This window comes from Mytilus galloprovincialis, chromosome 14 (genome assembly GCF_965363235.1).
Source record: "Mytilus galloprovincialis chromosome 14, xbMytGall1.hap1.1, whole genome shotgun sequence".
Taxonomy (NCBI): Eukaryota; Metazoa; Mollusca; class Bivalvia; order Mytilida; family Mytilidae; genus Mytilus; species Mytilus galloprovincialis.
The window spans coordinates 34,703,381-34,775,469 of record NC_134851.1 but is presented as its reverse complement, the minus strand read 5'-3'; the positions used below and the strand labels follow the sequence as shown (position 1 = coordinate 34,775,469).

Here is a 72,089-nt window from a genome sequence, read left to right as displayed (position 1 = left end):
ATAAAATAAAAAAAAAAAATAATCATTAGGGCCAAAATTGGGACTCTATTTTATATTTTATATTTTTATGCCATTGTTTTTGTTCTTTATTTCTTATAATCATGGTTCCCATTATCTTTCTTTTATCATCATGTTAGTATTCTTTATCCATTAATTTTTTGTTCCATACGAAGTCCTATTTTGATATTTATAAGTGATATCATAACCTTTAATACAGAAAACTTTCGAAATACAATTACAACACACCCTCATGATTTGGTCGACAGCTATGGTATCTCTGTTTTACAGATTTAGATGATGAAGGACACGTTTCATTTGACGTAGCCATAATCTCTCTTTAACCCAATTAAGATAGTGATTCGCGAATTATACTTGTAACATGAGGATACCACTTAAACAGTAGGAATACTGCTTACCCCTTCGTAACACCTTAAGTAACTCCAGGATTTTGATTGAAAATATACATTATAAATAATTTCTGTTTTTTTATTTCTATTTCTTATTGCAATTTGGAGTAATATCAATTACTAATCAATATTATTCTTCGTAAATCAAAATCGATACCGTCCCTAAACCAATCATGTTTGCGTTATTAGCAGTTAGCTTAAACTTGCATTGACGAATTGACCTAGCTGATCCATCTGATCAACATTTGAAGCGAATTTATTATCAGAATATTAATCCAACTTTATCATTTTTTACAGTTTTTAAGATAATTCTACATTACCAGGATTACATCATGCATTGATTGACGGAAAGTTGTTGGAAACTGAAATATTCCACGTAATCTGGATATGACAAATGACACTCAAAGATTACATAACAGCATGACTGTAGTCAATGTTAAATGATTTCAAGATGAATTCTACTTCCCAGTAATTTTTGAAGCTGTAATTTCATCGATATTTAAAATATATTTAAAACCAATTTATTTGATAACTTTGACAGCAGCTGCAAGTCATATTGTTTTGTATCAGAACATTGTTTCAATTTCACATACCATCTGCATGTATATACTGTGAAACCTGTGTAAATCAAGTTTTTACCTCTTCAGGACTAAATATTTTGTTCGGTTTTGGCAGACGTTTGGTTTAATCAGGTTCACGACACATACAATTTGATATGACTGGACTTGTGAACATTGGTTGTCTTAGACAGGTATTCGAGGTATGTAAGGTTCGTTTAGACAGATTTCGAATTCACTATTTAATTTGAATGAAAAAGGAGTGGGTTTATCAATGTCATTTATGTGTGTCTCCGCTTGATAAGGTTGTGATATTGATAAAAGCCATATGATATTCTATTTTTATTTTGCAACTTCTATGAAGGTCGGTTGAAAACAAAACTTTACGACAAAAGAGATGATTTCAGCTTTTCAATTGTGAACTTTCCATTTCTAAGTAGCAACATTCCAGCAGCACCTGCATACTGGGTATATATCTCCCAATTGATACGATATTCCCGTGCTTGCATTTCCTATCATGATTTTCTTGATAGATGGTTGCTGCTCACAAGGAAGCTATTAAACCAAGAGTTCCAAATGGTGAAGTTGAAATCATCCCTTCGTAAATTTTACGGACGCCATCACGAGTTGGTTGACCATTATGGAATAACCGTTTCACAAATGATATCGGATATGTTCCTTACGTCGTAACTACAATCCCCTTCCCTTTCATGAATGTGACCTACCGAATTAAGACTATTTACCGGATTTGTTATCACACAAGCAACACGACGGGTGCCGCATGTGTAGCAAAATCTGCTTACCCTTCCGGAGCACCTGAGATCACCCCTATTTTTTTGGTGGGGTTCGTGTTGTTTATTCTTTACTTTTCTATGTTGTGTCGTGTGGGCTGTTGTTTGTTTGTCTTTTAGCCATGGCGTTGTCAGTTTGTTTTAGATTTATGAGTTTGACTGTCCCTTTGGTATCTTTCGTCCCTCTTTTCTATAAGATCCAATAGAAATTATAAGATTTTCCGTTTCTGTTTAAATAATGTCGATTTGAAAGGATATATAAATATGTGATATAGTATCTCTTAGTATCTTATGGCTTAATACTTTTTTTGGAAAAGGCAAGATACTACCACTGACATGGGAGATTGATACATAAAATTTCAATTGGATCTCATCATGAACATGATGATTATAATTAACTATATATAATTTAATTTTTGATGTAACGCGTCTTCTGATTGGCTGACGTTATTTTGTTATGAGCCCATAGACATAATTTAGTCATGTGACCGTGACGTCATCAACGTTTTTTCATGGTTTTCTACGGTTTAAAATGGAATTTAGAATTAAATTATAAGAAATGACTGTAATATTTTTTTCTGTCTATTTGAAATAACATAAAAAATGTGGTGCACACTGTTAAATAACCCGCTACGCACGTTATTCAGTGTGCACCAAATTTTTAATGTTATTTCTTCATAGACAGAAAAATATTACAGTCATTCCTTAAATAAAACTTCAAAGATGTGGAATGAATGCCATGCGACAAGTCTCCATCATAGACCCATAACATAGAGACAGCAACTATATGTCACCGTATGACCTTCAACAATTAGCTTCAAAAAGCCAAAATTGACAAATGAAGAATATCAAACGAGAAATTCAATGGTCTGATTTATATAAAAAAAAAAAAAACAAAGGACGAAACAATATATCATATACAGCAAAAAACGACAGTTTTTGTATGCATTGACATAAATAAGTGTTTGTTTTCTCGGTTGAATTATTTGTCATTCGGGGCCTTTTAAAGCCGACTATGCAGCATGGGCTTTGTTCATTTTTGAAGGCCGTACGGTGACCTATAATTGTTCATTTCTGTGTCTCTCGTGTAGAGTTGTCTCAATGGCAATCATACTTCTGTTTATAGTTGTCTTGAAGTCAAAGCATATAAGTATCTGAAGTCGCATATTGAAAGTTTTAGTTTTTTGTTTGATTGATGATTGCTTAACGTCCAGTGGCAAATACTTTATGCATATTTGAGACAAAAAACACTTTCGTTCCATCCAAATTGACACTACAATTCCATACCTGACTGTTTGTAATGATTTTTCTTGAAATAAACAAAACTACCTGATTTTAGTACTGTGCCCAACACTGGGAGATATTATATCGATATTCAAGAGGATCGTTAAAACAGTACTTCTTAAATGAAGGATTAACTGTTGAAGAGTGATTAGTGCGATTGATTATTCTCAATTTAAAACATATTGAAACAAAAAAAATCATCATTTGATACTGGCATAACCCACATTACAAAGTGTTAGATTAGTCTGCAAAGACCTGGTTAACGCCTTAAACAACAATTCCGTCACATGATTGATAAAATAACATTTACCAGTCAGTTAAATAATAATAAATTGTGCAAAAATAGATTGGATAAATGTCTGATTACATATGTATGTATACATTTGTAACTATGCTGTTTATTTTTTGGCCCGTGCTTAAGCTATGATATTGAAATGCATGTTATCTTAATGCCGATGAATTTGGTCAAGGTCTCCTCTCCTATTATTTGTTTTGAAACTACTGGTTTAATGCAAAACAGCAACAACAATAATTATTATTAAAATAATGCTTATAATATGAATTGCATACTAATTGGTATATTTAATTGATAAAGTATATTTAAAACGTTATATTGAATGATATGCAATCGCAATAACACATCAACAATACACACCTATTGACTGGGTGTGAGGGTAATAGCAAGTTTGTTGTCCCTGAGATACCAACTATTGATCGAGGCAAAGCCGAGAGCAATAGTTAGTATGTGAAGGGACAACTAACTTGCTATTACCCGCACAACCAGTCATTAGGTGTTTTATTATACTGAACAACACAGTCATTAAGTGTTTTTATATACCAAAATAACTAATTTTCTAAAAGTGTACAAATATCATCTGAAAGAAAAGAAAAAAAATGTCACATAACTTGACATGCACAAGATGAACTAAACGTTTGTTTATAGTTCTTCTTGTATTTGTAAATATTTCATTAATTGCAATCAAGACTAGAAATACTTGTGTTAGATTTTCCGTGCATATGATAAATTTAAGCTAAAGTACACCAAACACAAATTCACTTTTAGAATACGACCACAGAACCCATATTATGAATAAGGTACTATATTTTAGATCTTTAAAAAATGCGTGCGAAGATTTTATCTCTTTTATAATTGCTTCTTGTAAGTGAAATTACAATCCACACAAACAGATTATACCGTTGACAATATTAGACATGTTAGAGTTTGACGTTGCCAATGAAAAATAAGTATGAAAAGGTACGGGAAAGATGATTATGAAAGTATTAACCGGGGTAATAATCTTTGAAACTATTGACTGGCAAATAGACTGTGGAATGAAATAGCACAACTATTTCATTATTTTTTTATATAGAAAAAACATATTGAGATATAATAATTCATAGTATTTTCTAAGATGTAGATACCATATAAAATATTAGTTGAAAATAGCAGTGTCATTTACTGATTTTCGAAATAATGTCTGAAAGAAAGTTATTTTCATCAATGTAATATTTTTATTTGCATTGCCTTGTCAACATATTTTTACCTATGGCTATAGGAAGAAAACAAAATACTACACGGATCCTGACACGGATCTTGACAGTTGTACTAAAGGGCTTAATTGACAGAGATATTAACAGCCTCATACATCAAGGTATATCTGGAACCTTAAGTTGTCCCCTTCACAAGCAAATCATTCTTAGGAATTTGCGACAAATTGAGATGGATGTATAGTAAAAAAGTTCTAAATTAATTTAGACGTATCTCGAAATTTTCACAGTTCGCGTAAAGTATGAACATGTGCGATTATTTTTTTTTTTAATAGTCAAATTTATAATTATATTTGGTTTTAAATTAAGTATAAACGTGGAGTAAAAGCGGCTTTACATGGTAATATCAATTTGTTCAAATGAGGAAAATATGATGATATTACTATTGAGTTTAAAAGATTACAAATTTGCTGTTTTTGAGCTTTTTTCTGTGCGTTAAAATTATTGACGTTTCATTCTACAATCAAAATCATTATGAAATCAAATGTTAACAATACCTGAATATTCTCAGGTTTTTCTCGGCTGTGTTAACTTTTTCTTAACTCAAAATTTCATTCCTAGTTAATATTCGACATATCTATTTCAGTCAACTTGAAAAACAGATCACTTTGTGACCAATCTGTACTTACAATATACACGAAACTAAAAGAGCTCTGATCTTCTTGTTGTTCAAAAGAAATTTTAAGATCCTCTAGCTTTGTAGAATCATTACTCGCCTTTACATATGCAACTTTTTAGGAGGAAATTTATTGGCTGATGTATAAATACCATAACAGAAAATAAAACGAAGCGTTGTCAGGTCCTTGTATGCAAGGCTTAGAAACATGATCTGCATTTTAATCAGATTGAATTTCATTACAACCAACATTTAATTTAGAACATGAGATGCTTCGTTTAATATATTTGAGATGATATAGTTTGAATTACCGTTTATAGATTTAAAGACGATGTTTCCTGAAAATATGTGCTTTTCCTAAAATTATTGTTTGTAGACAATTAGTCCTTAAGATATATGATTTTCTTAAAACTACCATATATAGATAATTATTGCAAAAGATGTTTCCTTGAAATATAAATTATGGTTTTCCTAAAATTTCAGTTTACAGAAAATTAGTGCAAAAATAAATGATTTCCTTAAAAATACGTATTAAAGATAATGGGTGCAAAAGATGATACTTAACGCATTTAATTTTCTTAAAGTAACCGTTTATAGATAATGAGTGCAAAAGAGGTTTCTTGAAAGAGGTCTTGAATTCAATGTTAAGTTCTTTTTTAAAAAATGACTTCTAGCAATGCAACCTGAGACAAGGAAGTTAACTGTCGTGCAGATGTCTAGAATAAGACTTTTCACATCAATAGAACTTTTCAAAATCAATATAATTCAAGACCCAGACAATGCAGTTATTTATGAATGACAATCGGCTCTAATCTTTCAAAATGACAGTCTTTACAAATGTACTTTTCCATGCAATAAATTAATTAGAAGTAAAAAACTGCATTTTCAACCGTCCAATCATCAACTGACGGCAGTAACTTTTCTGTCGTCATTCTAGCGTTATTTTCAACATTGCAATGTAAACAGAAGGTTTGGCTAGCCATAAAATAAGGTTCAACCCGCCAGCTTCCCCTTAAAATGTCATGTATGCGCAGTCAACAATATGACAGTTGTTACATGTATCACATACTTCAATTCTATGTTCTTTGTTACTGTTGATCCTTTTAAAGTTGTCGTGTTTCTCTCAGTTTTGGTTTGTGACCAGATTTGCTTCAGTTAAATCGATTTATGACTATTAAACAGCGGTATACTACTATTGCTTTATTGAACTTAACTTATGTGTTTCATTTTAATAAAGTAAAACAAACAAAAATACCAATCCTTAAGGAAAATTTCAAAACCGAAAGTGCCTTTTCAAATGGTAAATTCATATTCAATAGGGCGAAAACATGAAATGTACCTATCCGACCATCATAGCAATCTACCCCCGACCTAAGTGAATTATTTTTTTTAATTTTTTCTGTTAGTCACTGAGGCCAAAACTGGATAAGCCAGCAAAATATTGATTTTTTTTGTTTTACTTTGCGTAAATGATTATTGGATTTCGTGAATCTTGAAATATACCGATTTGCTATCGTATTTTTACTCTGTATTATTATTATATACTAGTATATCGTGGGGTCGGGTCCATGGATGGGTGGTGGTGGTTTGCCTTTTAGGAATGAGATGGAGAGGGATACTATTGATAAAAAAAAATGTAATTGCATGCATATTGGTGAATATTATCCATCGTGGAATAAATATTGCAATCACAAGCTCGTGTAATATAAATCTAAACAATAGAATATTAGTTTAACAATATTTATTACTGAACATTATAACAATGATCCCCAATATGTATTCCTGAACATTATAAGAATGATCCCAAAATATTCATGTAATAATCCTATAATCCTATGGTTTTCACTTATAAGACTTCTGGGTAATATTAATAAATCGCAATGTCTAAAATGTGAAATGTCAGATCAAAGGGAAAGATGAATTTTAAATGTCAGAACCGAATTACATTCTATTTGTTTTTCTTTAATTAAGAGAGAAGCCTAGTTTCCCCTACATACTAATAGGACTTAAGAAATAAAAAAAAGTATATTCCGTTGTAAAAGATGCTTAATTTTAATTTACTTTATAATTTTGTAACTAATGTATTTAAAGCCGACTATATTGCTTTTGTATTCACTAAAGTACAGATATAGACATTTTTTTTGTATGATTAAGACATTCAAAGCAGGACTACAAGTATTTATATACTAAGCAAATAGAGTAAGTCTCTAAATATAATCATAAAAAGTCAATTACGTTAGGTAATATGAATAGACTGACTTGAACGCTATTGTGGTTTCTGCAGCAGTTATCTAATATTTTGCGTCGCTTTTCCAATTGACTTCCGATGTCAGTGGTTTTGATATTTTCCGTTATCACGTCATTTTCTACGAGAATGTATATGATCAACAGTATCTGTTGACAGACAGTGATAATGTCAATTTTCTGTTAGATATTATATGCACTAGCACATAACATAACAATGCAAGTGGAAATATATCCTTCGTCGTAAACTGAGAGAGGGGTGGATTATTCGACATTCATCTATAATATCATTGCATATGGCCCTAATAATTGTTTTTCTTTCCTTTTGTGTTGTATGCGTATTTTTCTTTTTTTTATTTCTTTTATTTAGAGGAAAGAGAGGGGTGAGCATTCCTGATTTTCGATTTTTTTGTTATTGAGGATAGGGTATAGACAACTGTAAAACATATAAGTATTTTCAGCAGCTTTTACAGTGGTTTCAACCCCCCTCCCCCTTTTTCCCTTTTCCCCTAAAAAAGGAAATAAAAAACGAAAAAATACATACACAACACAAAAGGACAGAAAAACAACCATAAGGGTCAATATGTGGTCTCATATTTCTATATTTTGTATTTTTATAACATTGTTTCTCTTTTTTATTATCATTATTACTATTATTTTTATTCTATCACATAAGTCTTTATCTTTTATTTTTTGGCCTGTTATTTTCTATTCTAATTTATATTTATGACCAGTATTCTCTAATCTGTAAACCTAAGATTCTTCTGAAATAGCGATGCATTATTTTGTCAAATCACGAGGGTTTTAGTTGGTTTCTGTCAACCACTAAAACTTTAATGGATAGTCAATTATAAGCATCTTATAAGAAATGTGTAAAATATGGAGATTTTCGTTATCTAGTTGTGATATAACGCTTCGTGTCATCTTCAATTATATGATTAATCTTAGCTTCTATTTTCTATGTTGCTTGATTGGAATAATTTACGACAGATTCAACGTACAGAAATATATTTTAGCCGGTTATCTCAAAGTCAGTTAGACGTTTAACATTGAAAAAACCCGCACCTAAATTAACTTAATTAACAACCCTTTGCGCTGGTTTTGTTTATTGTTGTCATAGCTTGTGTCCAATGCCTGATGTTACTTTTGCAAATAAGATGTTTAACGGTGTTAAATAAATTGCTCTTCTTAGAACAAGAGAGACGATAAAATATTTATTTATTACTTCTATGTAAATCAGATGTAATCGTCCCTATTGGATTGATGCCCCTAAGATTTTAGAAGCTTACATCTAGTACATACAAGTATTGTCGGTTATCACCAAAATGTTTGAGTTTGGGAACATAAACCAGAAAAAGACAAGATAGATAAAACAGCGATTTATATTCCCATATCAAAAGCAGTCACAAGGTAAAAATATTGATGGCTGAAAATTGGACGCCATGTCGATCTCTATTATTTACAGAAATAAATTTTTAGGCATTCATCTCAGGTGTCAGTAAAAAAATGAAAGTTAAAGAAAAAAACAGCACCTCAATGTCAGTTTAACGATCCTTTGCATCGGTTCGGGTTTAATGTTGTAATAGCTTGGCGTTTTAAATCCGTTTTGCTACTTTTGCAAATAAAATATGTTAAACTAAATTAAACATAACGGGTTTGAGTGTGCATATAATATTTACTGCTGAAAATTCATTAGAGTCAATTAAAGTTAACTTAAAGCTTTGTTATATCTTTAATTCGTGATGCATCGTGTTCAATAAAGAGGATGCCACAGGATTTTCGTATTAAACCTTCATTTGAGAAAATTTTCAATTAGGCTAACTGATAATGCTTAGTTGAATTACTTTGAAGATGATTTAAATGCAGGTAAAGCAGTAATTTAAAAAAAAAATTTTTTTTTTTTATCTTTTCATACATTATTTAAATGAACAAGACCTTCAGTGATTACATTTAACATGTAAAAGATAAACCATCAGGACTTATCAAAGCTATATCCTATTAACAATACCAGAGTCTCAAAATGTTTATACATTTCCCCTCATCTGTATATAAGGACCGGGTAACCAATGTACTGACAGTATCATTTTTCAACAGCATATGGATCATTTTTGGACGGTACCATTGGTTGAATGTGTTCGACTGGTTTCCTATAAGAATATATACATTTTCCGACAATGATAGAGAGGCTAGAAGGGGCGTCCTTACTTTCTTCATCCTTTCGTTTTGCATAGAAGTTTTCTCTATTTTTTATTTATTTGTCTACTTTTTTCTATTCTTATTTGTTTGCCTTTTTGTATTATTATTTCCTTTTCTTCTGCACTATTTGTCATCTGTTTACTCCCTATATCAATAATCCCCTTCAAGCCCTCATATTAGTGAAGTACGTGAAAAGTACATACAAGCAATTCATAAATTAATGGAAAACTTGCTACTTTAGAGGTCATCACTAAAACCTAATTAAGTTTATGACAAGATCGTGACAATGCTTTCAGAGAACTATTACGTGGCACTATTTGGGTTTCTCTATTAAAATTATGTTTTCCCCTAACCTTATGACAAATTGATGGATAATATATGTCATAGTTCGGTTTGTAGGGTAAATGAGAACAATTGAATATGATTAGAAACCGGCTTTATTAAATGCATGCACACAAAAAAAAAGCAAAACGTTCACGTTTTGACAAATAAGCCAGAAAAAAAACCAAATAGTAAAGCTAGTTACATTGCCACAAAAGCAGTGTCATGGTATCAATTTGACGACAGAACAATAGACGCAATTAAGACTTCATTTCAAGTCCATAAATGTAAAACATCTTCTGAAAGTGTTACTGCATCTGAAAAATTTGAGATAATGTCACTTTTCGCCTTTTATCAAGTACCAGTAATTGCTCTTCATCGTACAAGAGAAAAGATCGACTACTCATTTATTACCTCTATGTACACCATCATCAGATGAAAAACATTTTAGATGCTTGCATCTAAAAAATAGAAAGGTTATCCTATATCAGCAAAACGTTCGAGTTTTTGGCAAATAAATCAAAAAAGACCAGACAGATTTAACGGCGATTCATATTACCATACCAAAAGCAGTCATAAGGTATTGATATTTGATGACAGAAAAAATAGACGCAATAAAGATCTCATCTTAAATCCGTTACTATAAAACATCTTCTGAAAGAGATGCATCTAACGCTCTCATACATCGAAAAATACTTCAACGATAAACCTTCGGGGATCCTGATTCAAATGATTCAGTGTAAGCATCGTCTGTCTATGAAGATCTTCAGTGATTGAAATAGATTTAACATGTAAATGATAAAACATTAGGACGTATCAAAGATATATTCTATTTACAATACCAGAGTAATAAAAGTGTGATACATGTTCCTTCATCACTACATATATATATATAAGACAAACTGACCAATATTCGGACAGTATCATTTTTCATGCAAGAACTTGCAGTTAAATTAGTTTGCGGATCACTTGGACGGTACCATTGTTTGATATTTCATTGGGTTTTCTATTAGAATCTATACATTTGGTCTACAATGATAGAAATGCTGGAAGGGGCGTCCTTACTTTCTAATCCTATCGTTTCGTATAAAAGTTTCATTCATTTCTTATTTATATGTCTACTATTTTCTATTTATTTGTTGTCCTTTCTTTATGATTTTTTTCCTTTTCTACTGTACTATTTGTCCACTGTTTCATCCTTATGTCAGTAAACCCAGTTCAAGCCCTCATAATAGTGAACTACGTGAAGAGAAAAGTAAAATCATAAAAATACTGAACTCCGAGGAAAATTCAATCGGAAAGTCCATAATCAAATGGCAAAATCAAATGACACAAACACATCAAACGAATTGACAACAACTGCCATATTCCTGACTTGATACAGGCATGCTCAAATGTAGAAAATGGTGGATTGAACCTGGTTTTATAGCGCTAAACCACTCACTTGTATGGCAGTCGCATCAAATTCCGTTATATTTACAACGATGCGTGAACAAAATAGACACAATAAATAACACAATAGCCAAATATGGGTACAGCAGTCATCACTGTGTTACTATCTCAAAACAAACAATCATTTACAAAAAAACTCATAAAAGAATCTATCAAATTAAAAAAAACACATTAATTGCTTTCAATATCTGACGTCACACAAGTATTTCATATATATGACCGGACTATTTGGACTGTGCAGTATGAAAATAGTTTTTAAACAACATTTTAGTCATTCAATTGTTTTCATGTTAACTTAAGTTTTGCATTTATTTTATTATTCTAGACTTTGTCGTATATTTAGGCATAAGTGTTTTACACGGATTATGTGTCATAATCTTGGACAAAGGTCTTAAATACATTTCCTCTATCTATTTAATTAGTTATTTTCTGTGACAATTTGGACATATTGTTATTGTTTGTATTTTATATTACAGTTAGTTTGGAGTTTGTTGTTCGGTCTTGGCGGACTGCTAAAATAAAGGTTTAAAGAGCGAAAGATTCTTTCTTGATTTACATGTAGCCGGAACACCATTTTACCCGGCTATAAATTAATCGAACACTTGGTAATAAAGAGAACATCACTAAAATCTAATTAAATCTATGACGTTACGAGATCGTGAAAATGCTTTCAAAGTAAACTATTACGTGTTACACAGCTACTTTTGCATAGCTACTATTTCTGTTCTTAAAATCTGTAGTACTGGAAATTTACTTTTAACATTTAGTACTATTTCTTTACATTAGAATTGTTGTAATAGAATTGTTGTAATAGAATTGTTGTAATATTTAGGTACTTGTATTTTCCAGTACTTGTGTTTTCCAGTACTTGATTTGTACTTGAAATATTGGTACAAAAATAATACCAACAATGATCACAGTATTCCATGTTTGAACATCATAACTTTATGAGATTTGAAAGAGACAAACTTTCAAGATGCTGAAAATGTAACGGTGTAACCAAAAATCTTTAGTATTTAAATTTCAAGTACAAATCAAGTACTGTAAAATACAGGTACCTATATATTACGATAATTTTAAAGTGACAAAATAGTACTGAATATTAAAAGGAGATTTCTAGTACTACAGATATTTGGTACAGAAATAGTACCTATGCAAAAGTAGCTGTGTATTTATAACTAGCACTATATGGCTTCCTCTATTAAAAGTCAATGATGTTTTCCCCTAACCTTCTGCTGAATTGATGGATAATATGTCATAGTTTAGCTTCTACGGTAAATGTTTTAACAATTCAACAAGTTTAAAAACCTGCTTTACTAAATATTGACTAAATGTATTTTGAGAGTTATCATCATTTATCAATAAAAAGTTAAAGTTTTTGCAATTATACCAAAAAAGACAAGGTAATATAGCATCATGTTGCTATACAAAAGCAGTGGTTAATTTCAATTTAATGACAGAAAAATACTAAGTAGACGCATTTAAGATTTTATTTCCAATCCATTTAAAACATTTCCTATAAGAGTTACTGCAGCTGTATATTGATATAATGACACTATTAGCGTTTTATTAATTGGTTGATTTTCTTCCAACAGGGGAAAAAAATAAAATATTTATTTATTACCTTTATGCAAATCATTATCCGATTTTATCGTCTCATACGGGGCTGACTAAGATTGAGAAGCTTACATCTAGTGTATAGAAGTGTTATCATTAATCAGCAAAACGTTCGAGTTTCGACACAAAAAGACCAGATAGATTCTACAGCAATTCATATTGCCATACCGAGAGCAATCATAATTCATTAATATTTGATGACAGAGAAATAGACGCGGTGAAGATCTTTTTCAAATAATTAGTATAAAGAACATAATATTGAACGCTCGGCAGTCCTTACTGTGAATGTATTTATTGTCTTCGAGTGTGAAGAATTGTCTCATTGGCATTCATACCACATCTTCTTTTTCATAACTATTGTGATAGAAAACACCACGTACACCATATTAATGTAAATTTAATGCACGATCACTCAGGACAAAGAAAAATATAAATAGATAGCATAATAGTTAATTTCGACATGTTAACCACAGAGTAAAAATGAATACAATTGAGAATGGAAATGGGGAATGTGTCAAAGAATCAACATCTAGACCAAACAGTCAATATTCAACGACACGGCTATCTTATTCGCAAATACACTGTAGTCGACTCATTTCGAACGATACACGTCTGTATAAATAAGGTTATTGTATAGTTCGAAAGTCAATTATGCTGCTTTTGTGTACAATCGTAAATTATTTTGTAGGTATTGTTTATGTTTTTTCTACATTGGCTAGAGGTATAGGGGGAGCTCAAAAAAAAACATGTTTAACCCGCCGTATTTTTGCGTCTGTCCTAACTCAGGAGACTCTGGCCTTTCTTAGTCTTGTGTGATTTCTAAATTAAGTTTCTTGTGTATTTCGGAAATTTAGTATGACGTCCATTATCACTGACCTAGTATACATTTTTGTTTAGGGCCAGCTGAATCACACCTCAGGCTGCGGGGTTTTCTAGCTGCATTTAAGACCAATTAGTTACCTTCGGCTGTAACAGTTGTCAGCTCTTTGGTAGGGTTGTTGTCTCTTTGACACATTCCCCATCCCATTCTTAATTTTATTCATTGTTATTCTGCGGTTAGCATGTGGAAAGAAACTATTATATTATCTATTTATGTTTTTCTTTTTCCTGAGTGATCTTGCATTTATTTGTCATGTAATGTTGTCATTTTAGCGGTATATGCAACATTGTCATAAAGCGCGAGGTTTGGATAGCCACAAAACCAGGTTCAAAACACAATGTTTTGTTTTCTTAAAATGTCCTTAACAAGTCCGGAATATGGCAGTTGTTATCTAATAACTTCGTTTTTATTATGTTGCATTGTCGTTTGTTAATGTTGCACTTCAGTGTTTCTGTTGTTTCGTTGTTTCCTCTTATAGTTGATGTGTTTATCTCAGTTTTAATTTGAAACCCGGATTTGTTTTCTCTCAATCGATTTATGACTTTTGAACAGCGGTATACTACCAATGCATGTCTACCTTGTGTCTACTATTATTGTCGTGTTATTTTTATACAATTGAAAAACTTTTTTCGTGAAAATTTTTTACTCACTATACTTAGTAGCGTGATAATTTGGGGTAGTGACGGGAGAGTCAAAATAAACCAGAACTCATCATGGTGATACCATATTAAAGAGTACTTACAGTTAATGAAGATGATCAGCTGAATGACCTAGTTAATAATGGTTCATCTTAATTCAAAATTATCAATTATCAGAAACTTTTTTTTCCCAGATGCCGATCTAGACTATTATAGATGCTTTTCATATAATAAACAACTATAGTTTTACTGAAGTTAAAAACAAAGTGTATAACAAAATAATGAATAATAGTGTGAAGTACAGTGTCCCTTTGTATTTCATAGCTTGCCCTAAAATGGAGGAGCACAACTCCTCAGTTAAATTTCTGTACATTCCGCTGTCCTTACTGTCCGACATGCCCTTTTTGTTTGCCAGAATAGAAACTTTTCAACTACCGGAAAACGTTTATACGATAAATCCAGCAAGAAAACCTATTTTTTTCATTTTCTTATCTTTAAACATGATCATCTTCTTCTTTTACAAACAAGAAACTGCACTAAGGTGACATCCATCTATAAAAATGCGACCCTCTTTACTTAAACCCCAAAAACCCCCCTTTTCTATGTCTATGTTACAAATACCAATTTGCTTAATTACAGCAGATATAATTTAATCATTTATCGATGTAAATAATAAAAGTCATTCTTACCTGAAGGAAAGCAGTTCTTCAAACGACATGTTAGGAACTAATTATTCTGTTTTATCACGTTTTATCATCTTGTACATATAATCATTACCTTAAAAGTGCCAACATTCTGATTTGATTGGTTACCAAGGCAACAGAATACTTTAGAAAATCAACCTATTCATTTTCTTGTGGTTATTGAATACAGCAGACTACTGTTGTTTACTTAATTCGAATGTAATTTAGAAAATGTTTTAAAAGAAGAATTGGTTCTCATAATCTTAATTGCTTCCGTATATGATTTTTGAGATCAAGCATCTTCATAGAAATTTTGAAAATTTTCAATTTCTAATTCAAAATATAAGAATTAAGACAGTCTTTTTTTTATCAATTGTGTATTATAATCCTGGTACCTTTGATAACTATTTGCATCACAAATTAAATTATAGTTTGTTTATTGTTAAATCACGTTTGGGTTATTATGTAAATTTCAATTTTTAAGTCGAGAAAAAATAATTGAATCTTTAAAAATATTTGGAAATCAAAAATGAATGTGACGCATCAATTCGAAACCCTAAATGTTGTCTTCCATTTCAAAACGCGTATGACGTATCGAAACCTTGAATGTTGCCATCTATTCTAACATGAGTCTGATGTATCGAAACCTTGAATGTTTTCATTTATTTTAAAATGAGTTTGACGTATCGAAACCTTCAATGTTGTCATCTATTCTAAAATGAATTTGACGTTTCAAAACCTTGAATGTTGCCATCTATTCTAAAATTAGTTTTACGTATCCAAACCTTGAATGTTGTCATCTATTATGAAATGAGTTTGTTGTGTTGAAACCTTGAATGTTGTCATCTATTATAAAATGAGTTTGACGTATCAAAATCTTCAATGTTGTCATCTATTCTAAAAAATGAGTTTGACGTATCGAAACCTTAAATGTTGTCATTAATTCTAAAATGAGTTTGACGTATCGAAACCTTGAATGTTGTCATTTATTCTAAAATGAGGTTGACGTATTGAAACCTTGCATGTTGTCGTCTATTCTAAAATGAGTTTGATGTATCGAAACCTTCAATGATGTCATCTATTCTACAATGAGTTTGACGTATCGAAACCTTCCATGTTGTCATCTATTCTAAAATGAGTTTGACGTATCAAAACCTTGAATGTTGTAATCAATTCTAAAAGTAGTTTGTTGTATTGAAACCTTGAATTTGATGATACATTATAAAATGAGTTTGACGTATCGAAACTTTGAATGTTGTCATCTATTCTAAAATGAGTTTGTCGTATTGAAACCTTGAATTTTATCATATATTTTAAAATGAGTCTGACGTATTGAATCCTTGAATGTTATCATACATTTTAAAATGAGTTTGTCGTATTGAAACCTTGAATTTTATGATACATTATAAAATGAGTCTGACGTATTGAATCCTTGAATGTTATCATACATTTTAAAATAAGTCTGACGTATTGAAACCTTGAATGCTATCATGGATAACGTAATGAAACCTTTAACAAAGTTTTAGCTTTGTGAAATCATTGTTTGATTTTGCCACAAGATAATGAACTTCTTGCTTTTCATCACCTACATCACTCGGAAGTTGCCATGGAATTGCCAGCACCTTTTGTGTGATTGTTTGATTATTTCACCTCAACATATACGATTATCTGATTGCCACAAGTATTTGTGATATATAATTAATAGAAAAAACGTCAAATTTGTGACTAAAATATCAATGCTACTCGTTTCATCGATATCGATCATACTTGTATGCTTTTATGTTATATCCTTTTTGATATATTTAACTGACAAAGTCATCAAATGTTCATATTCCAGTAGCGGATATAGGCAGCAGGGTGCCCGGCACCCCTATTTGGGGAAAATTGGTTGATTATTCAGAGAATCACTGAAGCATGACTAGTGCGATAACCTCTTTGTCCCCTCCCCTTGTATGAAAATTTCTGGCTCCGATTTTGAATGCCTGTCGCAGTCAGATTCCTTGTCACTAGTTTCACAAGACGTCTGAGTAGCAGGAAGATTTTTCTATAAAAATGTTCATTTACTGTTTACACCTTCCGGGAGACACGCATATTTTTGTGGCGGCTTCTGTTTTAGCTCATAAATACCCGTTTGACTGTTTCCGCTACGCAGTGCTAGTAAAATTTGCCACTGTCAATTCGGAAATTAACGGCGGCAACGCTTCATATACAACAGCAGTGTAAATCCGTAAATTATAGATTGTTGTAACGTTACGTGCTGTTTTCCATTTGACGGTTACAAAAGCATAATAACATTTTTTCTTAACAATTTAATGGAAGTAAATTCGTCAAATTGAAAAAAAATAACTTATGGAACGATCAGTTAACTCAAAAAAAGGGTGGTTAATGGTTTTTCCTAAATAAAAGATATTTCCCCAATTTGATGAAAAGCGTTGAAAAGCTATAAATAAATATGTTCGAATTTCTTATTCAGAAAAAACCATTCACCCCCGCTCCCTTTTTGAAGTTAAATGGTTGTTCCCTTGATTCCAACGCATAAACAAAAATCCCTCAGCTTTGTATCTTTGACGGCTTTTTATTGCTAATTCATTGACAGTTTTATTGATAACTTGAATTTGAGTTCGAACTTTATTACAAGTTAACAAATTTTCAAGTTGAATATAAGACAATAGACAACTTTCGAGTTCGATGCATTTCCGTCAAAAACTCTGCTTTTGAACATCATTCGTGCGTTTAGTGGCATCGTCACGTGACTTCCGTTCCAATGCTGAGCTGGTAAATGACGTCACTAAGGCGCACCTAATTGACGAGTTTTTTTCCGGTGACGGATGAACTCGAAAGTGGTCTATAAGGTCAACTGAATTGTCAAAGCAACGTACGTATCTATAACTTTTATGTCTTGCTTACTTTGTGAATGCAACGTCACACGGGATTTCAAGTGCCAAAAACAGTTGTAATTTTAAGCCATTAAGGTGGTATGGGAATCTAAAATAAAAATGATAGAATTTGTTCATACTTTGCCAAAACGTAGTATCTATTGATATATTTTGAAAAATATGATATAAACGATAGGTCACCGTGCATTTTCTCAAGCTACAGGACGTGACAAAATGACACATTTTGTATGGATTATACAGGAAAAAACACCATTTTGTGATTAGAAACTAAACAAAATGATAGAATTGTTCAATACTTAAGATCAAAAGTTAGCTTTCAGACAATGCTTTGAGAATATCAAAAGAAAAGATAGGGTCACCGTACGTTTTTCTGGCTAAAATACAAAATAGGAAAATTTCATGTAGAACCTTCAGAAATGCACTGTTTTAGAGTTAACTCCCCTTGAAATGCCAATTTCAAAAAAAAATTAAAAACAACCAAAACTAATCAACATTTGCAAAAATATTATTATTTGTACATTTTTTTAAGGTATATTCTTATACATGTTATAAATTGGTTCTTTTAAATGAAAATTCACATTAAATATCTGCATTCATGCATCACATTTTGCTAACTTGATAGAAAATATGGACCTTTGGTCCTCTGTTTTTTACAATCCAAGATGGAGGAAGACACCCATACCACTTAACTGATGAAATTCGTGTCTCCATTGCATCTTTCTTTTTTGTAATTTAAAAAGATTTAGCACAAACAAATGTTTTACTGTTAAAATAATGAATCATATTGTTTTTATTGTTTTGCATATCTATAAAAACACAGAAAAAACACATACAAAAAGTCGTCTCGTGCGATTTTAATGCTGTTGCATAATCATATAAATGCGTATCGAATCCTGCAGACCTATAAACCGTTAAATCAACTATAAAATGATATGAAATATGGATACTTGTCGTGTAAAACAATCACAACATCCAACACGAAATATAATATACATATAAAAATGATGTAAAAATGGGAAATAATTAATTGGAAAAGAATAAAAGATGGATGTCCACGTGTTAGCCATCTAATAAAAATCTTGGAAAAGCGTTTTATCATTATTCTACAGAATCCATAAATTTAAATTAATCACTTATTTTTTATGCGATGCGTTCAGATTTCGTTCAATCTGCGCATCGTAATGTGGTTTCAAGAGAAGAAGCACAGTTAAATATATCAATATATGTCCCTCACTCCAATAAAACACATGAATGCACCCAAACACATATCGAACATAGTACGTTAATTTTCTAGTTGCAGAGCAAAATTTTAACCTTTCATACATAGCTCTTTGAAAAGACTTGTTTCTGTTTGTTTTTTTTAATTTCGTCCTGACTTTATGAAATATTTGCCACTGGACGATCAGCAAACATCACTGGATTGCAGCATGATATTCAAGAATAGAATTTAAACCAACAGGCGACCCAAATAAAGATTAAACCTTGAAAAATAGCATAGCATATAGATTTTAAAGGTGAACCTGTAGCTCACTGTACTGTAGCTGTCAAATTCATGTTCACTGATTTGACTCAAATTGTCATATTTGATATCCATTTATTCAAATAATAAAAAAAAGTCTAAAATAAAAAATATACCGGGCATGGAATTGATGTTATGTATAATCGTTTCGTGTATATTTTAGTCTAGACGCCATCATTAACTGTCGAGTTGCCCTACGAAGACCTTCGAATGCCATATAATCGATATAAATATATCAAATATTGATATAAAGATAGATTTCAAACTCGTGCATTTGGATTTTTTTTAGGTCTGTTTAATTTTGTATTATAGATTAAAAGTATGTGTTAAGCATTGTTTTACCTGCATAAGAATGTTTTTTTTGGGGCGGATCAAATCAATCGATCAAATAATTTACCTTTGTTTCACTTTCAATGTTGATTAAACAAATAATTAAACACACACAACGCATGCAATATTAATCTCTAGCTAACTTGCAAGTGAACTATTCAATGAGATCGAATTATTCAATTGCAAGTGAATAATTCAATTTCAATGTTTTACAGCTTATTTTGATAAAATTGAACCATACTGGATTCTGAAAACAATATATTAGTATTTCACTATTTCACTGTCATTAATAATTAAACAAACAAAATCATACTTAATAATTTTTTTTATATATATTATCTTGTAGCTAGTGGCCCTTTAATAGAAAGGACCTGCGTAGATTACTGTCGTTTTTGCGTGTTAACAAATAACAATTCGATACCGTTGATATATGCATAAATTTTGAAAAAGGAGATAAAATTGAGAATGGAAATAGGGGATGTGTCAAAGAGACAACAACCAGACTCTAGAGCAGACAACAGCAGGTCACCAACAGGTCTTCATTGCAGCGAGAAATTCCCGCACCCGGAGGCGTCCTTCAGCTGGCCCCTAAACAAATATATATACTAGTTCAGTGATAATGAACGCCACACTAAACTTCAAATTGTACACAAGAACTAAAAGTTAAAATAATACAAGACCAACAAAGGCCAGAGGCCCCTGACTTGGGACAGGCGCAAAAATGCGGCGGGGTTAAACTGAATGTTCTTCCCACTAAAACAGTAATCAAACATCATAACACTATAGAATAAGCCATTCAGAGGTCAACAGAACTTTAGACAATTGTGTATATCATATATATGTAAAGTTTATACAAATTGTCCGCAGACATTTCTATTTGAATTTCACGGGAGAGAAAGTAATGTTATTAAGGGATTGATTCCAAAATCACAATACAAAGAAATAAGTCAAGCCAGCAGATATGTCTGAACGAAAATGTATCTACATCAATAGGATAAAGTGTGGGATATGAATGTACATAGTGGCACTAACATGATACGTATATGGGACATGTAAATGTTACGGAGTAAGAAATTATTTATTATATAACGAGTGCGAATTTTCTCTTTTGATATGAAAGCTTATAGATTTATTAGCAGTTGCAATTACAATCTTTAGGGAAAAAACTCAAAGTATATATAAAATGGTTAACATTTTTAAGTAACGTCAAGTGAATAATATTTAATCAAATTTAGGATGAGAACAAAAATTGAGATCAGTTGCATCAGGCATCAGTTGCATGTGCGTCGTTAACTTATATAACAGGAATATGGCAGTTGTTTACACTTGTTCCATTGTTTGATATCGTTTTATCTTGCCAGTTTTCTGAACTTTTGAATCCTTTTTTTTTTATTCGCCTTGAAGTTTGTTTTTTTTCTTCTTGTTTATTTGACTCGGAATCGTGGTTCTGCGGAAGTAAGACTTTTTGAGCGAACATGGTCTGTATTTTTTTGCAGGAAAATTAAAAGTGTGTTTCTGGATTTACTTCAGTTTCTTAATTTATCAATGGGGATTTAAATTTATGTTATGAAAAATGGTAGTGTTTACAAAAACTGACTCCTTATAAAAGTTGTTTTAGGATACATTGTATTTTGAACAGTTACAAACCATTAAATTATAGCCTTTGCCTGTGTAAAAGCAAATACAATGCATGGTTTTGGTCTCGATTCGTGTCTTCTTTTATTGTTTATCGTTTTCTGTTTTAGCTTAAGTCGGGGTGGCGTTGGTTTTCATTTTGTATTGTATCACATTTTGTAATGGAGGAGACTTTGTGTGTGTGGATTTGCTCATTGTTGAATGTTATACGATGAGTTGCAGTTGTTTAAAATCTCGTCATTTGGCGCTGGTAGATAGCTGTCTCATTGACAGTCATATCACATCTCCATATATTCATATGTAATAATTCAAACTAGTTTAACTACGCAACATCCTATACGTGCTTGGTCCATGTCAGGAGCCTGTAAATCATTGCAATTGGTTGTCGTTTGTTGTATCATATTTGTTTTTTATTCATTATTTTGTACGTTAATCTGACCGTTAGTTTACTTCTTTTAATTGTTTCATTTATCATTTCGAGGTCTTTTATAGCAGACTATGCGGTATGGGTTTTGCTCATTGCTGAATACCGTACGGTGATCTACAGTTGTAAATGTCTGTGTCACTTAAATTCTTGTGTAGAGTTGTCTCATTGGCAATTATGTCAAAATTCTTATTGTTATACGTGTAGTAAAAAATGATCTGTGCGAACTTAATAGATAGAACGGAGAGCGAGGCTCGCATGTATTGTTTGTTTTGTTTAAGCTGAACGCGTTATTAAAGTTTAGAATATTCAACTGTCTATGTTTAAGAAGTGAGCATGGTTTTAACACAGACCACAAAAAGGACCCCAAACTGTACTGCGAAGGTAGCCTGGTATTCCATCCCGATATCTAGCTGCTCGTCGTAATGTATACTGACAAGATGAGCTAGGACCACAGGCTATACTGCGAATGTAGTTATCATCTGTTCAAAATAGAAGAAGGATAAATGAGTACTTTAACAAAGCAAGATTTTTGTGATTTTACTTTTTGGATGATTGCTGGACAACATCATACAAATTGGAAATCATTTGAGCACATTCAACTTTCCTATTTGAGAAATCATGCATTGCATATTCATGTCTCTTTACAGTTTTTGGTTCGCTCTGTCTTGATTTGATATCTATTAAGCTACATCTATAAATACAGCATGCTTTGCATCTTGAAGTCCGTTGGTTGGTTGATTTTAAGTAAAGAAGTTTACAACGAATAGAACGCAGTCTGTTTCAATTTGCGTAGTGTAGTTTAAACATATTTATTTATAGTGGATTAGGAAACAAGTTTGGCAACTTATATTAATCCCTTTCCACTTTGCGGGTGCGAGTGCTGCCTTGTAGCAGCACTAGCCTGCTCTTTTTCGAAATCTACAAGGGTGTCTTTAACGTGCAAGAGATATGGCTCTCTCTTAACACGGGTCAGCCATTTATCGTCCCCTTCCGACGGACTATCATCGTTTCCTCAAGACCATACTCGCAAATGGTGTCAAGGGACAGCCGAAAATTCAGCGTAGTTTAATATGAAATGATCATCAAATTTTGAGTTGTCTTTTCAATGATCCCATTGGAATAAGTATTTTGTTGGTACTTAATGGTACTTCAATTTTACAAAAGTATGTATATATTATATAGAAAAGGGTTATACATTTTTACTTGATCGAGTTGCTTGTAATAAAAATGTAGATTTGTTTTGAACTTCATATATACTAGCTCTTCATAATTCTCTACCCATGTCCAAAACAAATGCATTGCGGCTGTGCCTGTTTTTAAAAAGTGTTGTTTTGTTTTTGTCTTTGTTCTTTATCTTGATATTTCATGAAAGTATTCAAAGATGGAAGGCCTTGAAATCAGACAATAATGAATTTATCAAATAATCATATTCATCCGAAAAACAGGTATTATATAATTCTAGATAAGAGAACTTCGATTACAGGTGTTACAATAAACACTGGTAGGAGTCAATCCAATTTTCAGGTACATGTATAATCTAACATTTATACGTAATTTTGGTAGTTTTTGTTAATTGAAAAACGTGCACATCTGTCAACGCCTAAATTTTTTAATTGGTGCAATATATATTTCACTAGAAATAGTTTAAAATTAATATTACAAATATTTACTTGATATATGATAGTATTATAAGCACCAACGCATAATAATAACGAAAACTGAGATAAAAATGATTTTGAATTTCAAAAATTCGTATTTGAAATTAAAAAAAAAAAAACCCAAACAAAAATGAAATCGTATTCAAGATAACAGCATCAATCTCAATATAGATATGTAAATCCACTCAAAGTCGTTAAACACATCCATCATCAGGGCCGTAACTAGGGTTCGAATTCAGGGGAGGCAGGGGTTTTGGGGCCGCCGATTGAGGCCCCCAAGAGAGGTGAGAGATAGTATTATAAGCACCAACGCATAATAATAACGAAAACTGAGATAAAAATGATTTTGAATTTCAAAAATTCGTATTTGAAATTAAAAAAAAAAAAACCCAAACAAAAATGAAATCGTATTCAAGATAACAGCATCAATCTCAATATAGATATGTAAATCCACTCAAAGTCGTTAAACACATCCATCATCAGGGCCGTAACTAGGGTTCGAATTCAGGGGAGGCAGGGGTTTTGGGGCCGCCGATTGAGGCCCCCAAGAGAGGTGCCCCCCCCCCCCCCCCCCAACGCCCAACGCCGATTTTTTTTTCTCGGTAAAATGGCTAAAAATAACCCGTATTCCTTCGATTTCCTTACTTTTAGAAACATCAGTATTGCTTGAACCTGGAAGCAATTTTTATGCAAAAACAAGCTGTCTGGGTCTGAGATTGCTGTTCGGGGTGAGCCAAGGCTCCGTCTTGATGGCCGTACTTTGACCTATAATTATTAACAGTAAATACATGGTGACCGCCGATTTTTTTTCTCTCAGTAAAATGTCTAAAAATAACCCGTTTCCTTCGATTTCCTTACTTTAAGAAACACATTAGTATTGCTGGATCCTGGAAGCAATTTTTATGCAAACAATTATTATCTGTATTTAAAGACAATTTTGTTAGAAATTAAACTGGTAAGTTTTAAAAAAACATATAAAGCAAGATCATAGAACGCAAGATATTTTTTTTTATCGAGGACCTTCAATTTCAATATCGTTGTAAGCTGAACAGACATGTATATAACTACAACCAGGGACTTTCTATTCTAAGTATATAGTATAGAAAGTCGCTGCTACAACGAATGGGAGTGTTTAACTACTAAGGCATTGACCATAATGTTCTCGTGCGATCGGGAGACGTTAAAAAAACGATTCAACAGCTGATTCAGCCGGTAACGAATTTCCGATATCATAAAAGATTCACAATACGAAGGGAACTTCCTCTGTTTAATTGAGCCCCTACATGAATGTAAATAGTTAAGTTTTATTCAAAATTGTCGAAAGCAAAGTTTTATATGTGTTCTCGTACGAATATATACTGAATAACAGACAGACGGCCACACGAAAAAATAAATAAAGCTATACTGAAACGGTTAACTTTCGATCAAAATTCCGGAAAAAGGACAGATATATCACGTATCTTGATAACACTGTTAAAACTGAAACTTGTGTTGTTTATAATATAAATTCAAGTTCTTCGTGTACATATTTCATTTTATTACTTCAAAAAAATAATTTGGTGTAGAAATTTCAGGGGAGGCACGGCCCTGATCATCATCAATACAGAATTTCCTCGAACAAGGACAAAAGTTATTACTGTTACACCACTATAGGGGAGGGTTGGGATTCTGCTAACTTGTTTAACTTCGCCACATTATTTATGTATGTACCTGTCCCAAGTCAGGAGCCTGTAATTCAGTGATTGTCGTTTGTTTATGTGTTAGATATTTGTTTTTCGTTCAGTTTTGGTACATAAATTAGGCAGATAGTTTTGTCGTTTAAAATGTTTTAATACATTGTCATTTCGGGGCCCATTATAGCTGACTATGCGTATTGGGCTTTGCCCGTTCGATGACCTATATTTGTTAATTTCTGTGTCATTTTGGTCTCTTATAATAGAGAGTTCTCCATTGACGTTATTGAAGTTCCAAATGAAATTTGATTTTTTTTTAAAAGAAAGGAGATATGGGTATATCTGTTACCTAGTCTTTATCTTCCTCCTCTAGCAGGAGCTTCGCATTAGACAACTATTCATCAGAGTTCAGTTGAAGTGGATATAAGAAATTAATAATGACCGTATAGCATTCAACGATGAGAACCTCAATACTATTTTGTCGGCACTGCACAAGAAAATTAAAATGTATGTCCCCTTTTTCCGGTTTAAGCAATACCATGCATTAGAGCAATAATTACACTGCAAAATGTTTTTTCATCGATATATAGCGAGGTTAGGTAGGCTTTGGTCTTTAAAATAATTCACAGCATAGTAGGGTATAACTTTATATTTTATGCACTACTAAAAAAGTTCAGCATATAAATAAGACGAAACTGTAGTAAAATATTCTCCTTAAAGGTTGTTTCTTTTCTAAAATTTTGTTCTTTACATTTGAAAATTCGTAGTTCATTGTCTGGTGAGAGAATAATGAAATTTCAAATTGAATTTTGGAAAGTTATATAGAAAACCCAGATTTCCCCCCTCAGAAACATTAAGCAGCTTTCATGCATGTTCAATCATGATGATATAATAGATCAGTCAAGGAATTGTATATTTAAATATATAACTCCTTCAAGTTTGATTGATTCAGAATCATATATCAAATAATTGTGATTGCCTTAACTGGTCGACAAGCCTTCCTAACATTTCAAAAAACATTTGTTGTTGTATATGTAAGTGATAAATTTGTCCTGGTAAAATATGTCTGGGCGGACAAACATTACTAGTATAAAAAGTCCATGGTTACAGAATTTACTAGTATATTTAGTCCGATGTTAGTAATATATGTCCCCAGACTAATTTTCCTAGGTAATCATGTCCTTTAAAATCATATAATAAATTCAATTACATTTAAACCGTGGAAATTTAAATGTTATGTTTTAGTAATGTTTAAGAATTGCATAGTTATATTTTTGATAAAATTCATGTCCCCAGACTAATTTTCCTGGGAAATCATGTCCATGTCATTAATAGTTCTAGGTTAAAATGTCTATGCCCTTAATTTTAAAAGGTGAATATAAATGTAATATGTTTTAATATTGTTAAAGAGTTGTATGTATCAATTTTTTAAATAAGATTTATGTCCCCAGACTAATTTTCCTAGGAAATCATGTCTATGTCATTAGTATTCCTCGGTAAAAATGTCCATGTCTTTTATTATAAAAGGAAAATGTTATAAGCAATGGGAACTCAATATTCATGTTTTAATTAGGTTATAAAGGAAATGTCCTTCATTTTAATTGGAAAAAAATAAGGAAATTTTCCAATCTTATCTAACATTTTTTTCATCTATTTTAAATATATTTTATGATTTAATAAAACTATAAGAAAAACAAGTCTTGGGACAATTTTTCCTAGGAAAACAAGTGCCAGACATAATTTACTAGCTATGGACTTATTTTCCTAGGAACATTTGTCCTAGGACTTATATTACTAGTAAAATCATGGACATGGACTTGATTAACTAGGAAAAAAAGTCTGGAGGACAAATTTTACTACCGGACCAAATTTACTGTTACATATAAAATATATAAGATATCTTATAAATTATATAAGAATTGTTTATAAGATATCTCATATACTTTAGAAGATATCTTATAAAGTATATAAGATATCATATAAACTTCATGAGATATCTTTTATAACATTAAAGATATCTTATATAACATTGCATATATCTCATATAACATTAAAGATATCTTATATAATATATGAGATATCTTATAAAAATGAAATTATATAAGATATCTTATATATCAAAGGATTTTATTGTCATTTTTCATTAAGCACTGTTAAAGTCAGAATGATGCTCCCATAGACTCATTGTATAAAAATAACATAAAATAAAAAAAAATCCCTACCTACCTACCCTAACGTTTTTTCAGATGTAACTGGCACCACACATACTATTTTATTTGGCCCAATTGTCACTACATCTATGCTTTTAAGTATCACCAATGCACTAAATAATAAGAACATCTTGAACAAAATTTCTTCAAATAACAGTATATTCTTTAACAAATCTCAAGTGAAAACAAACAACAAATCTAATAATGATACAAAATACTTCTACATAATTTGTTTTATACAGTACAAACAAGGTAATTTGTTTTCTAAACAGGTGACACAGAGATATGTCTTGCCTTGAAAGATGTTATATTAGTAAGTAAATTATTGTTAAAGGTTGAATTTTTAAAGTTAGTATACAAAACATTTACAAAATGATTTAATCTCAACAAACTATGACTGAAAATGCAAAAATAAATACTTTTCCTTGAAATGAGATATACCCATTGCAATGCTTATACAATTTACTGCATTGAAATATCAATGTTTTATTATATTAAAGTGGTTTCACTTAAAGTGACCTTATCGCAAACTTTGTAATCTTTGCAAATTAAAAGTTCCACAAGCCAATGAAGCATAACTGAGGGACAGGACCATGTATTATAATATGCTTATACAAATGCATACTTGTGACCAAATTTCATTGAAGTACCATTAGTTTTTCATCTTAAAAATATGTAAAATTTCGAAATTTCAATTAAACTTTTTTAGATAATGAAAAAAACATTGTTTTCACGTTACACTTTGTACACTTTGTACCCGAATTTCCGTAAAACTCGCCCGATTCGGACTAAGACCGGAGATAAATTCGTCATCTACGTTCATATCCGTAGATACAACTGTATGGATATTTTAACACCCTGAAGTACCCTGTACACCCTTCGGCTACGCCTCATGGTGTACTGGGGTACTTCAGGGTGTTAAAATATCCATATCTACGGATATGAACGTAGATAACTTATAATATCAAATATAACTGACTGGCTTATTGCAAACTTTAACACTTAAACTAAGAAAAGTTTCAAAGTCAATAGCCCAAATTGAGTGACAGGGCCAAATGAATTATGTAAATGTACATGATGTACATAAAATGAGATATTCCAATGCTAAAAATAAATGCACATTAAATATCATTGGCTTATCATAAAAGATTCCCCTAAAACTAACCTTATCATAAAATAATCAAATTGGTGATCTCACCACCACTGACTTGAAACAGCATACTTAAATCTTGCTTCCACTAAACTTTGCAATCACTATTGCAAGTTTCACTGTTTCAGAGAACTGAACTTCTTGCTGTTTGATTGGGTTGTTGTCTCTTTGACACATTCCACATTTCCATTCTCAATTTTATTCTGTGAAACAGGGTGGCTTGGTGATTGCACTTTTGATGGTGTTAGATGAATCACTAACATTAGAGTGAAAGAGATGCCCAATAAGACAATTAATGTTACTTTTTTGGTATAAAAAACAACTCAAAACAAACAATAACAACAAACATTTTAACCAATTTAGTACAAAGAATAGATAAATAATGTGGATGAAACCAATAATAATATTTGTTTGGCTCATCTAACCCCAATGGTATAATAAAGGGCATCTTTGGTACTTACAGATTATGGCCACGCTTAAATACTCTCAAATACTACATGTTCATATGTACTTAATGAAATACACATGTAGACCCTGATATTTAAGAGGGAATCAGTCATATTCAGCAGTATCAATCATGAGAGATCACCAATAACATGAATAAGGCCCAAAAAAGTATATGTGGTTCCAGTTACATCTGAAAAAAGGTTAGGGTAGGTAGGTAGGTTTTTTTTTTACATTGAGTCTATGGGAGCATCATTCTGACTTTAACAGTGCTTTATGAAAAATGGTTATAAAATCTTTAGGGTAGGCTATTTTTAAGCTGAAAAAGTAGGGACGGAAGGGTTAGTGGAACCACACATATAATTTTATTTGGCCTAAGAAGAATTTACTTGACTGCTGTGGATTAATTTTTTTTATACTATTTTTTGTGAATTTCTTTGGTATAGGTGTACAGCAAATTTCTGATAATTGTTAGATTAAGGTGATACCCAACACTTTCACTAAAATTAATTTGGCTCGTTTAATTTTCATAAAATTTGGTCAAAGTGTTTACTTTGAGACTTAAATAAAAATATAAAAATTTAAAAAATTTTAAACCATCTGTTTTGTCAGAAAAACTACACTGGTTAAATAGCAATTTGACAAACATCAATTTTGATCATCGAGAAGCTTAATATTCCTTTTTACAACACAACATAATTAAAACGTTTAGCTGACTTTACAGAGTTATCTCCCTGTAGTGTTAGGTACCACCTTAAAAGCACAAATTTTCTATGGGCTTCTGTATACAAATTTTGTCAAAACAATAAATTTGATTATCAACAAAAACAATCGTTCCTTAATCCACAAAATCAGTACCTTAAAAAATAAATATTCCATAGTAACTTGTGTGTACTGTTCCACAATACAATTAAAATATCTAAAATTCATTTTTTTAACAAGACTAACTCTTGAATAGATCTAGGAAGAGGTAACTTTGGTACAACATTTGGCAAGTATCGTTGGCCTAACAATTTCCTAATAGTAAAACGACATAGATTTTCCAATGGTCGAACATTCTGTGAGAGTGGTAACAGTGTTTCGCATAACTTATTGTCTCTAGCTAAATCAGCTGGAAGTTCTGAATTTTCATTTCGAAAGTCAAACTGACCAACAGCTCTCAGTAATAACTCCATACAGTCGCTGTCTGCATCTGTGTTGAGTCCACTAGCTAATACCGATGCTATCCTATGTAATGCTGTTAGTCCACGGAGATTTTTACAATTGACACAAGCATTGTAATCTAACAGTAGTTTTATTATAGATACACTGCCTTTTCTAGCTGCCCAACTTAGAGGTGTGTCATCATTGAAATCATGGGCGTCAACATTGGCCCCATTCTTCAATAATAATATAACACATGGTTCGTTGCTCTTGAATGCTGCCCAATGTAAAGCTGTGTTTGAATTAGCATCTCCAGCATTTACGTTGGCTCCATGTTCTATCAACATTTCTGTACAAACGGAATCACGCTCAGCAGCATAGTGTAATGCTGTTCTTCCATAACCATCAGCATCATTAACCTGTAAAAAAGATGGTCATATAAATAATGCAGCATAACAATTATAAGAAGCTATTGTATAATTGACGATGAGACAACTCTTTACCAGAGACCAAAAGAGGTACAAGTTTAATTTTAACATAAATATTTTACAATGTACATTTATTTGTAAAATTTGTTGAGTGTTAAAGTCAAATGGATAATTTTATGTTGGATTTCCCCTTAATTTTTGCAGTCTCAAGCTTTTGTCTAAAAAGGTACACAATTTTAGTATTAACAATTTTAATCAATACAAGTGACATGTTTTTATTTGTGAAGATAAAGGGAGATAATTCAAATCTGAAAATTAAATAATTCAAATTTACTTCTACAAGATATAACTTAAATCTTCAACATCTTCAAGTAAATAAACATGAATTCTATAAGTTTTACCCCTGAATGCTAGTTTTAAATCTTCCAATTATATTTCATACATGTTGTTGTATTTTGGCATAGGGATCTGTAAAAATAACAACCAATACCACTGAATGATTATTAAATCTTTTCAATTTAACATTGTTTATTGAGTTAAAAAGTAGCTGTGTCATCTTCATACACTCATTACTAAATTTTGAGTCATTATTATCTTTTTCAGACAGTAAATTTTAATTTGTTGAAAATGAGTTTTGATACATGTACATGTATCTCTACCTTTTGACATGTTTGAGGGTTTTGATGGGGATATTTATATGTACATGTATGACTATAAAATTGAGAATGGAAATGGGGAATGTGCCAAAGAAACAACAACCCGACCATAGAAAAAAACAACAGCAGAAGGTCACCAACAGGTCTTCAATGTAGCGAGAAATTCCCGCACCCTGAGGCGTCCTTCAGCTGGCCCCTAAACAATTATATACTAGTTCAGTGATAATGAACGCCATACTAATTTCCAAATTGTACACAAGAAACTAAAATTAAAATAATACAAGACTAACAAAGGCCAGAGGCTCCTGACTTGGGACAGGCGCAAAAATGCGGAGGGGTTAAACATGTTTGTGAGATCTCAACCCTCCCCCTATACCTTTAGCCAATGTAGAAAAGTAAACACATAACAATACACACATTAAAATTCAGTCCACGAGAAGTCCGAGTCTGATGTCAGAAGATGTAACCAAAGAAAATAAACAAAATGATAATAATACATAAATAACAACAGACTTACTAGCAGTTAACTGACATGCCAGCTCCAGACTTCAATTAAACTGACTGAAAGATGTAGTACTGTATATATGTATGTAGCTGGCCTCAATTTTTATACTATGTAGTACTGTATATATGTATGTAGCTGGCCTCAATTTTTATACTATGTAGTACTGTATATATGTATGTAGCTGGCCTCAATTTTTATACTGAGAGCTTCGCAACAATAAGGACTATATATATGGTGACCTGTAGACATCTAAATGTATTTCTAAAAAAAATTGTTCTTTTTGGTTGCTTATTATTGATGATCATCCTACTTCTTTTTTTTCTTGGCATATTAAAATATACTAACCCTAGCACCTTTGTCCAACAATAACTTGAGAGTTTCATTGTCGCTGACCATACAGGCACAATGGAGGGGTAACAAAGTACCATGCAGTCTGTTAACATCTGCCCCTGCATCAATCAGATCTTCTATGTCGTCTACAGAGGGAACACATAAATGCCAATTACTAATAGCTCGAATCAGACGCTCTGATAAAGCATACATATTTTGTTCATTCTCCATAGCATACCACATTGGAAAAGCAGCTAAAAAATAAGTGAAAAACTCATATAATTTCTTAAATATAAACTAAAAATTGATTGAAAAAGCATAATCATTTTTTTGATTCCACCAGGGTGAACTTTGGTTTCATGTTTTTCATGTTGCAGAAGCATAGAATTTTCTTTAGAGTGCACAGTCAGTCAGGGGGCTTACTGAAATAATCACTTATTTGTGTAGCAAATTCAAGGTTTTGTCACAAATCGGGATTTTGTAGTTTTTTCAAAATTTTAAACACATAGGTTTAAATAATATCTTTTAATTAGTAAAATTAAAAAAAAATGAACTTTTTGCTTCTTTTAAGTAGCAAAGTTTATGCCTTTGATGCTATCATTTAGCTGAAAATTCTATTTTAGTTGGAAAAAATGCTATTATAATGGCTTTACATAATGAACTGATACTTTCTTCATTTCTTAAAAGATTTTTCCCAGCAGTGGGAGTATTTTTTCCTGTGAAGTTCAAGGTTTCATCTTTCAGATTATGTAATAAAATTCTACTGTTCGTGATAAAAATGTCACTGTTCAGGGGTGTTGAAATTAGTGGGGGTTATTAAAAGAATGATACTTAAAGAAGTGATTTTTGGGAAGGAAATTGAGGTCTGATACTTAAACAAGTTATTTTTATGTCATTAACCTAGATTCAGTACAAGGTGATCACCTGAAATGACCTGGTCATCCTAGACAACACAGATGTTGGTTCTGATAAGTTAAGAAACATAATTAGTCCCTGGATCATTAGTATTCTATATTTAAAGCTACAATAAAATTAAATCACTTCTTCTAGTGATTAATTTGTACTACTTAAATAGGTGATTATTAAAGAAAGACAACTCTAACTTCCAACCTTTATGGAAATAATGTTACTTGAATCAGTGATTTAGATAATCACTTATTTAAGTAAGTCCCCTGACTGGTCATTGACAGTAAACTACACTTTTACATAAACATTTTAGTGTGCAAAATTTATCTCACAATTAATACATGTGATATACATTGTACAAAACTGTTGTATGTATGACATAAATTGTCCCTAAAAAGGTGACGTTATATATATGCAATAATGCAAAAGTAATTTTCATATTTAACATTCATGACATTAATACTTCAAAAAGGGGCGAAAAATACCAGAGGGACATTCAAAGTCATAGATCAAAAATAAAACTGACAACACCATGGTTAAAAAGAAAAACAATAGTACATGTACACAAGACACAAACTAAAGACTTTGCAACACGAACCCCAACAAAAACTAGATCTCAGGTGCTCCAGAAATGTAAGCAGATCCTGCTCCACATGTGGCACCAGGTCACATTCGTTGAAAGGACAATGGATTAATTGTACATTGTACATTTTGTAGTTTATATCATGGTTATGACATTAAGAACATGTGAAAGTCAACTAACTCATGACAACATCTGTAAATTTACAAAGGAATGATTTCAACTTTGATGAACAGTTATCACAAAATTGGGGGGGGGGGAAGAGTTGCATGTTCCAATAAAGAGACAATTAATGCCATAGAGATTTATTTGGGGGAATTTTTATTTCAAATTTTAGAAAAATTGACATTAATTATTATTATATGGGCCCAATAACAGTAGAAAAATCAATAAAAAAAAAAAAAAAAAAAAAAAAATCGGGAAAATTTTCCCTGTACTAACATTGACTAATGAACTCAAAATCGTTCAATTTTTTTGTTGTCATAATTTGAATTCCTGCATCTGCACAGAAATCTACAATGCACTTTCTTTTTCCAGTCTTGTTTGTATGAAACTTTGAGTAAACATGGTAAAATATATTCAGTCTAGTATAAAATAGGAAGGAACACAATCATGGCAATATACCAATTTCATTTTTAATAATTCCTTGAAATGAAAAAACGTTACCTGATGATAGCGTTTCTTGGTTTACGTTGCATATGATGTCATAACTTAAATAACGTCACAACTAAAATCCCTAACAACAGAACCAAAATCGGAAACGTTACGGTATTTTCGTTTCTTTTTTTTAACAAATATTTAAGTTACATATCGATCATCATTATGTAAATTAAGAGTTAGTGCTCATAACCTTGCCATTGAAAGAGGAAGATATTTAAAAGTACCCAGAGATCAAAGAATTTGTGAAATCTGTAAAAGTGGCGAAATTGAAAATAAACAGCACATGCTGCTACACTGCAGAGGTTACTCCAGTATTAGAGAGACTTTTGTATTAAAAATGTTCAAAATTACAGGAAAAAGGATATCCACATTGTGCGATAAAAATAAAATAAATCTTATACTTAATAATACACCTTATACGGCACTAAAATTATCTTCCTCTTTCGTAACAAATTGTTTAAATGCAAGAAGTAATCTATTGTAATAGATTTTCATTATACCTTTAATCGTTTATTCACATATATATATATATATAATTGTTTGTATTTTACTACCATGTGTAGCAAATTGTTTATCCATTCGGTCATTACCATTTATTGTAAATGCGTTTGTGCCAATAAAATATTGTCTATTGTTACAAAAAAATAATTCATACAGACTTCGTCCCCATTTACAGGTAATGCCTGCCTTACATTAACTGGTATTTTTGCAGTAAAATAGTCAAAATGGTTTCATTTAACATTTTTATATGTTCGTACATGAATATATATATGATATAGCCTAGGGAAAAATAAAACTACATGTCAGCATTTTGTTTTATTGCATTCCAAATTTTAAATGCAAAGTATTTGTTGTGCTATTTTTCTATGAGTTTACGATCTAATTTTAAAAAATAACATTAGCATGTACTTCTTAAACGTGTTGTCACTGGACAGAAAGCTTTTTTCTTCAAATTAACAGCTGTCAACTATCTGTCAAAGTTTGTTGACATTTTTCTCTAAGGTAAAGTTACTATGTACAGGAAATAAAGACAACCTAATGTTAAGGTCTGCTAAATATAAAATGGTAAATAACCAACCAGTGTAATCTTAACAAGAGACTTTTAATACATTACATGTATCTGACTCAACTTATTTTTCTACTATTGAATCAATGTTTATATTAAAAATATCAGATTATAACATTGGTATATGGAATATTCACTTTACCGTAGAAATAAGATATGCAGAAAATAATGTATTTTACAATTATCTTCAAGGAAATATTTTGACAATATGCTTGTGATTTTAGCTTGAAATCATTATTTTGTTGTCATATTTTTTTCAAATAGGTTAAATTTTGTTTATATAAATTATTCTCTGCTGAATGTCAACATGGATGCGCCCATTGAAACTTGACCGACCTGACTTATAATTTTTCAACATCTACACTTCGAGCTGAACAGTTGACTATTTTGATACAACATGCATAGGATAATCAAACCCGGAAAATTTTCTAGGATTTTTGCGAAAAGGTATGTGACTGTTTTGCGAGGCTTACTTTTTCGAGTCTTGCATCAGAAAATTAACAAAAGTCAATGACACAGGCACTTGTTTCTGTCAAGTTTGGGTTTACTATCCATACCACTACAAAAAAAAAACACGTGTTTTTTTGTACTGGTATATGGATAGTAAACCCCACATTGACAGAAACAAGTGCCTGTGGTCAATGATTAAAAAAAAAAATAATAAGTAACCTCTCTTAACCTTAAAACCTTTAATCATTGAATTTCAGCATATTTAATTGCAATTGTCAGTTGAAAAAAGTGGTCTCTGATTTTCATTAGTTACTTAAGAGCTGAAATTTTGTCTGAACAGCTAAAACTTAAAGGGGAAAAAAGGGGGAGGGACTTCATAGTCTTAGGAATAAGGGTCTGTTTGTGCATTTGAATTAAGTTAATGTGCACTAGAATACAGGGGGACAGATAAGAAATATGCATTTATTATTATTTCAGGGTTGTCTTTAAGGCCCGGGGGCCGGGGATTTCCCCCGGCAACTTCCCCTTGTGGACCCGGCTACTCTAGCGGCAACTATGACCTGACTGTTTGAAAAAAAACATACAGAGATCAATATTTCTCCGTTACAAGTTTTTGTTCCGTGATTTAAATTGTGAACAAGAGATACATCGAGTAATCCAAGTAAATCTGAGTGTTTAGGCCATTTTTACAGGTTAAAGCTTTCCTACGACGCTGCGAGTTTTTAAAGCGCTCGGATGATTTTGTCACTTCCGTTCTAAAATGTGACCGATCTTTTCACCATGCAGCGACGGTTTTTCTTTGGATTTAATAAGTAATTTATTTGTTTATCAGGTGTTTTAAGTATTTAAATTCAGAAATGAGGATGGTCAACGATTATTTTAACATACGTTGGACAAGCTACATCAGTTTTCAACCAAATGTATCACACAAAAAGAAGATCGATGTCTACAACCAGTGACAGTGTCACCTGTCGGGTGTTTCAGTGCTTCAATCAGAACATTGGTATTCAAAACAAATACTAAATATAGCTGAAGGCCAACATCTTTTAAGATGGGATAAATGACAACATCTTCTATAAATGTTGTTTGCCCAAGTATCCTATCTTTCTCTCTCTCAACAAGTCCAAAGCCTGCCTGGCCTCATGAATACTTAATAAAGAAATGAAGACTCAATAAATAGGACTATAGATAAACGCTAAAGGGGATCAATCACCCCATAGTTTTGTGCCCCCAGTTAATTGACCCTGTCTGATCAGTTTGTCCTTCAACTTTATATCCAGAAGTATGAAAGGTTACAGAATAAAGGGATTTTAATTTCTGCCAAACCTTGTTGAAATTAAAAAAAGTTGGACATTCATTTTCACACAAAAAGGGGATAGTTTAATCCTGTCACACTTGGGTCGATGTATTACTATAGTAAATAAAATTTAACCATGATATTGCTATTCTCAAACATCTTCAAATATATAGCTGTAAGTTGAAAGTCTGGATTATCAATTAAATGTGATCAAATTTACAGAAAAGTTGACCCATGTTACAAATTTTAATAAACAATTTACATAATCATCAGTAAAAAATGATGTTTTGCGAAGAGTGAATGAGGGTCCAGGAGACCCCCAAAGTGCAGGATTTTGCACCATTTTTTCAAAATTTTCTGGGGCCCTTTAGCGGGCCCCATACCCCCGGCCGTAACACGACGAGCAAGCTCGTCGCCGCGAACGGCTTCGCCGTCCGCATTACATCCCCTCCTACTTTTTATAATTAACCTGCTACTTCAAATCTTAGAGACAACCCTGTATTTAGGGGTGCCAGATTTTCCACAGGGACTTCATGGACTTGGTTTTTGTTTTTTCATGTTTCCTGTCTATTTGTATCTAAGATGAGTTATTTTGTAATACATTATTGACGTTTTTAATGTTGGCATCAACATTTGTTTGTTTTCTAGTAATGTGCAGTTTATTATCCATATCTGTATACAGAAAATTGCAGTGTTTACTAAATTTCAGTATACGGATATGGGTAGTAAATAGCACATCGGTTGCTAGAAAATGCAGTATACTGATATGGATACTAAACTGAGTAGGTGGGAAAGGGACTCTGGGATAGGGTGTTTTTAAGCTCAGGATTTAGGGATTGATCCAGGAATTCTTTTTTTGGGATGGCAGGATTTAAATTTATTTCAATCGGGACCTCAGGATACCATGTTTTTAAGCCTGGAATTTCAGGATCAGAACCTCTCTGACCCCCTCTAAACTGAACATTGCTAGAAAACAAAGAAATATTCAATGCAAACATTAAAACCGTTAACAATGTACATTTAATGCAATGAGACAGGAAATATGAAAAAAAATTGTCTGCTAACCGAGTCCCTGTGGGATTTTCTTGCTTGGTTGAACACCCATTGGTGGCCTTCGACTGGTATCTGTTCTTTGGTCATGCAGATTATTGTCTATTTGACATATACCCCATTTCCATTCTCAATTTTATTAGGACACATATTAATAGATATCCAAATTTAAAACTACATGTTTAAAGAAAATACAAATTCATTTTCAGCCAAAGAATTCACCACTGCCGTTTGTGTTCCTCGGTACAAAATGCTGTGAAGAAATACAAAGATGGAGATAAAGTGCATGGTTATACAGTTAGAAAGGTAAGTTGAGGTGATATGACATGTATGATGTCAGAGTTATTAGTAGCAAAGTTTAAAAGAAGGCGTATTTGAATGTATGAACATAGTTAAATAGTGAAAAAGGTGACCATGATACATAATATAATAATAAATGTACAGGGGTGTGGAAATATTTGTTGTGAGCACTTGTCCGTGGGCAAGTAAAACTAAAAATTTTACTTGTCCGGAAACAAATTTACTTGCCCTGATGATCCCAATAAATATTGAAGTATTTCTTGTTAGCTAATATATGATTCTTACTTAGCACTATTGTGCATCACTAACAAATGAAATTCATTTGTTTATATGTGTAAAAAATTAGGAAAGTAGGAAATGGGTTAACATCAGTGGGACAGAAACCTAACAGCAAACCAACCAATGAAATGACATGTAAAGGACAATTTTGCAGCAGTTTTGGAATAAAAATTGTAGCCAGTAGGTACATAATATACTAAATTTGAGACAGTGATTCTCGCTTCTGTTTCTTTTTTTTTTTTAAATACTCTGTGTCCTCCGTTTGCATTTAAGGTTTTCTACTCGACTCATGATTCGTTTTGTCTTGCTTGCCCAGCTTTTTATTAAGTATTTGTCTATCTGAATCTCGATACAAAATTTAAAGAAATGACACAACCGGTAAATGATTATTTTTATTTATTTTTGTAATCGATCTATTTCCAGTATCATGTAATATTTATCGTCATGAACATTGATGTTTTTACTTGCTGAAGATTGGTTTCTTTTACATAAATTAAACATCTTTATACGTTTTGAAATTAATTTTATGTTTTTGTTGGATTTGAACTTTGTCTTGTACATGTTGTATATTTTTTTACTTGTCCACGGGCAACCAAGACACAAATAATTACTTGTCCGGTTGTTCAAATGTACGAGTCGGGCGAGTCGGGCATAGCATTTCCACACCCCTGATGTACATGTACATTTTCTTTTATTCTCTTTGACGTTAATTTAGAAATTACAGGGTGCATTTATCATGTTTATATTTTTGCATTTATTGGACAATTGACACAAATAATACAAATAATGCTATCAATATTTAGCATTGTTTAGAGTGCAAGATTATATTTTTGGACACTTATCCTCTGTATTTGATTACACAATATTTTTATTCAACTTTTACAATATAAAGAGATTCATGGACATCTTCAAATGTCAAAGAAGGAGGACCTATAAGTTTACAATCAAAAGGGTGAGAAAAGTTGTCCAAATTTGAAAAAAAAATCCTGAGAACTGACAACTCTAAGAACAGAAATGTCAGTACAGTGTATAGTTCATTTTCATAAAAAAAATGTTTACTAGAATGTTTTTCTGAGACCTCTCAACCAGAAAAAAAAACTTAAATTGGCTGTTATGATACAGCCATGACAACCAAGAGTGCTGAAAGTAGCACTTAACACCTGGGTTATTGAACAATCAATTAATCATAAAACTTATGCATACATTGTATCTTTGTAGGTTGTTGAGGTACCAGAGTTAATGCTAACCAGTGTTGTACTCCACCATGATAAAACAGGAGCAGAACATTTACATGTGGCCAGGGATGATAGCAATAACGCTTTCAGGTATGTTAAGAAAATATGTCATAAAGTTCTAGACTAGAATGTGTATACCATATTTCAAGAAGAAGTGAGGGGAAAACACTTGACTGTTCATACAGATATTTTTACGCTCAAAACTGGATTAACCTTTAGTCATGTTAGTTAGTAGATCTATATGTTTATGTTTCACATTGTTTGTTTAATTACTTTATATACAACATTTGATATACATGATATAGTGAAAAACAAAATTGAAATACATGAAATTCTCACTGTATACATACCTGCCAGCTGTCACTATTTGTAGTGGATTTCCACCACAAAAGTTCAAAAATGGAAATTTTGAAAGATTAATTTTGTCCACAATTCAAAACATACAATATAAAAAAGAAGATGTGGTATTATTGCCAATGAGACAACTATCCACAAAAGACCAAAATGACACAGACATTTTAAAACAACTATAGGTCACCGTACGGCCTTCAACAATGAGCAAAGCCCATACCGCATAGTCAGCTATAAAAGGCCCCGACAAGACAATGTAAAACAATTCAAACGAGAAAACTAACGGCCTTATTAATGTAAAAAAAGAACGAAAAACAAATATGTAACACATAAACAAACGACAACCACTGAATTACAGGCTCCTGACTTGGGACAGGCACATACATAAATAATGTGGCGGGGTTAAACATGTTAGCGGGATCCCAACCCTCCCCCTAACCTGGGACAGTGTTATAACAGTACAACATAAGAACGAACTATAAAAATCAATTGAAAATGGCTTAACTCATCAGATGGACAAATATACAAGTGGACGTGGCCCGGTAATTTAATTATAACGTGGCTATAAATTTGTACAAGTATGAAGAGGCAAAAATAAGCAACATCAAGATAAAATTGAAGGCCTTGTTTATAGGTTTTATTGGATGAGAGCCGTCTTGCACATATAAACCCATGGGCATTTTGAAATGTTGGCAGGTATGTACATATGAAAAAAAATATCAAATAAATTCATATGCTGTAAACCAATAAGTTTTTGCCAGCATTTATTTTTACAAGTGGAATAATACATTGAATATTTGAACTGTTGATCAAACTAACAGGTCAAGTGAAAATTGCAGCATTAGCTAGAAAAGGCTAGATAAAATCACATATTATCTCATATATTTTATAATTTCAGTGTTATGTTCAGAACCACACCTATGGATAGTACAGGTGTACCACATATACTGGAACACACCACACTGTGTGGATCAAGGAGGTTTCCTGTCAGAGATCCATTCTTTAAAATGCTGAATAGATCATTATCTACGTTCATGAATGCTATGACTGGTATGCTACAGTTTAAGTTTTGCTTATTATTGAAGGTTGTATGATAACCCAAAATTGCTTTAATCCACATTATTTAAACACTGTTGGATAGTTGTCTCTAAATATATATGCTGTTATTGCACAGAAGTTTTCTGTATAGGATATTTTTTAGTTTTGTTTTCACTTTTTGTGCCTTTTCAACCTACTATCTAATCATGCATACAGTTAAAACAGGGTATACATATTTTGAAATCCTTTTGGAACACGTTTTGTTCTTTAGAATCAATTCTTTCATTCATGCTTATAAGGAAATATTAAAGAAGATTTGGTATAACTGTTATTAAGACAACACTCCACCAGAAAACAGATGATGTAAAAGTTAGCAAATTAAGGTCACCATACAGCATTGAACCTGAAGGAGCCAAAAAAAAAAAATCCATACCACATAGCAAGCTATAAATCTCCATAAGATAAATTTCAAATATAAAAATGAGAAAACTGAAGGCCTGATTTATGAACAAGACAATAAATGAAAAACAAATATGATAAACAGCAACACACAACCACTAAATATGCATATTTTTACTTTTATATCTTCTCCTCATAATTTATGTCTACAGCCAGTGATTGGACAATGTACCCATTCTCCTCACAGAACCAAAAAGATTTTGAAAATTTGTTGTCAGTTTATTTGGATGCAGTGTTCTTTCCACAACTGAGAGAACTTGATTTCAGGTTTGTAAATCTTGTTTTTCTTTTACTGTGTCTGGTGGCAGAGGGGTCTAAGAATTTAGTCCTGATGTACCTTACAGATTGCTATATAACAAATCACCATTATCATGAAATTAATGTGATAGTAAAAGAGGATGTTTGCTTTTAAGAATTTCAATGATTTGTTAATATTTTGTTTTTCTATAGAGTCATTGTGTACATACATGACATATATATGTAGGACTCTAAAGTGCGATGGGGACGCTAAAGTGCGATGGCCACGCTAAAGTGCGATGTACGCTAAAGTGCGATGTCCCCGGTCGCTAAAGTGCGATGGTCTGCGAAAGTATATTTGAAAGCGACGTTATTTTAGTGAGAGATATTAGCAAGCAAAATCGAGGGAATTGTGCAAATGATGATACAAGCATGAAAATTACCACAAAGCATCATTATTATATACTTTTTAAGAATTAACTGCTGGCCATTAAAAAAAATGATTTTTTCAAGATGGCCACGGCCATTTCCTAAAATGGCTGTTTTCTTTAGTTTGAAAATACTGATTTTTCTGGAAAACTTTTCTTTGAACTTCTTTTTAGTAAAAAACAATTACCAGATTTGGTGGTTACATTCCTTGAATCACATATTTATCAAAAATGAATATTTGACATATTCAGTATTTGCGCATGCGCTAAAATGTAACAAAATTCTTTCAAAAACATTTGTACTATTTACCATATATTTAGTGTTTTTGGATTTCTAATAATATTATGAATTGGTTTAATAACATTTTTCAAGGTTATGTGCAAACTATTTATAGACATCAAGAGCGGTTTGTATGCACTACCAGGCAATTCTCAGGTATTCGATGGTTAAGGCGAAAATGTGGTTAATCCCGGAAAAAAACATCAATTGTAACTGCAGATCAGCCATTTTTTGAAATTCAGTGAGCCTGATTTGTACGGAAAAGATAAGTGTATCGTCATGTTCGGTGAATTGCACATTGAAATGACTTGTTATAAAACTCTGGGTGATATATTTCGTGATAGCTAGGGATAGACATGTTGTCTTACTGAAGCCAATATTGCAACACCAAGAACGGCAGATTTTTTTTATGTATGTTCAAATGTATCTAGAACTAGACAGGCCCATCAGACAATCAACCGCATGTAGTTTGCTTGAATTGTTAATTTCAGATTATGAAAGCTACACTCAGAATATATAATTATGTCATGACTCTGTGGCGTTCAGTGATTTAAAAGACTGGTGTAAGGAAATAGAGTCATCTCGACCACAGTTTAATTCCTCGCGTTTAATTATAAATTAAGAACTTCTTTTGATTTTGGTATTATGCTCATTTCATGAGTGAGATTTCGTACTTTTCAAACAGTCCATATAAAGCATGATAGCATATTGTTTAGGTCTTGATCGTGTGAATTGTGCTCGATCGTTACCGACCCGTCTCCGAGATATGACTTCCCTTCCCGAACATCACCCACAGGTGGCGATGGAATTTGAAAATGATAATTTCACTATACGTAAGACCAGCTTTCTTTCTTATTACACAATTGATCAGGCACAAAACAGAATAATGCAATTGTGAAGGGCGATGTTAGTGCCATAGGATTAACCAAAGATCACTTTTAGACAAATGGATGGTAGCTGGACCAGGAGTCAGTATACTAGAACATGAATTTGAAAGATCTAGTGGTTTGGGTCATTCTACAACAGACGAACGACATAATGAAGAAACTATTAAAACACAAAAAGATTTCTTTAAACAACTTTAAAGGATTTGTAAAGTGATGAACGAGTCTGGAAATTCATTTCTAGAAGAGTCGTCAGATTTGTAAAAAAATTACTCCATTTATTAAATAGTTGATTCGGAAACAGGTAAGATATGTAAATAAACTCCAAGATATTGGTCCAAACACAAATGAAACAATACGAAGATCTTTTGAAGATAATGCAAAACGTCTTTGTCAAAAACAAAGCTAGAGAACCTTTAAAGTGATTGCGATATCTTTTCTAGACTTTTCATTTCTTGTCACAGTAGACAGTTTTACTTGGAATATTTCTTTATTCATAAAAACTAAACTGCTCTTCCTTCTTTATCTCAGGATGTCACTTGAAATAGTGATATTAAATCGCTGCAAATGGGTTTACTTGAAACAGTCTGCGATTTGCTGATCCAAATTCGGACACATTTATCGTTGGTGGGGTAGCAATGGTTAATTCTAGGTCACAAAGTTTGGCAAAAATATTCTATGATTATACTAATGATGTCATACTGCCTTATATAAAATCTTGCATCGATAAATATTCAAAAGTAGACATTGTATTTGATGTTCACTAAAGGTTCTTGTGGCAGATGGAAAGGTGTTGGTTCTGGTAGAACACCAAGGGTTTGTAGTAGTTTTATCGAAATTGTTCAAGTTTCTTGCTGACAAAATTGCTTCTTGAGAGACTAATACAAATGTGTATATTACTCATATAAACATTGGGATTGGATGAAAGAAAGAATCAATGACATTTGGAAACCAAAATGGACTTCCCTGACAGCCGTTGAAACCTCGTTTCAGGAAGTTTTGAAATGCGGAGGCGAAAATCCAGCTGTGTTGTTAACTGTAGATGCTACCGTTCTGGCCTTCCTTGTACAGGTTGTTGTATAGGCATCTATCAGATAATTATAAGATAAGCAACCTGTCTTTCTAACCAAACTAGGCATTTAAACTTAACAAAGAGTGTTATCACTTGTTAAGTTGATACAAATTATAAAAATATTTTCTACGTACTTGTCGCCATTTTTTAACAAGAAGTCACTATTTTTTTCATTTATGTGTTGTTTTGTCGTACTTAGAAACTGCTTTTAACGTTTTATCATACCTTACATTGGATTTTACCTATAACAAATCTTTCAAGGATTTACATCCCTTGGGAAGTTGCTTGAAAGTATATAAAAGTTGAAATTTTTGACTTTTTTGCCGGCATTTTGAAACTGTAAGTCACCTTTAGTTTCATTAATGTGTTGTTTAGTCGTAATTTAGGAACTGTCATTTACTTTTTTTTATCAAATCTAACATTGGATTTTACATATAACACACCTTTCAAAGGATCAAACGAATTATTGCCACTTTGTAATGACGCCATTTCCGAAATGTGTGGTGGCCATTTTGAAAAAATGATTTTTTTTTTCTGGCCAGCAGCGTATTTTTTTAAAGTATCATTTAGTCAACCTTTATACCAAATTTCATGCTTGTATCACGATATGCACAATTATGTCCATAATATCTCCCACTATTTCATAATGACGTTAACATATTTTTTTACAAACAAAAATGGACATGCCTGAAAATCAATTAAGTATTTTTGACACTCTTATTTTACCCGGCAAGGGGTTACGATATTTCACAATAGATTAAAGTTTAACCAAGAGATGAACACCGGCCCCAGCAGTCCATGACTTACTGAATTTTAAAACTAGCTGTGTTATACCGGCGGAACCAAATGTATTTCTTTTTGGGAATTTTCCTACAATCGACCATTTTACTTTACAGTAAAGATGAAGAATAGTAGAGAGTGGTCGTTTAACTCTGTATTCCTCAATTTTGTCAGACACTTTTCTTTATTCTTTATACATTTTGACCCATTATTCTCTATTCTGTAAACCCTATCCACACATTGTGTCCTGTTTCTGTTGCTGGCTAACGGGTACATTTATATATATAATACTGTTAAAGTCGTTCATCGTTTAAATTATGTTGGTATAATTGAAAATCAACGTCAGTGTAAAAAAAAGGCATACGTTCAAGCGAATAAGATTTAAAAACAGTGTTCGAATATTATAAAAGTAATGTGTGAGCCCCCTATACTCGCTACGAAACAGAAGAAAAACCTCGCCTTTTTTCTCCGTTTTCCAAAGTACAAATCATAGTTATATTTCCGACAGACTATGTACAAATCTTGTATATTTTTTTTATGTACATGTTGTACAAAATGTTATTAATTTAGACTGAAATTGAAGATTGATAAAAGAAGATGTCCACTGTACTGACTGTTAGAAAGCTGCGTGAACGGCAGGATACATCAATTATCCAAATACTTTATTTAATACGCTCGAATTCGGTTCAGAAACTCTTTTTTATATTTTAAAACTCATGTCCTTTACTTGCATAAATAAAGTCTACATATATACTGTAATTATTTTGTATTTACAAAATGGATCTCGTGTAAGACATGTTACATAGGGCTTACAAGAATAGAAAAGAGTCTACCTAATACCAGAAAAAATGGCTTAAGGAAATAAAGTCTAATTAACTTAAGCATAGTAGAAAAACTTTAATTTTAAAAGATCTCTTTCAAACATTACTGTGCTATACCCCACTAGCACACTAACTTCTGTATTGTGACCATTACAGTGTTTTTGGACAAACACGTCTGTACTTTTCGTTTTATTTCATTGTACTTTAGCCTCTGGTAAACAATCTTACGTAAGTCGCTGCGTGTTATACCATCGCACTTTAGCGTAAGACACCATCGTACTTTAGCGTAGACCATCGCACTTTAGCGTGAGACATCATCGTACTTTAGCGTAGACCATCGCACTTTAGCGTGACCATCGCACTTTAGAGTACCATCGCACTTTAGAGTCCTACATATATACAAACAATACCTTGTATTTAAAAAAAGATAGAAAGACTTCAAAGCACTTCTGGTAAAAAAGTTTTCTTTATTAAAATGTATTTTTTTTTTTTACAGTTTAAATTATCATTCACTTCAAATTTTTCAATATGTTTTTGAAAAAAAAACACCATTTAACGGTTAAATTTCACATCAGAAGGCATCTCTAGATTAAGGGGAAATAACTCTCAAAATTCATTGACAAGTGTGTGTCAACCAATTTTAGAAATATCTTAAAAGCTTCTCAAAATAATGCATCAAAAGCATTAATGAAATTGCCTTTGAAAAATTCATTACTGATTAAAAAAGAATTTTCTCCCTTTCCTCGTGTAAAATCTTGTAGTATTTTCAAACCTGACATAATGCACTAAGATCAACTTCTGTAACTACATCTTCCACTATATACAGGATATCATTATGCTTTGTTTGTTGCTTTTTAACCCCATTTCACTGCAAATAAAAGAAGCCAGTGAAAAAATGCAGATACTCAGGTAGGGACAGAAAATATATTTATGGATAAAATATTTCTTTTTTTACAGTCAAGAAGGTTGGAGATTAGAAAATGAGAACCCTGAAGACAAGTCTTCACCATTGATGTTCAAAGGAGTTGTTTATAATGAAATGAAAGGGGTATTTGTAAGTATACTTTATAGTGCTATTAGTGGGACCAAGATAAAACAAAGGAAAAACAATCATTCTATCTTAAAATGTGATATTTTTGGTCTTTCACTAGTATTTTGAGAAGATTCAGGAGAGGTTTTAGATTTTCAATTTTTAATATGTTAGCTGGTGTTAAATGAAAGAAAACAGGCCAACATTCAGAACAAAAATTTTGCCTCAAGTTACTAACTTATTGTTATTTTGGATTAGGGGTTTACTGACAATTATAAAAAAAACCAATAAAATATTCTAGGCGCAAAGGTATGAAACAATGAATAACTGTATGCACCAGTTTGTTAATGATTTGGAAAAAAGGTCATTGACTGAATAATTAGCAAAAGGTATACATAAACAAATCTGGGCTCAGGTACTTATATGTGTGAACATTCCTCCTTCCCTATAAACAGTTATACACACAAATACAGAAACACAAAAATAAACGAATAAAACTTGCAATCATAAGTTCTTACAATAGCAAACAAGCAACAGAAAAAAAAAACACTTTTGAAAATACATAATTTGATTCTTGATTAATTTATTGGCCATAATTGATAATAAAATAGATATCAAAATGGTTATTATTTACATTTCTTTTGTTACAGTCAAATAAAGATAACATCTATTGCCAAGCAGTAGAGAATGAGCTGTTACCAAGTCATACATATGGAGTGGTCTCTGGTGGTGAACCTTCAAAGATAACAGATCTTACATGGGAACATTTAAAGAATTTCCATGCTTCACATTATCACCCTTCTAATTCAAGGTACATGTATGTCCATCCACGCCTTGTGGTCATATCTATTTTGAGTACTCTGATACAGAAATCTTCCTATCAAAATACTGGATTCATTGTTTCGAGCACAAATTAAGTACTCTGTCTGAGTAAAGTTTTATGGCTGAATGACTAGAAATACAGATTTTAAGATGGAACCTGTAAACATTCCTTGTGTTAAATTTAAATTTATACAGCTCATATATAAAAACTTAGAATACCTAAATCAGGGCTTTCCCTTGAAATTGAAGTAGAAGGCTTAATTAAAATTATAGGTGGCTGTAACATGCGTTCGGCTAAGCCGGACGCCGCCAAGCATAAGCTTGGTGCCTTACGGCAGGGGGTATGGGGGTCGCTCAAGGCCCCCAGAAGCTCTGGCATAAATAGAGCAAAATCCTGCATTCTTGCTATCTCCTGGCACCTTATTTCATATTTCAAATGACCATTTTTTATGTATGAAATTAAAGAAAGAAAAAAAAAATCTCAAAGAAATTTCATTTTTTTTATGTTATAGTTTTTTATTTTTATTACCTTATGCTTAAAATTCATTTACTTTTAAAGGAGTTTTATTCATATAATAATTCGTTTGTTAGAAATCTTGATCGATTTATTTTGCATAACTACGTGCATTTGTAAACAAATGACCCCCCTTTTCTCTCTAAAGACTGTTACGCGTATTTAAATCATACAATTCTTTCTCAAGCATTGACAGAAAATTGATATATCCTCTGATTTTCTCTTTTGTTTTGTAATCTGTTCAATAAGTCGGATACATAAATCATTTGGAAATGTTATTTATTTGAGGTATTCTACTTTCGTTTTTGACCTTGATTCTCTGAACACCACATGGGTTTTGAAAAATGAACTTCAAAAGATACTGTTTTCCAGATTCTGAACAATATGATCTACTACACTTTCTTTAATTTGACTGATACTATTCCATCACATAAGATTGTCATCCTATCTGATTGTTTTCACGTTTAAAAGCCAAAAAAAAAGCCAACGAGTTAGTGACAATCGGAACGTCTCTCTTGTTATCTTTGAAAAGAAATGATGCATTCTGACTTTAAATAGACAAACAATCAGTGACCTGAATTCATGTGAACTATATTTAGCCCAAGGTAAACACTGACTTTTCATCCTTGTTTATTGTGACCGCGACTTTACGACAATACGTCTCTCAGCTGCCTGTAAACATTTGAAAAAGATATTTTATTTCTTTTTGAATTTATATTTTTGTCAGTGAAGTAGCCGGCACTTGAAGCCACCGTAAACGGCAGATTTCCGCCAGCTACCGGCTTCAATGTCTAATAATGATCTGTGAGATCGTCATCAATTCCATTAATTCATGCCATTAAAAATTACAAATTTTGCATAGCTGTAAAAGAACTTCACATATTACCCATGTAACATTATTGTCAATACAAAATTATTAATCTTAATGTGCTAATTATTTCTAAATTTCAATTATTCTTAATTTTAGGTTCATTTGGGTCTAAAGAGGCTTTATAACCCTGAATCCTTGTCTCTGTAATTACAAAGGTCTTTTAGTTTTCACAAAGTAATTCACAAATGTTTTTTTTTTTTTTTTTTTAGGTTTTTTACATATGGTAATTTTCCCTTAGAAAGACATCTAGAGTACATCAATAACAACTATCTACAGAAATTTAATAAGATTGATATTGACACTAAAGTACCAAATGAACCAAGATGGACTGAAATGGTAAGTTGAGATATTACAAGTTGTTTGGTTACTGTCTAATTGATGTCTGTCACGAATCTCCTTTCAAACATATATTTTTTTGTATGTCTTAGACCTCACAATATTATGATTTATATCTTTTAGATTTAGGGAGATATATTTATAAATATGGATGTCAGAAGGTATGTTGCTGACAGTAAGAAAATGGACTGAATTTACGTTTTAACAATATATCTTTTTCATTTCCTGTTATTTTACTGATATATGGACTTAATTTTTTGCAGTTAACATTTACACAGTCTTGGGTATATTTTTTTTAGGCAAATAACTTTGTCAAACCTTAATACTGATTGAATGTCATAAAGCTTGTGAGAGATGTGAACTTCAAGCTCTTATACTCTAAACCAAATTATTATAGCGGAAACTATATTTCGTGTTTAGCCTTTATTTGCCCATTTCACGGCCATAATTTAGCAACTTTGAAATATGTTTTATGCAGTTATAAGAGGTAAGATTCAAGTTATACATATACACAACAATTTGTATTTGATTTATATTTTTACTCTCAAAAGTCGCAAAAATTAATTGCTCAAGAAAATTAGTTGTTTACAGTATTCTCATACATCATTTGATATGCACATGTTTATTCAACAGAGAAGAAAACACATAACCTGCCAGCCTGATCCAATGGCACCTGATCCAGAAAAACAGACAACAGTGTCAGTCAGTTACTTATTAACAGAGTAAGTTTCTCCATACAGACTATTTAGTGCATGGAGATGCAGAGAATATAACTAACCAAGTGCTGCGAGATAAATTTCTGCTTCAGTGGTTAGCTTCTATTCACTTTAAATTATGCATTCTGATCACTTCAGTGTTTGTTCTGTTTCTGTTCAAAGAGCACCTGTATTTGTTTTCCTCAATGGCTGTTGGAACAGATTTTACTTCAGCTTTAATCATATAAGTTGCCATTACAGATAAGAAATCGTTCTTATTCATATTTTCAAAAGTATACACCAAAACCTTATAAGTGAATTAATATTTTCAAAATAAACTGATATTTAAACATATCTGTAATTATATACATCTGTATGTGTAGGTTGTTGTGCATTTTATTGAATGTACCAAGAAAATGTGTGCTTCTACTGGTTAAAAGTTGTTTTTATTAGTTTTTATATTTATTTCAGTATTTCTGAAACATTTGAATCCTTTACATTGAGTATTATTGGAGCTTTACTGATGGATGGAGAAACTTCACCATTTTATCAATCTTTACTGGTACCTAACATTGGATCTGATTTTGCACCAATGACAGGGTAAGTAACTGTATACCTGTATGGTCTTATTGGTACTTTACATTTTTTATTGTCCACTTTTTGAAAGGGAAGTAACTGAAAATATAAAACAAAATCATCTACATGTATTTAAATTTATTGTAATATTTAAAAATTCATATAGATGATATCACAACGTTTGAATAGTAATGTAAAAGAGAAGATGCTAACTGAATGAATTAACAAAATATATTAACACATGGTTCTTTAGTTGTGTGTCTAATTAATCATGTTTAACTTGTAGTGAATAGAATCTCCATATGTGTATGAAATTGTATCAAGATGTCATGCTTTGGCACACAATGTGGGAAAATTATACTGAACTATTTCAAACATTCAACAAACCACAATATATATATTTATTGTTTTATGTAATTTATCTTCTTTTATGTTTTCAGTTACCATAGTGATACCAAAGATTCAGCATTCTCCGTTGGTCTGCAAGGAATCAGTTCTAATGATGTTGAAAAAGTAACACAGATCATATCTGATACGTTTGATCAAGTTGTAAGGTACTTTACACTTCAACTTACTATGAATATTACGAATGTGAATTGTTAAACTTTCCTTTTCAAACATTCTGTTGTCTGCTTTTAGTTTTCTGTATCCTTTAACTTTTAAATACAAGGTGATTTAATAATGAAGTAAAAGTACATGATGCTATACCATATAGCGGGTTATTGTCGCGGGGTGTAAATTTTTGTTTAATTTCCCGTAAAGTGTACATGCAAAGGTATTGATAAAAACTTTGAATCCGCCAAAATATTTTGTATACCTTCTTCCATAATAATTTTTCAGAATTTATCATAGCAAATCCTGGTGTATGCAATACAAATGCAGGAGAGGTATGAATTTATTTTCTCTTCTCTCAGTTCTCATTGTTTTTATATGTGTATTTTCTTTATTATAGTGAAGGATTTGAACAGAAAAGAATTGATGCCTTGCTGCATCAAATAGAACTTGGACAGAAACATCAAAGCAGCAACTTTGGCATAAAATTAACTTTAGTAAGTATACTTCAGTACTGTATTTAAGAATGTTTGCTTGTCATGTTTTGGATTTTTTTTCAGATTTTCTGAATCCTCTGGTTTTATCCATTTGAATGCCTTAAAATATTTTGCCCATTAACCTCCGTTTTTCTTTTTATAAATCTTTTGCATGTATAATTATAAGCCATTTTTAAAAGTCTTATAAAATCTAACTTATTTTTTAACAGTTTTTGAGAACTTTAACTTGTCAATAATAAAGCTATGAAAAATCATGAGAGAACATTTTCCCGCCAAAATTTCAATGGCTAATATCTTGAAAACAAGCACATTGACCTCTATATATTTTTTGCTTTTTTTGATTCCTTAGTTAATCTATCAATATATTCTAGTTTTATGAAAAGCTATTTATTTTGAAGTTCCTTAACTGTGTATTATACCCAGTTCAGACTGAGTTGTGTATAATAAGTACCCTGTTCATCCCTCCAAAATTGTGATTTTTTTGATTTTTTTTTTAAATGAAAAAGAATAAAAGTTGTATATGTCATGTATGTATATATATTACATTTATTTGAAACATGGTAAATATATCTGAATTTATAGTAGTGTTACATTAAATCTGACATATGTTGTAACATACTATAAACATGGCTTTACTGAATATGGCAGCTGGAAAATAATGTTTGATAATTGTTGAATAACTTGTGGATCTTTATGTAGCATATCAATAAATATAGGGAGATGCAGTATCATGGCCAGTGAGAAAATTATTCAGAGGAAAAGTATGTGAACATCTACAGGTCACTGGAAAGCCTTCAACAATGAGCAAAACCAAAACCTTATTGTTAACCTTTACATGCATGGATGACAAGACGTGAAACCATTCATATCAAAAGCAATTAAGGTGGTACCTAACACCTTGACTAAAATTAATTTGGCTTGTTTAATTTTCATAAATTTTAACAAAGTATTTACTTTGACCCTTTGACAAAAATATAGAAATTTCAAAAAATTTGAACCCAACATTTACCAGAAAAATTACACTGGTTATATAGCATTTTGACAAACACTAATTTTGATCATTGAGAAGCTCAATATTCCCTCAACAACACAACGTAATTAAAACGTTAAGCTGATTTTACAGAGTTATCTCCCTGTAGTGTTAGGTACCACCTTTGAAAAAAAAAACCAATTGTCTGATTTTGCTGAAAGAAAAAAATTAAGCAAAAAAATTAATACAGACAGCAACCGACTGTCTTATTAAATATCGATTTGTATTTTAGGCGATTAGTCATAGTTGGAACCATGACACAGACCCTGTAGAAAGTCTACAAATAAATAAATATGTTGAACAATTCAGACAGAAATTACAAGATGATCCACACTTTTCACAGAATAAAGTTAAGCAGTATTTCAAGGTAAAATAGTATGAGAAATTGATTATTTATATGTATGTCAATCAAGCTAGTATGTGTTCATTATGTCCTGCCTACAATAATAGATATGGGAGGAATTATTCATTGATCATGTTTTTACATGTCTATCAATCTTAAGGATGAACACCTCTGAGGAGCCAAAAATTTCTAGAATTAAACTTTTTTTCTTAACCTGATTTTTGGGTTTATAAGACTGTAACAAAATAATTTGCGAGGAAAAAATCATATGGTGGTGCACTTCTTTTTTTGCTATGGACCTTTGAAAATGCCCAATTTTGATGATTTTCCCATTTTTCATCGATTTTTACCTATTTTTGGGCTTTCGTGAAAAAAATCACAGTTCCACAATTAAACTTTTTTTCATACTTTCTCTAAAGATGAAGTGGACCAATCTGAATAAATTTTACTTAAAAAAACTATAAGTAGGTGTTAATAAAAGAAAGTTTTATCATATTTTAACGCTTTTTTGTGTAAAATTTACCATGCAGTCAATTTTTTAAGAAATTTGAAAAGACCAAAATGATATGGGATCAAGGGTCCGGAAACGGTCATATATGCCAGACATGACCGATTTGGAAACTCAAAAGTCCTAAATCATTTATTGGGATTTAGGTCAAATTTTATTTTTCAACAGAAATAATTTCGGTCATTTCGTTGAGATTGAGTTTCAGATCGCCATTTTAAACATATTTTGTTTTGTTATCGATTTTATGTAATTAAACTGCCACTCCAGTAAAGTGTTATAATCCTGAGGGCCCTCCTAATAGCTATATTAGTGCCTCGGGGAGCTATTGGCTAATGATCGCTAATCTTTTTACCTGTGTTTTTAATTCACACCTGGCTATTAATCACAAGCTCCGGACTAATATTATAAAGAAATTAAAATTCAATACCAACTGTCTTCATTATTTAATTACTTTTCAGCTAAGACAATTGTCAATTATGATTTAAAATTAAATTAAAACTTGGTTTAATTTACGCAGAAAAAAGTTTTTTTCACTACTAACACACGTGCTTTGTTTACTATGATACGCATGCCTAAAATTCTCTTCCGCAGATTTGACACTAAATCGTAAATTTAAAATGATTTCTTGCTAAATTAAGCAAGTGCAACTATTTTCATTAATATTTTTACACTATTAAAGGTAAAATATTAAAAAAAAATGATGTTTTTCCTGTGAATTTGATTTATAAACAAAACTAATCCCGGGAATAAGTCCGGAATTGTTCGTTTTAGTATTGTCGCATTACATCCGGTTTGAATTTCGACTTCAGAATCGAAAGAAACGTAAGCGATGACTGAGAAAATTACGATTTTGAGTCATTAAAATCATTTTATTCTTAAACTGTTGCCTTCCCTTAATTGCTCTTGATCGATTTTAGGAAAATGGTAGGATAAATCATGAAGTAAACGCGATGCAACAGTTAAACAAGTTCGTTGATTCTTCGAGTAGGAGCATACTAATGCAGTCATGAGATTTTGACAATCTGTTTTTGAAAAGAGGCACCAACTTTTAAGTTATATGAAAATGACCGAAATTAGGTGAAAAAATTTCCGGATCCTTGTATGGGATGTACACGATTCTTGTAAAATCACTTTTTGTATGCCTCACGCATTTTCTCAAAATTTTGGCTAAAAATACTGACTTGATTGGTCGTAAAATTTGAAAACTGGATTACTCAAAAACCGTTCATTGTAAATACACATTTTTTTCAACAGAGTTATGTTTGATTATAATTTTTTTAAAATTCATTGATATTTTCCACTTGCATTACATGTTTTTGGAAATAATTCAAGAACGAGATTTCAACGAGACTGAATGAGACTGAAAAGTCAGAAGAATACATCCTTAAAACAGTTAAATATTTTTGGTTAAAGGTAGTTTACTTTGAAGTTTTCTCTTAAATTTCAAATTTAGTACACCTGTTCATTATGCAATTTAGGGTATTTATTATTTATAAAGATATACATTTAAGACGGATTTTAAAAATCAGGATATTGTGGTAGGCGCAAGGTTTAAGCTACCGGCCAACATGAGCGAAGATGTAGCTTTTCTTTAACTTAACCACATGTAGTAACATCTTGTTGCTAGGGTGTTCATAACATTTGCTTTCATCATCAGCAATTTTCCATGTTGATGAAACAGCAAATAAGCATGTATAAGTAAAGAAATTTAAAGGCATAAATGATTTATTTCCTTAAAAAAGAGGTGAAAGGATTGACTTTACAGATTTTTATTATGTGATCTAAAAGAAACAACTTTACGAAGCATTTTCTTTCACCTCCAGTATTTTATACTCGAGAATGCACATCAAATCATTCTAGTTTTTGACAAAATAGATCTGTTTCTTTATTCGAACATGATGAAAATTGCTTAGTATTCATGTTTCATTCATGGCATTAAGAACCTTAAATCTCTTCCCAAATCACTTGTCAATAGAAAAGAAAGGATATTTGGTTTCCATCCACTCGACAAAAATAAGTTCATGCACAGCACATAACACAAAAAGAAAAGGAACAGTGCTTTTATTTATTTTCTTCATCTGAAAGTATAATGTCCTTTAACATGAACCAAAACAAACCCTCATCTCACAGCAAGTTTAAGAAGGCCCCTAACAACTATTTGAACGTAATACTTTGCATACAGTGTTTATTTTTGATGAGAATTAAATTTGTATTGGGTGTCTTTGCTTTTATTTAAAATAACATGTGATTTATTTTGATAGAATAATAAGCATTGTTTGGTGTCAACAATGAGCCCTGATGAAAAGTTTGAAGAAAAAAGAAAGGAAGAAGAGACAACACGATTACAAAAAATGGTAGAAAAATTAACAGATGAAGATAAAGAACAAATTTACAAAAAAGGTTGGTCAGGTTTTCAATTGTTTTACAAATAGAAATGCCTTAAAATATATGAGCACTTAATTTGGACTGCACAAAATCTCTGAACAATATCAAAAGTTACATCATTGGAATAATAAAGGTGTTATCAATGTATCAATATAAAAAAAATCTAATCTAAAAGTTAAATTTTTTAAACTGTGGAGAGATCAGAAATTTTATATCAGATTACTCTTTTAAAAGTAGATAAGTCAGACAGATAACCAATCAATCTGTCTGTAGGATTAGACTTATCTGAAAGGAGGAAAGTATACCTAACCTTATAATGATTTCACTGTTCAGCTAACAAGCCAGCTTACCAAACATATCACCTTGACCTACACACATGTGGTATTTTGCTGTAATAAATCTTCTGAGCTGGGGTTTTAACCCAAAGTTTGTGGTTCATTGAACATACAAAGTATAAGTGCATATCAGGCTAACGTTTGGATTAATGTAGCTTGTAAACAAGGACTTGAAACATCACGAAATGAACTGTTATATAATTAATATATTTACCTTATAAAAGGTTTTGACAGAGATTCTTCCATTCACAGGAACATGTAAATGTGTTAGTGTGTGCAGGGAATAAGCTCCTATGGTTTTATATTCATGTTTTTAAATATACTTCAGGTCAAACTCTGCTACAACAACAGATGGATAAAGAAGATCTGAGTTGTCTTCCAACTCTTCACATAAATGAAATAGACAGAAAAATAATAGAGGAAAAAACAGCTGCTGTCACATCGGGTAAGGAAACAATGATAGATTTACAATGAACAAACTGAACGTAATAAACTGAAAAGTAAATATGGGAATATTTCTTAAACATGAATATGCAAAGGAGTTTTCCTTTAAAAATTTTAAAAAGCTCGATAATGAATTGACCATATTTTTAACCAGCTTAATATGCTTTTGTCAAGATGCTCTAGAAATTGACCCTTTGATAAGTGTCTACACAAGTGTTTTTAGATTAAAAATGAAGAGCTTACCATATGATCTGATATTTGAGCATTTTCACAGAGGTCTATTTTTGCTGAAGTGGACATTTATGAATGTCTGTCATCTACTGTATTGCCGATTATTATCCCAATTTCATAATGTGTATTTATACATTGTTTGTAGGGAAAGTACCAGTACAGTTATGTGTCCAACCAACCAATGGAATCACTTATTTACATATGATGTCAAACATGAGTGATGTACCAACAGATCTAAAACCATATGTACCCTTGTTCTGTGATGTCATAACAAAGTGAGCTCCTACACAGTTGAAATAGAAAAATTAAGATGTTCAAGAGTTGTTACTGAACAATTTTAGTTTAAACATATTGAAAGTAATAAACAGCTCATTTATTTAATTGATAGGCATGTATCACACTTATTGTCTACATGTATGTATTTGTGCACCAATGAAATCATTGCAGTTGTATTTATTCATTCAAAATATTTTGATATTTGTATTAGTTTACTATATAATATTTTGAAAATGGAAGGAATTTCTGTAATATCATTGCATTAATATTTATTTCTTAAGTGACAATTTGTCATTTTGTGACTACTTTTGGATTAATTTGATTAAATTACATCTTTTTTAACAGAATGGGAGCTGGTTCAATGGATTACAAAGAATTATCTCAGCAGATAGAGCTAACGACAAGTGGTCTGGGAGCTGGGACCCATGTCAATCAACATCATAGTGATAATTACAGTTATGAACAGGTAATAAGCATGTTCCTTATCAGAAATTGCATGTTGTATGTGCTGTATGTCAGAGAGTTTTACAATATTTTTTATTGGGAGATAACTCATGAAGTGGTCGGAAAAACTGCCTCCACTGTTATGCATAAAGTGTGGTCATTCTGGAGTATGGCGAGCTTACTTTTTTAAAAAGGATGTATACGTGGGGTTGATGACTGCTTTTCAATATGATGTATATTGGCAAGGGTTTGATTTTGAAGGCAATGGTCTAGAACCATTAATTTATTCTTATTTAAGAAGTTAACTCAATAAAAATTTCAACACTTTTCACCTGGACATGTTAATTTTCAGTACCTTTCAGCCTCTACATACACTTTTATCTTGGAATAGCCTTAACCTTTATACTTTTTCCCTTATTTGTAAAAGCCAAGGTTGCATGGGTAGTTTAGATATAAAGCTACTAAAAAATATTACTGTAAATTAAATATAATATTTATGCTTAGGGCTATTCCATTAAAATGTATGTGGGAGCGTAGGAAGGGACTTTCAAAATATCACTACAACCAATTATCATTTTTTTAGATAATTTTGCATAATGGCTATTCAAGAAAAAAATGTAGGGGGGAGGGGGGGGGGGGGGTTGGAAGGCACATTATATTAACAATACATGGGTGATGGGTATCAGAGCAACTTTTCACACTATAATTCTCAATTACAATTGTCTGTGTGGCGGGTGCTGACAAAAACTGCCTTCCAACCCCCCTATAATTTTTTTATGGAATAGCCCTAATGGTAAAAGACGCATACTGATAAAAGACTCATGACCCACATTCAATAATTAAACTTCCCTTCCTATCTTCTCAAAATAATGTGCCATGAGTATATGATATTTTTGTATATATGCATGTTTGATATGTAACTAATGAACGCAAGTTGTGCCTCTGTGGAGATAAATAATAATAATGTTTTATGCATATATTTCTTTTTCAGGGTGTAGAATTTTCATCTTACTGTTTGGACAGAAATGTTGATAAAATGTTAGATCTCTGGAACAATATATTTTGCAGGTAATAATTATATATGTGTTTGAGGTGGTACATAATACTACAGGGAGATAACTCTGTAAAAATTGGTTCAACGTTTTAATCACATTCTAACATTAAGGAAATAGTAAGCTTTTGATAAATTAAAATCAGTGTTTGTCCAACTGCAATATATACAATGTCTACCAGACCATTTGCAAAATGTTTACATTTCTAAATTAATCCAGATTTATATGAAAATCACAACATATTTAAATCGTTATTGTCCAGAATATGATTATGACATTTATCTCCCACTTGAGAAGAAATTAGAAATCACCTCCTTACAATTTAATAATCATGATTCTTCCGATGTATCCTTCACCTTGGCCCCAATTCAGTTCACAAACATGTGTTTATATTATCTTCATTGTTATGTCATACAAGTGTATATATTTGTCATTGTTTAAGAAGCTTTTATTTAATGATATGCAGGCTTTTGTTATATTAAGGATGTACTTAGGTGAGGTTAGGTAAAAATTAAGAAATCAAGAAATTAAAATTGAGACTATAAGCTGGTAGAGTATCAATTAAGGATAAAGATTAGCTAAAAATATTGATAGGTCATGGACCTCCTTTTCGAGATATTTGAGATTTAAAATATGGCGGGAAAAGGCTGACTCGGACTTTTACCTTATATTTGCATTGGTATTATTTAGGACTCAAAACAAAAGAAAGAAAATCAAGAATCTTCTCAAATTTTGGTAAATGACCTTTCATGAGCTATTAAGTCTTATATGAACAAAATAATGGGTGTTATGGGGCAAAATATTTTACATTGTATTGTATGGAATAACACCAAGGAGTCTGAACATTTTTAGCACAAATTCCAAAACCTCACCTAAGTACATCCTTAAACAAAGTAAACCTGATGCATAATTAATGAGATGACTAGGCACACAACACAATATTAATTATAAATTATTACCACTTCTGTAGTTCATGTAAACATTCCAACAATCTTATTGTGAATTTTAAGTACATATTTGATTTTAGCAGCTTTAAAACTTGGTTGTAAATTTCGCATATATAAAATTAAAGGAGTATATACATTAATCAGAATTTTTGTTTTATGTTCTTTCCCAAATTAGTCCAAACTTAAAAGATGAAGGTCGTCTTATGACCTTAGTAATGATGGAAGCAGCTAACCTTTCCTCTTCAATATCAGGTCAAGGCCATTCATATGCTATGACACACTGCAGTTCCCGTATGAATGCAGCTGCCCAGCTAAAGGAAGTGCTCGGAGGAATGGCTCAGGTATTTATTTTGTACTTACCATTGCTTTTTGAAAATAGAACAATCAAAGAGGAACGAAAGGTACCAGAAAGACAGTCAAACTCATAAATAAAAAATAAACTGACAACGCCTGGCTAAAAATGAAAGAAGACAAACAGACAAACAATAGAATATATGACACAACATATAAAACTAAAGAATAAGCAACATGAACCCCACCAAAAACTAGGGGTGATATCAGGTGCTCTGGAAGGATATGCAGATCAAAGTGTTCTTGATAAAAAGAACTCATGTTCCGATATCTGATACATATATCTTTATGAAGATTTCCTGAAATTTCAATAATAAACCACAAACTTGTGTCCATTCTTCAAAAAGGGGCCATTATAAATGCTTGCAATAATTTCTGAATTTAATATTTAAAAGAAAAGTTATCAACAAAACATTTCTGCAAGAATGATAATGATACATCTGAGAATAAGAAGATGTGGCATTATTGCCAATGAGAAAAGAGACAAAATGACACAGAGTCACTGCATGGCCTTTGATTTATTGATTTATATTCACTGTAGGTTTCCACTATGAAGACCTTAGCCGAGACTGATGAAAGTGCTGTTATTACAATTGTGGAGAAACTTCAGAAAATTGGTCAATTTTTACTGAACAAAAATAATATTAGGTATTTACTAGCATTTAATATCAAGAATGATTAACAAATGTTATGTTTTTTAAAAGTAAAATTGAAAAGGTACTGAAAATTTAGATATTTGTGTGTGCATTTATTATTAGAATTTTTAAATAACATACAAAATGTTATACCAAAAAGGAAATATTGCAATGTATTGTAAACAAACATTGCTATCATTTTTTTTGCAATATATATGTCCTGTAACAATTTTTGCAATAATAAAAACCTTGCCAAAAAATTCTGAATTTACGGAATGCATTTTAAGCTAAGGATTGATTGGTCAAAACTTTGGATCTCTGTTTTTCATATATTAAAATTTGTTTTTTGATTTTATAAGAATTTCATGTTTAGTTCCAAAGAAAGAAAAAAATGTACTACTATTTTTGTAATATGAAAACTCTGGTATTCATTTGTATTTCTGGATAACTGATTCAGTAGGAGATATTAAATAGTATAAATATAAATTCTACTTATCCACATCGTAGGTAGTTAATGTGTTTTGTCATATTTACCGCTGTATTTAAAAAAAAAAAAAACCACATATATATTTTTGTTTGATTCATTATTAAAAACTTTTCTTGATAAGGGGAGATAACTCAGCTATGTAACTTTTATAATAGAATGTGGTGTGCACTGGATTTACCTGTTTTATTATGTAGCAAGAAAACAAGTCCAGTGGCCCATTTATTTTTATGTCAAAGCTAATTATTAGAGGTTTCTTGTCATATTTTATCTTCAAAATATAAACTCTATACACTACTTATAGGTAATTATAGAACGATACATTGTATTTGACAAAATGGAGGTTAATTTCAAGTTGTTGATTTTTACTTTTCTGTTCATGAGTTATTATAATAGTCCTTGATAGTTTGGAAAAAAGGTATAGATTGTGGTAAATAAAACAAGCCTGAAAGTGCCTTTAAATTAAATTGTGAGTATTAAAGAGTTTCATGTTTTAATCCACAGTTAGCACATCTTTAACAGATAAGAAAGAAAAACCAGGTATTTATCAGCACACCACCTAGTATGTAAATCAATACAAGTTGTTTCCATATCTGCCCTAGCCAGTTATTCTGAAATTCGTCATCTATCAGAACTTATTGTAAAATGATATATTGTTTTTTTTTATAGGTTTGCTATCAACAGTACATCAGAACAAATGTCTACTAATCAAAATAAAGTGGAAAAATTCATAGAAGGATTACCAGGAGATTTAAAATCTACAGAAAAATATACACAGGTAATTACAAGGAGATTTTAAATAGAAAACATATATGTCCATTTATAAGTCATCCAATTAAACTTATTCTTCTAGGTTATCAATTTAACATTGTAGTAGGATCTTAAAAGACAAAAAGTGAAATATCCTGGTTTTAAATATAATTTTTTAAACAATTTTGAAGAATGTGTATCATATTTTTTATTTCAATTTGATATCATCATATTCATATTCCTCAAAAAAACTTTCAATATGACATATTGAAAGTTTTTTTGAGGAATATGACTTTTATCATTGAGTTATGTAATATATTGATCTCCAAACTTCTAGGTCAATTTATCATTTTTGACATGGATTTTGAACTTGTAAATTTAAAAACCAAGCCAAATTTCAGGAAATACTGCACACAAAAAATGCTACAAAATTAAATTGCAAGTTTTTAAGCTTGTCAAATCTATTTTATAGCAATTTTTCCAATCATGTAAAGATAGACATTATATACTACCTTGAAGTTTTGATTATTTGTAATGTTTATTTTCTTCAGCATGGTTATTTTGAACCAGAATTAGTCAAGACTCAGTTTGAACTTCCATTCTCTGTAAATTACATGAGTAAGGCAGTAGAAACAGTTCCCTACACACATGAAGATTTTCCAAAGTAAGTTTATACATACAATTTGAAAAAAGACTAGAACATGGATTTAAATATAGGTGACAGTTTGAAAATTTAAGATTTTTTTTTCTTCAAATTTTTCTAATGACCTTTTAATATTATATATAATGTAATTTCAGAAATTTTTGCATGCATTTTTAATTTAGATTTTTCAAGAATGGACAAAAATGTGTGTTTAATAATTGTGATTCCGAAAAAAATGCTTTTAGCTATCAAAATGCCAGTTCTTATTATTGGGATACCCGCCCAGTCACATTATTCGCATTTATATAAACCGTGCAATAATTTCTGAATTTACAGTATATAATATCATATAATGAAGAGTTAACATTTTGTTCAGCTATAAATTTTACGAGGCGTATACAAGTTTAGACTAATCACTATAAATTTAAGTTTTCAACACTTTACACATTTTGCGTAAGGATTGGTTGCATAATTCCTCAATATCATGAATTGAGATATCCACAAAAATACATTTTTCCAATTCAGAAAAGAATAATTTTGCACCTCATGTTTGCGCTATACCATCTTCTCTGCAAGTTTATTGTTTTCTGTTTGGTATTATATTAATAATTAAGATACATGTTATTTAGGGGCCAGCTAAAGGACGCCTCCGGGTGCAGGAGTTTCTTGCTACATTGAAGACCCATAGGTGGCCTTCAGCTGTTGTCTGCTCTATGGTCGGGTTGTCGTCGCTTTGACACATTCCCCTTTTCCATTCTCAATTTTACATCTCGTTATCAATTTATTTGGCAATCATCGGTTTGAACATTGTTTTCAATTTAGTCCTGTTTATATATATATACATGTGTTGTTTGTTATTGTAGATTGAGAGTGTTGTCAAGAATGATGTCGGCTAAATATTTACACAGAGAAATCAGGTAAAATTTAAAGTTATATATAAGCACTGGATGACGTTTTCAGAATAGAAAATAATCGGGTGGAAAAGTACAGTATAAAGGGACAAAAATAATAGATAAAATTTGACTTAATTATTAAGAGTTAAGGTGGTGTGGGAGTTTAAATTAAAAATGATAGAATTTGTTCATACTTTGCCAAAATATAGTTTATATTGTGATATGTTCAAAATATAATAAAAATGACAGGGCACCAAGCATTTTCTCAAGCTACAGGTTGTGACAAAATACAAAATGACACATTTTTATACAACCCCAAAAAATTATTGGGATCGTATAATGGTATGATGTCGTTGTCTGCATCGTCAGCGTCGTCTGCGACGTCATCGTCCGAAGACACATTGGTTTCCGGATAATAACTTTAGTTTAAGTGAATAGATCTTCATGAATTTTTTTCAGAAGGTTCAATACCACAAAAGGAAGGTTGGGATTGATTTTGGGGATGATGGTCCCAACTGATTAGGAATTAGGGGCCCAAAAGGGACCCAAAACAAGCATTTTTCTAGTTACAGGATATTACTTGTGTAGAAGTATTTCAATTGCTCTGAAATCATACCCCAATGTTTAAAACCACAAGTAGAAGGTTTGGATTCATTTTAGGGGTTATGGGCCCAAAGTTATGGAATTAAGGGCCAAAAAGGGGTCAAAACAAGCATTTTTCTAGTTTCAAGACAATAACTTATGTGTAATTGTATGGATCTCTCTGAAATTGTACCACAATGTACCATATAACAAAGGGGAGGCTTGGATTAAGTTTTGGGTTAATTGCCCAAAATATGTAGGAATTAGGGGCCAAAAAAGGGCCAAAAAGAGGCATGTTTCTAGTTTCCAAACAATCATGACAATAACTTGTGCTTAAGTGTATGGATCTCTCTGAAATTGTACTACAAGGTTCAATATTGCAATGGAAAGCATGAGATTGAGTTTAAGGGTTATTGCTCCAAGGGGGTTTCAAAAAGTTGGGGGGGGGGGAGATTTTTGGTTTACCAATTGTTTGAAGGGCTTCCTTTTTTTCAAAATTTTTCAAATTTTCAAGAAGAAATCTTCAATTGCATAGTATTTTGCAATAGATTTGTTAGATCTTTAACCACATTAATTTTGTGACAACCTATATTATGTCAAAAACCTGATCACAATCCAAATTCAGACAGAATCAAGCTTGAATATTGTGACCAAATTTGCCCCAACTGTTCAGGATTCAACCACTAGGGTCGTATAAAGCTGCGCCCTGCGGAGCACCTGGTGTATGGAATATACAGGAAAATTTAATGCTAAAAGAGAGCTCAAAGAGAACGCTTTAATAATATCAATTGAAAAGATAGGGTCATTATTTTTTTTTCCAGCTAAAATATAAAATTGCAAAATTTCATGTAGATTTCTTCAGAAAATGCCCTTTTTCAGAGTTAACTCCCTTTAAATGCAATGTAAAAACAGTAAGAAGCAAGCAAAAGTAATCTATGCTTGTAAAAATATTAATATTTATAAGTTAAAATGTTGTTCTGTAATAAATTTATTCATTTCAATGAAAAATTACATTAGTTATCTGCATTCCTCATCAAATTTTGCTTATTAGATTGAAATTCTGGACCTTACACAACAAACTGCTCTGAGTCTGAAAGGAACATATTTTCAATTCTTATGAGCATGAATTTTACTTGATATTACTCGACTTTATTTTGACAGTACTTAACTGTACTAAATGTAAATGCCTTTGATTTCAACTTTTCTTTTGAAAAATTATTAAAGGTGGCTGTCTGAAAAGAGTCTGAAATTTAAAATTCTAGCCTTGTTTTACCTTTTAATTAAGTCCTCAAATTTGACAGTAATAAATCAAACTACCAAACAACCTGGCATTCTCTAAGGGCTATTCCAGAAAAAAATGTATGGGGGTGTTGGAAGGCAGTTTTTGTCAGCACCCGCCACCCAGACAATTGTATTTGAGAATAATAGTGCATTATAGTGTGAAAAGTTGCTCTGATACCCATCACACATGTATTATTAATATAATGTGCCTTCCAACCCCCCCATACATTTTTTTCTGGAATAGCCCTAAGCTCAATGTATAATTGAGATAGCTGTACAGTGTTATGCAAATCCAAAAAAAAAATGTTAAAAAAGTTAAAGAAATAATTAAAGATGACTGTACTGAATTTAAAAAATAACTAAAAATTCTAGTTTTTTATTTACCTATTAATTAAATCCTTAAATTAGACAGCAATGACTCACACTACCAAATTTCCTTGAATTTTGTAAAATCAATATATAATTGAGTTATATGGACTTATTCAGATCAGTCTTGACTAAATTTAAAGGTCTAGACTGATCAAGAAAGGTTGAGACTTAGTCAAGACTGTTCCAGCATTGGGCAAGACCATTTAACTGTACTCAACTGTAGTCAACTTTGGTCTCCACTTTACTTGATAATCTTGGTATAGTCTGAAATGCTTTTTGGAATTCAGAATACGCAATCATGTTAACATTGTTTTCAAGAATCATAAATTAAAAGCTTACTGTAAATTTGTGGATGTTTTATTATTAAAAAAAATTGTGACATGATAGGTTTCCAAAAAAATTATAAACTTACATTTAAACTTTTGATAGAATAATTGATATGTAGAATTCCCAGAAATCCCAACAATCAATCTTGCATTCATGTAAGTTGCTCAACAATCATAATAACAGATTCTTAAAAAAATTACGAATTTACAATACATTATTGAAATATCTATCTATTCCAGAGAGAAAGGTGGAGCATATGGCAGTGGTGCTGTTTGTGGTTCAGGAGTATTTAGTTTCTACTCATACAGGTAAAGACTATTCTATTATATTGATTGAGCGAAGGTAGGAAGGGACTATTCCAAAGAAAGAAAAGGGGGGGGGGCATATTGTAATGTGCTGTTTGTGGTTCAGGCGTATTTAGTTTCTACTCATACAGGTAAGGACTATTCCATTATATTGATTGGGGGAAGGTAGGAAGGGACTGTTCCAAAGAGTAAGGTGGACCATATGGTAGTGGTGCTGTTTGTGCTTTAGGAGGATTGAGTTTCTATTCATACAGGTAAGGACTTTTATATAAGGTTGCTAAACAATGTCTGTGAGTGTTACTTACATAGAAACGTTTTAGACCCCTACCAACGAAGTAAAAAGGGACATAAGGTTTGCACTCTGTCCATCTGTCTGTCTGGTAAATCAGTTTTACAAACTTTGTTCTTCATGCTTGAAGATATTGATTTGATATTTGATGCATTGTTTTATCATGACAAGTTACTATCCACGTTTAATTTTGATCCAGTATGACAATTATGTGCAGGGCTATGGTCCTCGAACTAAAAAAAATCATTAAACATTTTCCACACTTTTTTTGTGATGCTGAAGATATTGATTTGATGATTGATGTATAGTTTTATCATGCCAAGAGACAAATCAAGTTCAAATTTTTTTGTTCGTTTTAATGATTTTGTGCACAGTTATGGTCCTTGGACTTTGAAAATTCACTCAAATAATGAATTTTCTGGTTTTTTTTTTGGTCATGGTTAAAGATATTGACTTGATATTTATGATAAAGTTTACACTATGACAAGTTATAGATCGACAAGTTAGCATTTTGTTCAAGTATAATGAATTTTTAAACGATAGGGGACTATGTATTGCCAGGCAATACTCAAATAATGCTTGTTTTCTCTAGTTTCATAGTGTTTGTTCATAATTCAAAAAATTGCATTTAATAGACACCAAAATACATTATGTACATAAATATAATGGCAGTAGTAAATTAATAGAAAAAGCATTGATAGACAGGTTATTATATATTTTAAAGAGATCCCAACTCCAGTAAAACATTACAAGTGTTTGACGAGGCAGTAAAGTGGGTGGTAGAAGACAAGTTTGTACCAGAGGATGTTGATGAAGCAAAGTTATCAGTTTTCCAACAGGTATTTATATACTTTCTAATATTTATTCTTCTTTAAAAATATTTTGACATGCAAAAAAAACCAACACAGTATATTATTAAACCATTTATTCCTTTAAGCTTCTTTTTGTATAAAAGTAAAAAAAAAAAAAATGCTCACGAGAGACATATTCATGGTTGTTGAAAGCAAATCCTTAATCAAGAAACAATCCATTTGGTCAAATTAAGGTCGTACCAAACACCTAGACTTAAGTTAATTTGGCTTGTTTAATTTTCATAAAATTTTGACAGCATACTAACTTGACTCTTTAATCAAAATATTAAAATAAAAAAAAAATTAGTTTCACTGGATATATAGCAGTTTGACAAACACTAATTTTGATCATTGAAAAGATTCATGTTTCATTAACAATACAATGTGATTAAAATTTCCAGCTGATTTTAACAGAGTTATCTCCCTGTTGTATTATGTACCATCATAAATCTTTAATTTTATTTCAGACTGACAAGCCTATTACTCCAGGATCAGCTGGTATGACATTGTTTTTGTCAGGAATTACTGATGAGATGAGACAGACTATGAGAGACAGATTATTCCAAGTATCAAAACAGGATATTATAAATGTAACAAAAAAGTAAGTAATGATGTGAATGAAGAATATTTGGGTATAAAACACAGATGGACAGATATTTATCAACACAAGCTAGAAAACCACAAAAAAACAAAATATTTAACATTTTTCTTGTCAGGGCGTTTTTTTGCATTGTTATGGTTTACTATGTTTTTCTTATTGTTAAAGGATGTGCTATGACCTATAATTCTCTCTTCTATGTCATTTGAAATCAGGCGGATAATTTTCTCATTGCCGGTCAAACCATATCTTCTCACCTTGTGTTTTTTTTTGGTATTTTGTTGTCAACTTTGGACTATAGTAGAGTCTAACATAGCCTATTGCAAGTTAGGAATATATTTAACAGAGACAACAAACATTTTGTTACAATTCTCACACATATCTTTTGATCAAAAATACTCATCAGCCATGAACATTTCTTTATCAGATCAGATAGTATCAGAAAAGGTTAATGTGATCATGTGTACTCCGTTAGATAGAAATGGACCTATGCAAAGGGATCGCAATATATCTGTTATCCTATTTTGGGTTTAAAAATCTCTACATAAAGTTTGTAACTGTTTGTAAAGAGAGTTGTCACAAGAGCTAGAAACAAAACAGACAAAAAAATCATCTTGTATTTCCTATACCAATGTTCCTAACTCAATTAAAGTATTTTACATGTACATAGATGGTCATGCACTTGTTTAGATTAATTTCTATCCGACACATGTCTTATTGCAACTCATGTGTGCTAGAATTTTCCATTACAGAGATTTTAATAGGACTGCAAAAAAGATTTGGAATTGTATAATAGTATGATGTCTTTGTCATCATCTGTGTTGTCTGAAGACACATTTGGTGTACGGACAATAACTTTAGTTTACGTGTATGGATCTCTTTGAAATTTAATAAGAAGGTTCAATACCACGAAAGGAAGGTTGTAATTGATTTTGCGGATGATGGTCCCAACCGTTGGGGAATTAGGGACCGAAAACAAGCATGTTTCTCCTTTCAGGATAATAATGCATGTATAAGTATTTCAATTGCTCTGAAATTGTACCACAATGTTTAATACCACCAGTAGAAGGTTTGAATTCATTTTGGGGGTTATGGGGCCAATAGTTTAGGAATAAAGGACCAAAAGGGACAAAAAACAAGCATTTTTCTAGTTTCTTGACAATAACTTGTGTGTAAGTATATGGATTTATCTGACATTGTATCAGTAAGTTCCAAAACCCAAAAAGAAAGACTGGGATTGAGTTAGGGGGTTAACACAGGAATTAGGGGCCAAAAAAGGGCTAAAAACAAACATTTTTCTAGTTTCCAGACAGTAACTTGTGTTTAGTGTATGGATCTCTCTGAAATTGTACTGCAAGGTTCCATATACTACAATGGGAAGGCTGGGATCGAGTTTGGGGATAATTACTCCAAGGGGGGATTCAAAAAGTTTCAGGTTTGCAATTTTTTTAAGGGATACATTTTTTTTTCTTCAAAATTTCTCAAATTTTTAATTTTTGAAAAGTTTGAAGGAGAAATAATTGCACAGTATTGCATAATAGATTTGTACGATCTTGACATTTGTTTTATGTCAGAAACCTACATAATGTCAAAAATGTTATCACAATCCAAATTCAGAGCAGTATCAAGCTTGAAAGTTGTGTCCATACTTGCCCCAACTGTTCAGGGTTTGACCTCTGCGGTCGTATAAAGCTGCGCCCTGTGGAGCATCTGGTTATACAATGTTTTATTATATGAAATCAGCTCAATTTCCAATTTGTTTACATTAATTTCAAAAAAATTATTGTATTGAGATCAATGCCTTAAAGACATGAGATTGAGTCAATTTTTCACATGTCACATATTAAACTTGTATCCCCTTGCTTTGATTGGTAAAAGTAATATCCTAAACAAATCTCATTTATATTTATGTACACTCAACACAAGGTCTGTATTTTATCATCAAATCCTATAAACCATAAAACAACCTTTTTTTTCATATTTTTTAAATATTCATATTTGTTGTTCTAGAGTTATGAAACTTAATTTGAATTATGATGATCAGGTTATTTGATTTTTTTTTGGACTTCTATATATGATACTAAATAGGAATTAAGCTTTACACTATGTATGACAAGATAGGGGCATCATGTTTTTCCGTCCTTTTGTTTGTTTGTCCATCTGTTGATTCAGGTTAAATAAAATTGAGAATGGAAGTGGGGAATATGTCAAAGAGACAACAACCTGACCATAGAACAGACAATTGCAGAAGGTCACCAATAGGTCTTCAATGCAGCGAGAAATTCCCACACCTGGAGGCATCCTTCAACTGGCCCCTAAACAAATATGTATACTAGTTTAGTGATAATGAACGACATACTAAACTCCAAATTGTACACAAGAAACTAAAATTAAAAATAATACAAGACTAAAATAATACAAGACTAAAATAATACAAGACTAAAGACTTTGGTCAAGGTATTTTTGATGAAGTTGAAGTCCAATCAACTTGAAACTTAGTACACATGTTTTATGATATGATCTTTCTCACTGTGGTTTAATTTTTTTTCATGGATTGAGGAAATCTCGCATTTTCGTGAGTATTTTATTTTGGGGTTTTGTCTAAGTCTGTACACAGCCCAATAACAAATTTGTGATTACTTGAACATTTAAATTCGTGGTTCACCTGTACCTACGAAAACCATGAAAATTTGTATTCCAGGAATAATAATAAATCCACAGTATTTTAATGCCAAAATATAGTTTTACTCAAATTTCACAGTCCACTGAACATCGAAAATGATAGTGTGAGTGGGACATCTGTGTACTTTAGACACATTCTTGCTTACTTTTATTCTATGATTATACATTTGTAGGTACCTGACAGGAGACAGACCAGCTGCTGTGTCATTTATCGGACCTGAAAACTCGACAGTAAAGACAGACGATACATGGAAAGTTATCAAAGGATGATTTTCGTCAAGTCCTGGTGTCAAAATCAACATTCATAGACATGAAATTCATATATAGATGTAGAGCTACACAAACACAATGTATGGAAATGCATTTAAAAACAGTGAAGCAAGACCAAAGATGGTATATGATGAAAATATTGCAGTACAAAAAAACAATGTATAAGACATTTATGGAGATTTGTTGTAACTATCTGTGATTGTACTAAATGCTCTTTGAATCTTTAATAAACATTGATCCAATGCATATTTTAATCTTCCTTATCTTTTTATAATAATTATTATAAGGATTTGAGATGCAATGTATGGTGCAAATACCAACATTTATTAAAAAACCTAAAAAATATTTAAGTAAAAACCAACATTTACCAAAATACTTTTTAATTGCCAGTTCACAAGTATCTAAGTAAAAATCCACATTTACTGACCAATTTTGTCAATATAATGCAAGTTGTTATGAAAATGCTGTGATTTACCACT

At 31.5% G+C, this 72,089-nt stretch overlaps 2 protein-coding genes across 3 annotated transcripts; one reads left to right on the top strand and one right to left on the bottom strand.

Moving 5' to 3' along the window:
* Window positions 1–29,069: 29,069 nt before the first annotated feature.
* Window positions 29,070–35,393, bottom strand: LOC143059096 (ankyrin repeat and SOCS box protein 8-like). 2 transcript variants are annotated; one of them, XM_076232585.1, is made up of 3 exons: window positions 35,283–35,393; window positions 32,255–32,493; window positions 29,070–30,739 (listed from the first exon to the last, which is right to left on the bottom strand). In XM_076232585.1, the coding sequence occupies exons 2-3, from the start codon at window positions 32,480–32,482 to the stop codon at window positions 30,104–30,106; spliced, it is 864 nt and encodes a 287-aa protein (XP_076088700.1). In that variant the 5' UTR covers window positions 32,483–32,493; window positions 35,283–35,393; the 3' UTR covers window positions 29,070–30,103. The 2 variants fall into 2 exon arrangements, with proteins under 2 accessions (XP_076088700.1, XP_076088698.1); XM_076232583.1 differs by having other exon boundaries at window positions 35,295–35,386.
* Window positions 35,394–35,650: 257 nt separating this feature from the next.
* Window positions 35,651–71,838, top strand: LOC143059095 (presequence protease, mitochondrial-like). Its single transcript, XM_076232582.1, has 27 exons — window positions 35,651–35,898; window positions 38,458–38,554; window positions 40,046–40,152; window positions 41,312–41,463; window positions 42,063–42,177; window positions 47,370–47,466; window positions 48,093–48,253; window positions 49,859–49,985; window positions 50,619–50,707; window positions 51,152–51,280; window positions 51,697–51,810; window positions 52,209–52,305; window positions 53,568–53,702; window positions 56,448–56,586; window positions 57,235–57,351; window positions 57,727–57,856; window positions 58,203–58,323; window positions 59,293–59,369; window positions 60,476–60,641; window positions 61,193–61,299; window positions 62,440–62,548; window positions 63,072–63,184; window positions 64,027–64,080; window positions 66,855–66,923; window positions 67,934–68,048; window positions 68,528–68,661; window positions 71,514–71,838. Exons 1-27 carry the CDS (start codon window positions 35,849–35,851, stop codon window positions 71,608–71,610), a joined length of 3,018 nt encoding a protein of 1,005 aa, XP_076088697.1. The 5' UTR covers window positions 35,651–35,848; the 3' UTR covers window positions 71,611–71,838.
* Window positions 71,839–72,089: the final 251 nt, after the last annotated feature.

Coding starts and splice junctions, on each gene's coding strand:
- LOC143059096 (XM_076232585.1), bottom strand. CDS start 32,482: ATGTGGTATGCTATGGAGAATGAACAAAATATGTATGCTTTATCAGAG. Junction 30,740..32,254: donor TGTTGGACAAAGGTGCTAGG/GTTAGTATATTT, acceptor TCTTTTTTACAG/GTTAATGATGCTGATGGTTA.
- LOC143059095 (XM_076232582.1), top strand. CDS start 35,849: ATGCATAGGATAATCAAACCCGGAAAATTTTCTAGGATTTTTGCGAAA. Junction 42,178..47,369: donor CTGAGAGAACTTGATTTCAG/GTTTGTAAATCT, acceptor CTTTTTTTACAG/TCAAGAAGGTTGGAGATTAG. Junction 68,049..68,527: donor AGTTATCAGTTTTCCAACAG/GTATTTATATAC, acceptor ATTTTATTTCAG/ACTGACAAGCCTATTACTCC.